Raw genomic sequence first — 71,205 nt, 5'->3', positions numbered from 1 at the left:
GTGAATATTCAAGGAGACTCAAGCATCTAAGCTTGGGGATGCCCCGGAAGGCATCCCATCTTTCTTCAACTAGTATCGGTATGTTTTCGGATTCGTTTCGTTCATGCGATATGTGCAAATCTTGGAGCGTCTTTTGCATTTAGTTTTCACTTTTCTTTTATGCACCATGCTAGTATGAGATAGTCCATGGTTGATTTATAGAATGCTCATTGCACTTCACTTAAATCTTTTGAGTAAGGCTTTATAGAATGCTTCATGTGCTTCACTTATATCATCTGAAGTTTGGATTGCCTATTTTTCTTCACATAGAAAACCACCATTTGTAGAATGTTGTTTTGCTTCACTTATATTTGTTAGAGCATGGGCATATATTTTTTAGAAAGAATTAAACTCTCTTGCTTCACTTATACCTATTTAGAGAGATTACAGGAATTGGTCATTCACATGGTTAGCCATAAAATCCTACATAAAACTTGTAGATCACTGAATATGGTCTTGCGATACAGAGATGATAATATGTGGGAGGTACTAGTAAATGGTTGTGTTTAGTAAGAATATTGGTGTTAAGGTTTGTGATTCCCAAAGCATGCATGTATAGTCTCTCGTTATCCTAAGAAGTTGGAGCATGATTTATTATTGATTGTCCTCCTTTGTGTGAAGGTTGGGGGCGCGCGATGGTTAACTCCTACCACCCCCCCCCTAGGAGCATGCGTAGTAGTACTTTGCTTCGAGGGATAATAAACTTTTGCAATAAGTATATGAGTTCTTTATGACTAATGTGAGTCCATGGATTATACGCACGCTTACCTTTTCGTAATTTGCTAGCCTCTACGGTACCGTGCATTGCCCATTCTCACCTCGAGAGTTGGTGCAAACTTCACCAGTGCATCCAAACCCCGTGATACAATACGCTCTATCACACATAAGCATCCTTATATCTTTCTCCAAACAGCCACCATACCTACCTATCATCGCATTTCCATAGCCATTCCGAGATATATTGCCATGCAACTTCCATCATCATCATATACATGACTTGAGAATTCATTGTCATATTGCTTTGCATGATCGTAAGATAGCTAGCATGATGTTTTCATGGCTTGTCCATTTTTTTGATTTCATTGCTACACTAGATCATTGCACATCCCGGTACACCGCTGGAGGCATTCATATAGAGTCATATTTTTTGTTCTAGCATTGATTTGTAATATTAAGTTGTAAGTAAATAAAAGTGTGATGCTCATCATTATTAGAGCATTGCCCCAGTGAGGAAAGGATGATGGAGACTATGATTCCCCACAAGTCGGGATGAGACTCCGGACTTTAAAAAAGAGAGGCCAAAGAAGCCCAAACAAAAAAAAGACGCCAAAGAAGCCCAATAAAAAAACAAAAAAATGAGAGAAAAAGAGAGAAGGGGCAATGTTACTATCCTTTTACCACATTTGTGCTTCAAAATAGCACCATGTTCTTCATATAGAGAGTCTCTTGAGTTATCACTTTCATATACTAGTGGGAATTTTCATTATAGAACTTGGCTTGTATATTCCGATGATGGGCTTCCTCAAATGCCCGAGGTCTTCATGAGTAAGCAAGTTGGATGCACACCCACTTAGTTTCAGTTTGAGCTTTCATACACTTATAGCTCCAGTGCATCCGTTGCATGGCAATCCCTACTCCTCGCATTGACATCAATTTATGGGCATCTCCATATCCCGTTGATTAGCCGCGTCAATGTGAGACTTTCTCCCTTTTTGTCTTCTCCACACAACCTTCACCATCATACTCTATTCCACCTATAGTATTATATCCATGGCTTGCGCTCATATATTGCGTGAGGGTTGAAAAAGTTGAAGCGCATTAAAAATTATGAATCAATTGCTCGGCTTGTCCTCGGAGTTGTGCATGATAAATACTTTGTGTTAAGAAGACAGAGCATGACAAGATTATATGATTTTGTAGGGATAGCGTTCTTTAGCATTGATATTCTGAAAGACATGATTGTTTGTTGGGATGCCCGAGTATTTCTAGTTTCATACTTGTTCTAGGTAAGGTGAACGTTAAGCGTGCGTAGAGTTGTATCGGTAGTCGATAGAACTTGAGGGAATATTTGTTCTATCTTTAGCTCCTCGTTGGATTCGACACTCTTACTTATCGAAAGAGGCTACAATTGATCCCCTATACTTGGGGGTTATCAACGTGCTCTAAGCGGCCGCGGCGGTGCCCACACGGGCTACACGCTCAGCCTTCTCAACACCCAGGATGCCACCGGCATGGACTGAAGGGCCTGGATGCATTCGACCATGCACAGGGAAGCTCATGTCCGGCGACTGCGGCGATGGTGCGAACAAGGGGCTGGCAACGGACATGGCGCAACTCGGTGGCGGCGGCAGTGGACTGCAGGCTATGTGTGGAGCAGAAGGTGACCGAGCTGCCCAACTACTGCCGGAGAGTGTGATATACAACAGTCACATGGCACCCTACGAGATGTACCCCTTCTTACCGCTCGACGGCGTCGGCGAGTTGGCCGACGAGGTTGGACAGTGCAAGCAAGATCGTCTTATAAGGCTACACCGTGATAGATGGAGTGCAACTCATCACATATAGTACAAGTATCTAGCATTTTTGCTTGTTCTACTTCTATGTACGTACGTTGTGGTGGTGAGTACTGAGTAACATGCAACAGCAGCTAATCACCCTTCCAACGCCTCTCTTCCCGTAGTAATAGGACATGCCCTTGGTTTGAAACTTTAGGTTCAAACTACATGTGGGGAATGGTTTGGATGGGTTTGGCTTGAAAATACGTACAGTTTGGATTCATTTGGATAATAGCATTTGTAGTTTGGTCCGGTCTGGTCTAGCTGCTGGACTTATACCTGTATGGATTGGGCTGGGTTTAATATGAATTACAAACTATTCCCAGGTTTATGTACAGGATTGTCAGACATAAATTTGTCACCATCCAACAAGTTTTGGGACAAAAAACCCTGATATTTCTTTCCGTAGGGACCTTTTAGGACCTCGCCTGACAGCATGAAATGAATTACTCATACGTCTGGAGGCTATTCAGCTGTCAGGTGAACCGGACATTTTTAGATGGAATCTGCATCAGAATGGCAAGTTTACAGTCAAATCCATGTATGATGCAATGGTTCATTGTGATGTTCCGGTTGATAACAAGAAATTGTGGAAGCTTAAAATTCCTCTGATTTCTAAACAGAGGGGTCATCTTAACTAGAGATAATCTGGCACGACGTAACTGGCAAGGTACCAAGACATGTGTCTTTTGCCAACATGACGAGTATTAAACACTTTTTTAGTGCAAATTCGCTCGCTCAATTTGGGCCATATTTCAAGTAGCTTCAAATTTATACCCCCACGTAGTGCACGTAACATGTTCGGCAACCGGTTGTGGGGTATTGATAAACAATTTTCTGCACATATTCTTATGGGGGCGGCTGCCTTACGCCAGACATTGTGGCTTACCAGGGATGATGTGGTTTTAATAATAAGTGTGTCTTATCTCCTATGCAGATTATTCATGTATGTATGCGATGACTCCGTACTTGGTCTATCCTGCAAAGGCCAGAGGAGAAGGACCTTTTTATGATGGTGTCTATACGGCTGGAGCATACGGCCTTCTCCCCCATGGATGGTGGTGTGATCTTCGGATAGGATCTGCCACATCATAGGCTGGACTAATTTATTATTTTAGCTGTTAAATGTTTTTTTTATTTTTCGGTCGGTTGGACTTTTCGGCTGTGTGTCAAGCTATGCAGAGGCCAGGCATTCTTTCGATGTGGTTGTATCAACTTGATGTATCAATTCACCTGAGTCACTTTGTGCACGAGTTCTTAAGGCAAAATACTTTCCAAATGGATGCCTCTTACAAGCATCTCTAAAAAATGGAGCTTCGTTCACTTGGCAAAGTATTATGAAAGGTCTTGAAGTGTTCAAAAAAAGCTATATTTGGAGAGTGGGCAATGGGAATGAAATCAACATATGGTCAGATCCATGGATTCCTTCTAGTCCCAACAGAATGATCATCACGCCCAGAGGTCAAACAGTCGTATCGGTGGTGAGTGACTTGATTGATCCTCACACAGGACTTTGGGACGAGCAACTCATTAATATGATTTTTAATCCCGTCGATGCTCGAAGGATTCTGCAAATCCCCTTAAGTCTTCATGCATTTGACGATTTCATCGCATGACACCCCGATAAAAAAAGGATGTTCTCCGTTCGAACAACTTATACAATCCAATGGTTACATAAATTTGGGGCGCATGCAAATGACATCAGTCGACCGGGAGGTTCTGCTACTCCAGCGGTATGGAGTACATTATGGAAGCTACAAATTCCACGTAAAGTTTCAATATTTTGCTTGCGTTTACTACATGGAATTCTGTCCCTAAAAGGTATACTCGCTAATAGACACGTTGGGGCAACTGGAGGGTGCCCAATTTGCCACAAGAGCTCTGAAGATATTCGTCATCTATTCTTCACGTGTATTCATTCAAGAAGTATGTGGATCCGACTTGGATTGACAGATTTCATCAACAGCGCAACAAATGTTGATAGATCTGGGTCAGTTATTATGGAGTATATCTTGTCTATTGGTCAAACGCCACTACCTCTAATGCCGACATTGGAGATTAAACAGGTCGTAGTGGTGGGATGTTGGTACCTCTGGTGGACACGCCGCCTTATAACACATAATGAGAGTTGCCCGCCGATGGTAAAATGGCCTTTGTCGATCTTGGCAGTTACAAGCAACTATCAACGAGCCATGGCAAAGATAGTTGTGACAGAAGAGGAAAGATGGTTGAAGCCAGACCCAAAGTTCATCAAACTTAATGTGGACGCGGCCTTTTTTGCGGAGCAAGGAGTTGGAGCTACGGCATCAATTATTAGAGATGAACGAGGTATTTTCCTTGCAGCTCAATGTAAGTTTATCCCATATGCAGCGGACGCAATGACATCAGAGGCAATGGCGATGAGAGACGGACTGAACTTGGCAAATAGCCTAGGGTTCCAGCAAGTTGAAGCGGAATCCGACTCTCTAACGGTGATCAACTGCTGCTTCGGTCATAGTACTTGGTGGGACGCGGCGGCAGCGATATTTGCGGAATGTGTGGACATCTCTACCTTGATTGGGAAGGTCAACTTTAAGCATTGTTTTCGATCAGCAAATCAAGCGGCGCATGTGCTAGCTAATTTTAGTTATTGTAATAAACTTTCTTCTAGTTGGACTGATGAGCCTCCAGATTGTCTGGTGAGCAAGCTCGTAGACGATGTATCTTTATGCATTAATCAATAAAGCTAGCCATGATGGCCTTCCCTCAAAAAAAACTCGATGTATCAATTCAATGAAATGTCCTTTATTAAAGGAAATTGCTTTGAGATTGCGCTGGGCCCACAAATTCACCGCGTCCGCCCGAGGACCCAAGTAACGATCGGATTGCTCAGAGAACTTGGACCCCAAGTTGCCGACCACTACACGAACTCACCAACACGACCCTGTGTCCGCCAAGGAAGGGAAGCTCCCCGTGTGTATAAATTAGCCACCGGCAGATCTTGCCTCAACGCACAGAACCACGAAGCAAACCAAGGAGACGAGCAAAGATGCGTCGGGAAGGACGGCAGCGAGGGTGGGTGCGCGTGTACGACCGCGAGCTGGTCGACCCGGAAGCAAGCGCCGCGCCGTGCACGCCGTGGAGGGGCCGGCGGTGGCCAACGGCGGGTTCTTCAGGGCGCCGCGGAAGCCGACCAACCAGTCCAAGTCCGGCGGCCTCCGCGCGCTCGGCAGGAGCGGCATCGCACAGGAGGAGGAGGAGGAGCCACAGACCCTTCCGCCAACGATGGCCGGGCGCTTCGGATACTACTACTCGACGGGATGGCAGTCGCCGTTCAAGTACGAGTCCGCCATGTACAAAGAAGTGGAGATCCGTCCGGCGGCGGCAGCGCGCTTCGGGGGAAGATCGTCGTGCAAGGCGGGGCGCAAGTTCAGGCACGACGAGGTCAAGAAGTACTACCTCGACGCGGCCGACGTCCTCGACGGGCAGCTCGATTATCTTCGTGACTTCGATTCATGAGCACTCAGAACGGAGGTTCAGACGTGGATTTTTAGAGCTTAGACTCATGGACACCCTTTATCCATACCCTCCAATATAGCTTTGAGATCCGTGCTAGACAACTAACTTACAGCGTACAAATTTCTCTTTTTTGTTTCTTTCAAATAAAACAACATATGAACTTCAAACTTTGCAAGATAGCAAAACATTCTTACTACAATGAGTGAAAAAACTTATAGATTTTTGACAGATATTAATATACAAAATGAGATTTTCTTTATTAAAAAATGTTATTTTTAATACTTATGATGGACGAAAAAAATCTGAAAGTTTTTTCTCTCATTGTAGTAAGAATGTTTTGCTATTTTGCAAAAGTTTTAAGTTCATATGTTGTATTATTTGGAAGAAACAAAAAAGAGAAAAAATTCTTGCACGAATCATGATGCAGAGATAGATGGCTAGATAAGGGGGTGCACCTAAGCCTAAGCTCCATAGGATATTTTCCGCCAGCAGAAGGATTTTTGTTTTTGCTTGTAAGTTCGACAAGAGGAGTTGTATACTGGATCCAGTGATGTAGTATCTAATAAAAATGAGCTTTTTTTGTTTCTTCCGAATGAAATAAAAATGAGGCTTCAGTTCGTCTTAAAATGACACTCCCAAGATACTACCTCCGTACGACGTGTATATATTCTTTCGAAATCCAAACTTTCTATGTTAATCAAATTTATAAAAATACCAACATCTACGTTGCCTATGTATCATTAGATCTAGGGGGTTGCTACAAATCAAGGAAATCATCCACCTAAACAGCCGTCCGGTCTGATGGAAGCCGTCATTCTCTGTTCTTCCGTCGATCACGCGACTACCTTGCAACACCGGAGCATAGACTACCTCGTCTTCCTTCTCAAATACGTCGGTTACCTCGCAGCATCTGAGCCAGCACGGCAAAAAGCTTCAGCACAACAGCTTCGATGGCAGCAGCGCTCGGCGCATAGCCGTGACGGCGCCCGCGGCGCTCCATTGCAGCCCCAACGGAGATTCAATGACCCCGCGGCGCTGCAGCTCCGACAAAGCTTCAATGACCGCCGCGACGCTCCATTGCAACCCCGATGGAGATTCAACGACCTTGCGGCGCTTCACTGCAACTCCGGCAATGCTTTCTTGTAGCCCCGACAAAGCATCACTGACCCGCCGACGAGCGCTGCATTGCAGCACCGGCGGCCGCCGATGAGCGTCCGTCGTGTGGCACATCAATGCCAACCACTGCAGCCTTGCCGATCTCCGTCGTGTTGCACAACATTGCCAACCAGTGCAGCGTCGATGCCCTCTTCCGCTGAAGTGGTGCTTGACGTTGTCTTTTGCAGCGGCGCTCGCTGCCCCCACAACACTGTTGTGCAGCCATAGTAATTCGCCGGTGGCCCGAGTATGCAACCTCGGCGCGCGTCTTCAACAGAGATGCTGAGCGAATCGCCCACCACGCTGCAACGTTTACTTCGTAGCTCCTCCTACACCTAGTGAATGCATGCAACCTCCACTAGGTGTTTGCATGCAATTTGCTCTTTAGCGTAGTGGATGCATGCAACCTTCACCTACACGTATCATAAGGGCAATGAACAGTGAATCTTCGTGGCTCACTCCTATCAACCTCATAGGAAGAATGCAGTATGTAGTCAGTGCATTACGACAGTCCACCATCGATTCGAATATGGTTCCTGGAGTAAGCTCAGGATTCTCCCTGTTCCACTCAATTGTTGGCATGTCCCCACCATCATATTCTTGTAAAACTAAGGAGTCGATGTTCTCCTCCCTCTCTTCATCATCAGTGTCATCAAATCTAGAACGGCTGCTAGGCTCCTCTGGATATTCATCTTCCACTGCCTGTTGACTGATTCTATCTACCAGTTCAGGGAATAGAATCTCATCCTCATCATCATGTCGAGTCACTTCCTCGTCAGGCTCTGCATCTACTACTACATCAGGTGCAGAAGGAAGAGCAAATTTGGCAGAATTAGCGGCAGCCGACATGTTGTGGCTTTCAGAACCACTAGGTTTACTTGGTCTCGACCAACAAGGAGTGAGAGAATGCTTGCTATTAGCAGAGACAGATGATGTTTGAACACCCTTCCCCTTCGGGATACGTTGTTTGCGTGCTTGAAGCACATCGATATGGATTTTACCGAAACGGCTGTCAGCATTCAAACTAAATAGCAATCCCAGATGCTCATCACAAGTTAATGGGACAAATTTCTGCTCAGTATTGTCGAAATATCTCAGTTCAACAGCATTGGCAGGGCTCCACGGATACTCACAACAGAGTGCCTCGCGGAAATCTGCGAACAAAATGTTGGTTTCTACCACTTTAGGATAGAAAACCAGAAATCAGACATGGTTTAGTTCCATGCAACTCGCTAGTTTCCATTCTAACGCCAGCCGAAAAGCAAGTGTAGGATCAACCCTATTCGATTGAAATAAGATAAAGGGCGCAGTTAGGCTGATTTTTTTTAGATAAATTGCACTGATTCACGCCAACGGTGGTCAAATACAACCTAATTTATGGATCTCCTAATCAATTTGAGAGGAAAATGGTGCTTACCCAGGTGGAATCCATGAATTATCCGCCTCTGATTCGACCCAATCATCTCCACGGTCGATGCGCCGGACAGGATGCTCCCCTGACATCGCTTCCTAATCCTAGATGGGGAGAGAGGGTAGATGCGGCAGAGGCGGCACGACAGCGATGGAAGCGGCACGACGGCGGCGGAGGGGGCAGCGCAGAAGCGACTCGATCTGATTCAGGTTACAGTTGTTGGGGAACGTTGCAGAAAATAAAAAAAATTCTACGGTTTCACCAAGATCCATCTATGAGTTCATCTAAGCAATGAGTGATAGGAGAGAGATTGCATCTACATACCACTTGTAGATCGCGTGCGGAAGCGTTCAAGAGAACGGGGTTGAAGTAGTCGTTCTCGTCGTGATCCTATCACCGGAGATCCTAGCGCCGAATGGACGGCACCTCCGCGTTCAACACACATACGGAGCGGATGAAGTCTCCTCCTTCTTGATCCAGCAAGGGGGAAGGAGAGGTTGACGAAGATCCAGCAGCACAACGGCGTGGTGGTGGATGCAGCAGGACTCCGGCAGGGCTTCGCCAAGCTGCTGCGGGAGGAGGAAGAGGTGTAGCAGGGGGAGGGAGGCGCCAAGACACAGCGTGCGGCTGCCCTCCCTCCCCCCTCCTTTATATAGGCCCCCAGGGGGGGCGCCGGCCCTGGGAGATCTAATCTCCCAAGGGGGGCGGCGGCCAGGGGGGTGGAGTGCCCCCCAAGGCAAGTGGGGCGCGCCCCCCACCTAGGGTTTCCAACCCTAGGCGCAAGGGGGGCCAGGAGGGGCGCACCAGCCCACTAGGGGCTGGTTCCCCTCCCACTTCAGCCCACGGGGCCCTCCGGGATAGGTGGCCCCACCCGGTGGACCCCCGGGACCCTTCCGGTGGTCCCGGTACAATACCGGGTGACCCCGAAACTTTCCCGATGGCCGAAACAGCACTTCCTATATATAATTCTTTATCTCCGGACCATTACGGAACTCCTCATGACGTCTGGGATCTCATCCGGGACTTTGAACAACATTCGGTTTGCTGCATACTCATATTCATACAACCCTAGCGTCACCGAACCTTAAGTGTGTAGACCCTACGAGTTCGGGAGACATGCAGACATGACCGAGACGGCTCTCCGGTCAATAACCAACAACGGGATCTGGATACCCATGTTGGCTCCCACATACTCCTCGATGATCTCATCAGATGAACCACGATGTCGAGGATTCAAACAACCCCGTATACTATTCCCTTCGTCAGACGGTATGTTACTTGCCCGAGATTCGATCGTCGGTATCCCAATACCTCGTTCAATCTTGTTACCGGCAAGTCACTTTACTCGTACCGTAATGCATGATCCCGTGACCAGACACTTGGTCACTTTGAGCTCATTATGATGATGCACTAACGAGTGGGCCCAGTGATACCTCTCCGTTATACGGAGTGACAAATCCCAGTCTCGATCCGTGTCAACCCAACAGACACTTTCGGAGATACCTGTAGTGCACCTTTATAGTCACCCAGTTACGTTGTGATGTTTGGTACACCCAAGGCACTCCTACGGTATCCGGGAGTTACACGATCTCATGGTCTAAGGAAAAGATACTTGACATTGTAAAAGCTCTAGCAAAACGAACTACACGATCTTATGCTATGCTTAGGATTGGGTCTTTTCCATCACATCATTCTCCCAATGATGTGATCCCGTTATCAACGACATCCAATGTCCATAGTCAGGAAACCATGACTATCTGTTGATCAACGAGCTAGTCAACTAGAAGCTCACTAGGGACATGTTGTGGTCTAAGTATTCACACGTGTATTACGATTTCTGGATAATACAATTATAGCATGAATAAAAGACAATTATCATGAACAAGAAAATATAATAATAATCCTTTTATTATTGCCTCTAGGGCATATTTCCAACAGTCTCCCACTTGCACTAGAGTCAATAATCTAGTTACATTGTGATGAATCGAACACCCATAGAGTTCTGGTGTTGATCATGTTTTGCTCGCGGAAGAGGTTTAGTCAACGGATCTGCGACATTCAGATCCGTATGTACTTTGCAAATATCTATGTCTCCATCTTGAACATTTTCATGGATGGAGTTGAAACGACGCTTGATGTGCCTGGTCTTCTTGTGAAACCTGAGCTCCTTGGCAAGGGCAATAGCTCCAGTGTTGTCACAGAAGAGTTTGATCGGCCCCGACGCATTGGGTATGACTCCTAGGTCGGTGATGAACTCCTTCACCCAAATTGCTTCATGCGCTGCCTCCGAGGCTGCCATGTACTCCGCTTCACATGTAGATCCCGCCACGACGCTCTGCTTGCAGCTGCACCAGCTTACTGCCCCACCATTCAACATATACACGTATCCGGTTTGTGACTTAGAGTTATCCAGATCTGTGTCGAAGCTAGCGTCGACGTAACCCTTTACGACGAGCTCTTCGTCACCTCCATAAATGAGAAACATGTCCTTTGTCCTTTTCAGGTACTTCAGGATATTCTTGACCGCTGTCCAGTGTTCCTTGCCGGGATTACTTTGGTACCTTCCTACCAAACTTACGGCAAGGTTTACATCAGGTCTGGTACACAACATGGCATACATAATAGATCCTATGGCTGAGGCATAGGGGATGACGCTCATCTCTTCTTTATCTTTTGCCGTGGTCGGGCATTGAGCCGAGCTCAATCTCACACCTTGCAATACAGGCAAGAACCCTTTCTTGGACTGATCCATTTTGAACTTCTTCAAAATCTTATCAAGGTATGTGCTTTGTGAAAGACCTATGAGGCGTCTCGATCTATCCCTATAGATTTTGATGCCTAATATGTAAGCAGCTTCTCCAAGGTCCTTCATTGAAAAACACTTATTCAAGTAGGCCTTAATGCTGTCCAAGAATTCTATATCATTTCCCATCAAAAGTATGTCATCTACATATAATATGAGAAATGCTACAGAGCTCCCACTCACTTTCTTGTAAACGCAGGCTTCTCCATAAGTCTGCATAAACCCAAACGCTTTGATCATCTCATCAAAGCGAATGTTCCAACTCCGAGATGCTTGCACCAGCCCATAAATGGATCGCTGGAGTTTGCATACTTTGTTAGCATTCTTAGGATCGACAAAACCTTCCGGCTGCATCATATACAGCTCTTCCTTAAGATAACCATTAAGGAATGCCGTTTTGAGTCCATCTGCCATATCTCATAATCATAGTATGCGGCAATTGCTAACATGATTCGGACGGACTTAAGCTTCGCTACGGGAGAGAAAGTCTCATCGTAGTCAATCCCTTGAACTTGCCGATAACCCTTAGCGACAAGTCGAGCTTTATAGATGGTGACATTACCATCCGCGTCCGTCTTCTTCTTAAAGATCCATTTGTTTTCTATCGCTCGCCGATCATCGGGCAAGTCAGTCAAAGTCCATACTTTGTTTTCATACATGGATTCTATCTCGGATTGCATGGCTTCTAGCCATTTGTTGGAATCTGGGCCCGCCATCGCTTCTTCATAGTTCGAAGGTTCACCGTTGTCTAACAACATGATTTCCAGGACAGGGTTGCCATACCACTCTGGTGTGGAACGTGTCCTTGTGGACCTACGAAGTTCAGTAGCAACTTGATCCGAAGTACCTTGATCATCATCATTAATTTCCTCTCCAGTCGGTGTAGGCACCACAGGAACATTTTCCTGAGCTGCACTACTTTCCGGTTCAAGAGGTAGTACTTCATCGAGTTCTACTTTCCTCCCACTTACTCCTTTCGAGAGAAACTCTTTTTCCAGAAAGGATCCGTTCTTGGCAACAAAGATCTTGCCTTCAGATCTAAGGTAGAAGGTATACCCAATGGTTTCCTTGGGGTATCCTATAAGGACGCATTTTTCCGACTTGGGTTCGAGCTTTTCAGGTTGAAGTTTCTTGACATAAGCATCGCATCCCCAAACTTTTAGAAACGACGGCTTAGGTTTCTTCCCAAACCATAATTCATACGGTGTCGTCTCAACGGATTTAGACGGTGCCCTATTTAAAGTGAATGTAGCTGTCTCTAGAGCGTATCCCCAAAATGATAGCGGTAAATCGGTAAGAGACATCATAGATCGCACCATATCCAATAGAGTGCGATTACGACGTTCGGACACACCGTTACACTGAGGTGTTCCCGGCGGCGTGAGTTGTGAAACGATTCCACATTTCCTTAAGTGCGTACCAAATTCGTGACTCAAATATTCTCCTCCATGATCCGATCGTAAGAATTTTATCTTTCGGTCACGTTGATTCTCTACTTCATTCTGAAATTCCTTGAACTTTTCAAAGGTCTCAGACTTGTGTTTCATCAAGTAGACATACCCATATCTACTTAAGTCATCAGTGAGAGTGAGAACATAACGATATCCTCCGCGAGCCTCAACGCTCATTGGACCACACACATCAGTATGTATGATTTCCAATAAGTTGGTTGCTCGCTCCATTGTTCCGGAGAACGGAGTCTTGGTCATTTTGCCCATGAGGCATGGTTCGCATGTGTCAAATGATTCATAATCGAGAGACTCTAAAAGTCCATCAGCATGGAGCTTCTTCATGCGCTTGACACCAATGTGACCAAGGCGGCAGTGCCACAAGTATGTGGGACTATCGTTATCAACTTTACATCTTTTGGTATTCACACTATGAATATGTGTAACATTACGTTCGAGATTCATTAAGAATAAACCATTGACCATCGGGGCATGACCATAAAACATATCTCTCATATAAATAGAACAACCATTATTCTCGGATTTAAATGAGTAGCCATCTCGCATCAAACGAGATCCAGATACAATGTTCATGCTCAAACTTGGCACTAAATAACAATTATTGAGGTTTAAAACTAATCCCGTGGGTAAATGTAGAGGTAGCGTGCCGACGGCGATCACATCGACCTTGGAACCATTCCCGACGCGCATCGTCACCTCGTCCTTCGCCAGTCTCCGCTTATTCCGCAGCTCCTGCTGTGAGTTACAAATATGAGCAACGGCACCGGTATCAAATACCCAGGAGTTACTACGAGTACTGGTAAGGTACACATCAATTACATGTATATCAAATATACCTTTAGTGTTGCCGGCCTTCTTGTCCGCTAAGTATTTGGGGCAGTTCCGCTTCCAGTGACCCTTCCCTTTGCAATAAAAGCACTCAGTCTCAGGCTTGGGTCCATTCTTTGACTTCTTCCCGGCAACTGGCTTACCGGGCGCGGCAACATCTTTGCCGTCCTTCTTGAAGTTCTTCTTACCCTTGCCCTTCTTGAACTTAGTGGTCTTATTGACCATCAACACTTGATGTTCTTTCTTGATTTCAACCTCTGCTGACTTCAGCATTGAAAATACTTCAGGAATGGTCTTCACCATCCCCTGCATATTGTAGTTCAGCACAAAGCTCTTGTAGCTCGGTGGGAGCGACTGAAGGATTCTGTCAATGACCGCCTCGTCCGGGAGGTTGATCTCCAGCTGGGACAGGCGGTTGTGCAACCCAGACATTTTGAGTATGTGCTCACTGACAGAACTGTTTTCCTCCATCTTACAACTATAGAACTTGTCGGAGACTTCATATCTCTCGACCCGGGCATGAGCTTGAAAAACCATTTTCAGCTCCTCGAACATCTCATATGCTCCGTGTCGCTCAAAACGCTTTTGGAGCCCCGGTTCTAAGCTGTAAAGCATGCCGCACTGAACGAGGGAGTAATCATCAGCACGTGACTGCCAAGTGTTCATAACGTCTTGGTTCTCTGGGATGGGTGCTTCACCTAGCGGTGCTTCTAGGACATAATCTTTCTTGGCTGCTATGAGGATGATCCTCAGGTTCCGGACCCAGTCCGAATAGTTGCTGCCATCATCTTTCAGCTTGGTTTTCTCTAGGAACGCGTTGAAGTTCATGTTGACATGAGCGTTGGCCATTTGATCTACAAGACATATTTTGCAAAGACTTTAGACTAAGTTCATGATAATTAAGTTCATCTAATCAAATTATTTAATGAACTCCCACTCAGATTGACATCCCTCTAGTCATCTAAGTGTTACACGATCCGAGTCGACTAGGCCGTGTCCGATCATCACGTGAGACGGACTAGTCATCATCGGTGAACATCTCCATGTTGATCGTATCTTCCATACGACTCATGTTCGACCTTTCGGTCTCTTGTGTTCCGAGGCCATGTCTGTACATGCTAGGCTCGTCAAGTTAACCCTAAGTGTTTATGCATGTGTAAAACTGTCTTACACCCGTTGTATGTGAACGTAAGGATCTATCACACCCGATCATCACGTGGTGCTTCGAAACGACGAACTTTAGCAACGGCGCACAGTTAGGGGGAACACTTTCTTGAAATTATTATAAGGGATCATCTTATTTACTACCGTCGTTCTAAGTAAACAAGATGCATAAACATAATAAACATCACATGCAATTATATAATAGTGACATGATATGGCCAATATCATATAGCTCCTTTGATCTCCATCTTCGGGGCTCCATGATCATCTTCGTCACCGGCATGACACCATGATCTCCATCATCATGATCTCCATCATCGTGTCTTCATGAAGTTGTCACGCCAACGACTACTTCTACTTCTATGGCTAACGCGTTTAGCAATAAAGTAAAGTAATTTACATGGCGTTCTTCAATGACACGCAGGTCATACAAAAAATAAAGACAACTCCTATGGCTCCTGCCGGTTGTCATACTCATTGACATGCAAGTCGTGATTCCTATTACAAGAACATGATCTCATATATCACAATATATCATTCATCATTCATCACAACTTCTGGCCATATCACATCACATGACAATTGCTGCAAAAACAAGTTAGACGTCCTCTAATTGTTGTTGGATCTTTAACGTGGTTGCAATTGGGTTCTAGCAAGAACGTTTTCTTACCTACGAATAACCACAATGTGATATTGTCAACTTCTATTTACCCTTCATAAGGACCCTTTTCGTCGAATCCGCTCCAACTAAAGTGGGAGAGACAGACACCCGCTAGCCACCTTATGCAACTAGTGCATGTCAGTCGGTGGAACCTGTCTCACGTAAGCGTATGTGCAAGGTCGGTCCGGGCCCTTCATCCCACAATACCGCTGAAGCAAAATAAGACTAGTAGCGGCAAGCAAGTTGACAAGATCTACGCCCACAACAAAATTGTGTTCTACTCGTGCAATGGAGAACTACGCATAGACCTAGCTCATGATGCCACTGTTGGGGAACGTTGCAGAAAATAAAAAAATTTCTACGGTTTCACCAAGATCCATCTATGAGTTCATCTAAGCAACGAGTGATAGGAGAGAGATTGCATCTACATACCACTTGTAGATCGCGTGCGGAAGCGTTCAAGAGAACGGGGTTGAAGTAGTCGTTCTCGTCGTGATCCTATCACCGGAGATCCTAGCGCCGAACGGACGGCACCTCCGCGTTCAACACACGTACGGAGCGGATGACGTCTCCTCCTTCTTGATCCAGCAAGGGGGAAGGAGAGGTTGATGAAGATCCAGCAGCACAACGGCGTGGTGGTGGATGCAGCAGGACTCCGGCAGGGCTTCGCCAAGCTGCTGCGGGAGGAGGAAGAGGTGTAGCAGGGGGAGGGAGGCACCAAGACACAGCGTGCGGCTGCCCTCCCTCCCCCTCCTTTATATAGGCCGCCGGCCCTGGGAGATCTAATCTCCTAAGGGGGGCGGCGGCCAAGGGGGTGGAGTGCCCCCCAAGGCAAGTGGGGCGCGCCCCCCACCTAGGGTTTCCAACCCTAGGCGCAGGAGGGGCCAGGGGGGCGTACCAGCCCACTAGGGGCTGGTTCCCCTCCCACTTCAGCCCACGGGGCCCTTCGGGATAGGTGGCCCCACCCGGTGGACCCCCGGGACCCTTCCGGTGGTCCCGGTACAATATCGGGTGACCCCGAAACTTTCCTGATGGCCGAAACAGCACTTCCTATATATAATTCTTTACCTCCGGACCATTCCAGAACTCCTCGTGACGTCCGGGATCTCATTCGGGACTCCGAACAACATTCGGTTTGCTGCATACTCATATTCATACAACCCTAGCGTCACCGAACCTTAAGTGTGTAGACCCTACGGGTTCGGGAGACATGCAGACATGACCGAGACGGCTCTCCGGTCAATAAACAACAGCGGGATCTGGATACCCATGTTGGCTCCCACATACTCCTCGATGATCTCATCGGATGAACCACGATGTCGAGGATTCAAACAACCCCGTATACTATTCCCTTCGTCAGACGGTATGTTACTTGCCCGAGATTCGATCGTCGGTATCCCAATACCTCGTTCAATCTTGTTACCGGCAAGTCACTTTACTCGTACCGTAATGCATGATCCCGTGACCAGACACTTGGTCACTTTGATCTCATTATGATGATGCACTACCGAGTGGGCCCACTGATACCTCTCCTTTATACGGAGTGACAAATCCCAGTCTCGATCCGTGTCAACCCCACAGACACTTTCGGAGATACCTGTAGTGCACCTTTATAGTCACCCAGTTACGTTGTGACGTTTGGTACACCCAAGGCACTCCTACGGTATCCGGGAGTTACACGATCTCATGGTCTAAGGAAAAGATACTTGACATTGTAAAAGCTCTAGCAAAACGAACTACACGATCTTATGCTATGCTTAGGATTGGGTCTTGTCCATCACATCATTCTCCCTATGATGTGATCCCGTTATCAACGACATCCAATGTCCATAGTCAGGAAACCATGACTATCTATTGATCAACGAGCTAGTCAACTAGAAGCTCACTAGGGACATGTTGTGGTCTAAGTATTCACACGTGTATTATGATTTCCGGATAATACAATTATAGCATGAATAAAAGACAATTATCATGAACAAGGAAATATAATAATAATCCTTTTATTATTGCCTCTAGGGCATATTTCCAACAACAGTGAGGGAACCCTACAGTGAGTGTCAGTTTCGCGGCTCCACTGGTTAGCACGTAACGGTCAAAATGTGGACTCGACCCTACGCGGCCCCACTCGTTAGAGTTAACGGTCAAGTCATTGACCCGAGGGCAACATCCGTTGTGACCAGTTCTGAGGGTTTCAGGGAAGGGAGTGGGGAAAAGTGAGCAAAAGTTAAGATCGTGGGGATGAATGACTAGAACTAAGGAACCAGGGGCACAGAAATGAGCCTTTTTTGTTTCTTGTGAATGTAACAAAAATGAGGCTTCAGTTCGTCTTAAAATGACACTCCCAAGATAGTACCTCCGTACGACATGTATATATTCTTTCGCAATCCAAAATTTCTATGTTTGATCAACTTTATAAAAATACCAACATCTACGTTGCCTATGTATCATTAGATCTAGGGGGTTGCTACAAATCAACCGGATGATTTCCTAGGAAATCATCCGCCTAAACAGGTGTCCGATCTGATGGAAGCTGGCCGTTCGATAGCAACAACCAAAGCTGTCACAGCTTCCATGACAGCAGCGCTCGGCGCAAAGCACTGATGGCGCCCGTGGCACTCCATTGCAGCCCCGACGAAGATTCAATGACCCCGCGGCGTTGCAGCTCTGGCAAAGCTTCAATGACCGCCGCGGCACTCCATTGCAACCTCGATGGAGATTTAACGACCTTGTGGCGCTTCACTGCAACTCCGGCAACGCTTTCTTGCAGCCCTGACGGAGCATCACTAACCCGTCGACGAGCTCTGCATTGCAGCACTGGCGGCCGCCAATGAGCGTCCGTTGTGTGGCACAACAACGCCAGCCACTGCAACCTTGCCGCTCTTCGTCGTGTTGCACAACATCGAAGGCCAGTGCAGCGTCAATGCCCTCTTCCACTGAAGTGGTGCTCGACGTTGTCTTTTGCAGCGACGCTCGCTGCCCCCACAACATTGTTGTGCAGTCGTAGTAGTTCGGCGGTGGCCCGCGTATGCAACATCGACGCACGTCTTCAACAGAGATGCTGAGCAAATCGCTCCCCACGCTACAACGTTGACTTCGTAGCCAAGCCGGTGCTCGCGCATAGGCGGCCGTGCCCCCTGCCCCCCTGGTCACTGCCCCTCGTAGCATCTGGACCCGTGTGCTTGCAAAACGGCAACGGTGGCTTGCAGCGGCGGCGCAAAACTTCGGTATTGCAGGAGCGGGGCTGCAGCAACGCGAGGCGGTGGTGGTGGCGGCACCGGTCTAAGGCGAAGGGCGATGGACGCTGGTGTGTGTTGTGGTGTACTAATGGAAGAAGAAACGGAGATAACGAATGAGTGACTCACGCTTGTGAAGAAGAAATAACGGAGAGAAAGCAATAAAGCGGTGAGAGAGCGCCAGCCCACATGGACGTGTGGCAAGCGTCGAAGGAGGCTTAAGAGAGAGAAATCAGTGGATGGTTTTTAAGGTTTTCCTTAGATCTATCATGAAATCTATTTTCATGTTTTATTTAGTTGTAGATATTGATAGTTTTTCTATGAACTTAACCAAACTTTACATCCGAAGGGAAAAAATATGCAAGTCTCTCTCACCCTTCAAGTAAGAAATAGTCCGGCAACCAAACTGAAAGTTGAAATTCAGCAGTTTAGTTGGATGCCAGTCGCCTGAAATGATATTTTGGTCAGTCGATTTCGCATGAAGGACGCATCAACGGCCGGCTCACCGGAGAAGCAACAACCCCTGGGTCATCTTTGAATGGCAGGCTCACCGGGTGTCTATCTTAGGGTGGCAGGCTCACTGCGTATCTATCTTAGGGGTGGGGGGCAGGTTCGCCAGGGAAATCTGGAAGTTCGTTGGGGCTAGAGGGATGGCCGAGGGCAATCCCAACACAGTGGTGGGCGGCGGTTGGGGGTGGGGGAGGAGGGGCGGCGAGGTAGGCGGGGGAACACCGCCGGCGACGATAGCAAGCGGTTGGACCAGTGGTATGTCTGGCAGCTCAGGGTAGAAGATGAACACGAAAACCGATCGAAAGTAAAAGAAGTCATCTAGCCCGTCGGTTCTGCATCGGAAGGTTGAAAACGATTCTGTCTCATTTTCAGTCGACTGGTCTCAGTCCCAAATTTTCAGTACTAACGTCTTGAAGCTCGTTTTCTTTAAAAGAAAGGAGAGAAACATTTTTTCCCTTTCTTTTGAGGGTAGACATTTCATTTAGTAGTTTTTTGCATGAATTTTATATTGGATATCATGACAAGATGATAACAACTACTCTGGTTTGATTATATACAATGGTTATATATAGTACTAAATAGATGATGTCAAACATGCGACATCGACAAATTATGTCCAATAGATCAAAAGTGTAAGTTTCTCCGTTTTGTTTTTTCTTCTATAATTATATGTATTTGTCTTTGTTCCTTTAGATAATAGAAGTAATAATTGCATTTTTTTAACTTTCCCACCACAACGGTGTTGTCACAACCTTTTTTCACAAATACACAAGAGACTGCGTATCACTGCATTGATAGATAGAATAGAGTAGCAAGAATACAGATATACGGTATGAACCCACGTTCGCGAGGTCGGCATGGGGGCTACCGTGAGCACAACAGCGAGAGCATATTATAGGTTACATCGGGAGGATTCCAAGCAATCCATTGGCCCCAAACTTGGTCCAGCTCCGCGCGTCCTCCTTGATGGTGGCAGTTATGTTTGAGATCGCCATCAAAGACACATGCATTCCAGTGATTCCAAATCGATCAGGCACATGGCGAGCGACGCAAACCCTTTCCTGAGGCTAGCCGGGTAGGTGGCGTGGGAGGTAGCCCATCAGTCGAGAAATTGAACGCTCGCGTCCGGCGGTTGGATGGTTGCACGACACCAGGAGAGGATAGCGTACCCAACTTGACGTGAGAATGGACAAGCGGATAGCAGATGGTGCATGAAATCGGACTCATGGTCGCATAGAAGCCATGTCGGCTTGTGGGCAGGCCATGCCTCTCGAGGCATTGAGCCGTGCATCAACAATCTTGAAGTGCCAGCCAGACGAAGATCTTGATGTATAGAGGTGCCCAGGATCGTCTATTGAGCCAATGATCATCCGAGAAACGACAAGCCTTGCCATCACCCAGAGTCCAAAGCCGTGGACGCTTGAAACACCGCCCGCACCTCGGGATCACCAAGCAGATGCAGGTGGTGCCATGACCTGGATGGATCCTTCCGTTGGAAACTACATCCAACGCATACGCAGAGCCACTCCGGTGCGCAGGTCCGGGATCCCTAGCCCTCCGAGCGACAGAGGATGGCACACCTTTTGCCAATTAACCAGGCAGTGACCACCATTCGCATCGCGTCGTCCGTGCCAAAGAAAATCGCGCAGGATGCGGGCCACCTGCTTGAGGATCGCAGGGCATAGCGCCATGTCCATGAGAAGGTGCAGGGGCATCGCGGCTAGCACGTGTCTGTCAAGCGCCAATCATTCCCCACAAGAGAGCAGCGATGCTCACTAGGTGGGAAGTCTGCTCTCCATACCCTCTACCTGCGGTATCAGAGAGGAGGCCGAGCCCTTGCACACATAGAGTGGATGCCTAGATAGATGATCGGGAAAGTTCAGACGGATAGAGGGGAACTTTGTGGAGATACCGTCGATCTCAAATTACAATCAGACTTTTGAAAGCCACAGCCCGGACAAACACTCAATAAACACAAACGAAGGAAAGTAAGTCAATACGATGTTTGATTGAAAGTAACAATATACTTATCTGTATAAAAATATAAAATGTTTTTTTTGACATTAACATCTTATATTTTGATACATAGGGAGACAAATAGCAACAGGCGCTACTCCCCACCGAGCCGCACACTGTGTGCCCCCTTATCCACAACATCCCCATTCCTTCGCTGGCCAGTCCACTGCCGCTCGGCCGGCTCGTCGGCTAGGCCGCCGGTGAGCAGAGCACACACAGTTGCGCCTCGGCCTCTCCTCGTTCCGGTGCTCTCCATCTCCTGCCTGACCTCAGCTCCCTCCGTTTTTTTACTCTGTGCAGCGCCACCATCGGAGCTTCATGGCCGCCGGCACCTTCAACCGTTGCCACACACCGCCTGGGCTTGCCCACCTCCCGAACCAGCCGGCAAACGGACGGATCCGTCTTCCCCGTGTCCGTCCTAGGCCTCTCTGCCTTGCCGGAGTCGTCAAGGCGCCGGCCCTCGTCCACCAAGTCAACTGCATCGCACCCCTGCTTCGTCTCGGGAGGAGCAGCGAGCCAGCGCCCACCTCTGCATCGAGCACTGCTCAATCCGGCCGCGACGCCCAAGGCCCAGTCCGCCGCCGCCTTGCTCCGCCTCCGGCCTCGCCGGCCCTCGTCCACCAAGTCAAATGCATCGCAACCCTGCATCATCTCGGGAGGAGCAGCGAGCCAACGCCCACCTCTGCATCGAGCACTGCTCAATCCGGACTGGGACTGCGGGTGAAATTTCCGATAAACTGAAGGGCTTTTTTGCAAAAAAAAAAACACAACGACGGACGACAGAAACGCTAGCCGCTTTATTATTAGGTAGAGATAGTGAGTATTTTGCAACGACGGTACAATGTGCAAATCAATTATCTTTGTCCCTGCAACTGCGCCGGCGCACCGGTCCAACAGTTGGGCCGGTCGAGGCCCAGCCGTCCGATGCGGTTTGCATGGACCGTTAGATCTGCGCGCATACACAGACTGAAGCAACCGTTGCAGCAAAAAAGAACAGTTTTGTTGCGACCGTGTACGAACAGGCACAAGAAGAAAAACAGGGAGTTGGATCCCCCGCGACTGACCGTCCCCGATCTGCGGCGGCGGTGGCTAGATCCGCCTGTTATTCGTTCCCTGCGGCCGAATCACGTCGACGAGGAGCTCCCCCACCTATCAAGCCGCCTTGGGATTGCTTCAATCATGTCTTACATACGTCATGACCTCCTTGCCGCCATGGATTTGGGCTCGAGCTCCGTTACGGCCGGTCGAGGTTGCAGCTCGCCGCGAGCCCGTAGCAGCTCGCCGGCGACCGGTTGCAGCATGCACCCCTGCCCCCCGTGCTGGATCTCGCCGCCAGAATTCACGGAAACCCGTGCTGGGTCGCAGCTCAGCCATGATGGATGTAGCAAAACATTATGCCGGTTGTAGCAAAAAACGATGCTAGTTGTAGCAAAACCGCGACGCCGGCTGTGTGTTGTAGCAAAACGTGACGCTAGTTGTAGCAAAATGCTATGCCAGTTGTAGCAAAAATCTATGCCGGTTGAAGCATGTAGCAAAACTGCAGCATTTTATCATCTTCTTCCACCTTCAGCCGTCGCTGGTTGAAGCTTTCTTATTTTCATAGTGTCTAGTTGTAGCTTTCTCTCTCAATGGTGGGAGCTTTTTCCAACAACCGTTGAAGCTTTTTTACCAAAAGTTGTAGCTATTTTCTTTTTAGCAGCACTTGGTCAAGGTTTTTTGTGTCGTTTCGGTTGAAGCTTTTTTAATCGAAGGATGTAGCATTTCATGTCAACGGTTGTAGCTTTCCGGCGATGGCGCTGACCGCTTGTAGCTTTCTCTACATCCGGTTGAAGCTTTTCATCTAGGGGATGAAGCTTTTTTTTAAACGGTTGCAACATGAGGGGGTGCGACGATTCTGCAGAAGCCTCCGGTGTCGACCATCGCCGTCCGGCTCGTCGGCGGCGAGGCAGAAGCACGAGACGTGTGGGAGTTGCAACCGCCGGGGATGGGGATTGGTCAACGGGCTGCATCCAATGGCGAAACGGGCTGTAAAGCATGGCGGGGTGAGATCGACATCCATGGACCCGCGGGGGATTCGACCTTCCATGGCCGACGGCGAGATGTGGGCGCCGGCGCTGCAGGAGATGAGGATGGGGACGAGATCCGCGGAGCTGCGAGACAGGAATGAGGCGAGATTCGCGAGATCCGCAGCGCCACGTGGTTGCTCGCGACTGGGTTGCGGCGTGCGCGCGTGGACTGGACCGGCCGAAGCTTCGGCCGGTGCCCCGGCCCCAAACGTTTTCCATTTTTTTATCTTTGTCTCAAAAATACAATTAAACGAACCAACCGACAAAATGTCCCAAGTCTCGTCGTTGTTGTTTAGACTTCAGTTCAGGCCGAAAGACGAATTGGACCAGCTTTCAGTTTACTGTAGAAGTCGCCGGTGGACTCTCAGTCTTTCACGAGTACAGTCACAACTCACAAATACTCCTACCACCGAGGGTGAAGCCGCGAAGGGCAGGCGAACCCAGCGGCATCGATGCGAAAGGCGGCGGCGTTAGCTGCTGTGGCGGTGGTCGCGGCCGCAGCTGCCATCGCCGTGCGCCAGAGGCTGCGGGAGGCGAAGCGGTGGGCGCGCGTGGCCGCCGTGCTGTCGGACCTGCAGGAGCGGTGCGTGGCGCCGGCGGCGCGGCTGCTGCAGGTGTCGGACGCGATGGACGTTGAGATGCGCGCGGGGCTCGCCTCCGAGGACGGGAGCAAGCTCAAGATGCTCGTCACCTACGTTGACTCCCTCCCCTCCGGGTAAAACCCCTCACCTCTTCGGTTAAGATTGAGAACGGTTAGCCGATTATTACGAATTAATAAGAAATGTGTGGTTCCCTGTTCGTTCTTATAGGAGGGTAAAGCCAAAAGGGGGTTTTCTTGTGCTTGTAATTATACAAAATGGTGAAACAGAACTATATCAAGAAATTTAATTGTAGAATTGCAGCAGAGGCATTCACCAATATTGCGTAGCATATATACTTGTGTGACTGTCCTATATTGCAACTGTTGAATTGGGCTGCATCTTCAGTACATCATCTGATCTCACTTAAGCAACCATTTTAGGGATGAGAAAGGGCTATTTTATGCACTTGACCTCGGAGGAACAAACTTCCGTGTTTTACGAGTTCAATTAGGGGGCAAGGAACAGCGAGTTATCAAGCAAGAATCTGTAGGGGTATCCATTCCGCAGCATTTAATGTCCAGAAGCTCGCATGTAATGATCATGTCCATTTGCCATAATGTTCATCTTTCTTTTTTTGCAAACCTTGCATACTTGGTGTAAATTTTCAGGAACTATTTGATTTTATCGCCGCTGCTTTAGCAAAGTTTGTTGCCTCTGAGGGTGAAGATTATCATCTTCCGGAGGGCACTCAGAGAGAACTCGGTTTTACATTCTCCTTTCCAGTGAAGCAAACTTCAATTTCATCCGGCACACTTATCAAGTGGACAAAGGGTTTTGCAATTGAGGAAATGGTCAGTTTATTGAACCCAGCCTATGGAAACCAAATCAAAGATGCTAACACAAGAACGTGATTTTTTTTTTCCAAGTTATACAAAACAATGTCCAGTATCATCCCGTATCAAAAAGTTTAAATGGGGAAAATCCTGTAGTTTCTTTGGACTTCCAGTTTGGTGTTATGCTTATATGAGCCACTGTATAAATAGCTATGAATGATGTACCTGCATTTTTGCTTTGAAGTCAGGTTGGCAAGGATATCGTGGCTGAATTAAACGAGGCTATAAAACGTCAAGGACTTGTTATGAAAGTCTCAACATTGGTTAGTTTCTTCTTATATGTACATTATGCTTACTGTGGTAATACTGTTGGAAAACAGTCTTGGGGTTAAATGTCAGGTCTATCTGTCAATATAGACTGAAATATAGGACTATTTTGTAGGTGAATGATACCGTTGGGACTCTGGCTGCTGGGAGGTATGTAGATAATGATACTATGGTTGCTGTAATACTGGGAACTGGTACTAATGCAGCATACATAGAGCATGGAGATGCCATTCCTAAATGGCATGCTCCCCTGCCCAAGTCCGGAGATATGGTGAGCGTCTCTAGTCTTTACTTCTGCACCGATGAATGCAACTTTGGAAGGCTGAAAAAATCGTGCAAACTATTGTGCTTATATTACTTGCAGCATCACAAAAACAAGAAATGGTGATAACAAGTGAAGAAAGACTTATACCCCATTGATATGAGATTTTAATTAGTTTGGTTTGTAACAGGTAATAAACATGGAGTGGGGAAATTTCAAGTCCGCTCATCTTCCACTCACTGAATTTGATCAAGCTTTGGATGCAGAGAGTTTGAACCCCGGAGAACAGGTATATGGTGTTGCCCTCGATATACAGTAATGGCACTTCCCTGTTTTGTGGTTGATGAGTGTGGATAAGAATATTTCCTTCCAGATTTATGAGAAGTTGACCTCTGGTATGTATATGGGGGAAATTGTCCGAAGAATCTTGTTACAGATGGCTCAAGAAGCTGCTCTCTTTGGTGACAATATACCTCCAAAACTAGAGACCCCATACATTCTAAAGTATGTTGTTCCAGTTATCCATTACTTTATCATGCAAAAAAAAAAATACTTCTCCTGAATTGCTTACAGCTGTGCTTAGTTGAGTTTATTGATTAACTGTAGTTATTAATCATAAATAAAACTGTAAACAAGCTCCCAACTGAACTGCCGAGCTGAATGGCAGCAAGAAGAAAAATGAAGAGCACCTTAAAGAAGAAAATTGTGTCCTTATATTTATTGTGTTATGGATATGCTACTAGTGAAACTACAGTCAGTGTGTTTTTGTCCGTGAAATGGCTAGACTAGAAGCCCTCTGGCCAAAAATATCTTGCTAGCCAATCCCTCTCAGAGTATATCCTCAGTTTTTGATCCAGCATGCAGTGCAAACTTTGCAGCGTATGTCGTGGTTCTAAGTCTGACAGTAGAATGGGGGTAGGTATGGAGAGGCAAGATCCTAGCTATGGAGTAGTTGTACACACGAGTGTTTAGCGAGTTCAGGCCCTTCTCGGAGGAAGTAACAGCCCTACGTCTCGGAGCCCGGAGGCGGTCGACTGATTTCTGTGTATATGAGTTACAGGGGTGCGAACCCTTCTACCAGTGGAGGGGGGTGGCTTATATAGAGGACGCCAGGACCCCAGCCATCCCACGTAGCAGAGGATTAAAGTACATTAAGGCGGGCGTTACTGGTAACGCCCTACTTAAAGTGTCATCATGACCATTAAGACTACTTAATTACAGACCGTTTGGATGTAGAGTAGATCCTGAACTCCTGATGGTCGAGTGGGTCTTGATGGTCGAGTGTCTTCAGGTTTGTCGAGTGTCTTCTAGCCGGTCGAGTGGAGTCTCTCTTGGTCGACTGGAAGGTAGCTTCGTCTAAGGATGTCCTTGGGCATGGTATCCTAGATAGGTCTATGACCCTACCCTAGGTACATATCCTCATCATTAGCCCCCGAATGGATCGAGGTTCGAGTGAGGAAGGAGTTGATGATTTTCTCCGACTCATTTCTTGCGCTTTGATTGTGTTGTATCTTGGATTGGCGATTTTTCTTTCGGTGTTGGCGTCAACTTTTACTTCAGTCGCCTTGATCCATTCTTATCTTCTGTCGAGTGAACTTTTGAACTTTGGAGAACTCCCGAGCGACGGATCGCGGGAAAGATATTGTCTGACAGATTATTCTGCTGCTAGCGGATTTTGCGGGATCCGAAATTTGGGAAGCGCGCGAAGCGGGGCGGTCCGCGGCAATCGGACGGGATAAGGCGTGGATGCCTCGATTTCCGCGCCGCCTTTTTCGCCACGTATCGTGCGTGCGCGACTGTTTCGGGATGTGACAGGATCGCTCGGACCCACTCGTCAGCCACTCGGAAACGCCCTTATATAAAGCGCCGGGGGAGGGTTTTTTGAACAGTGCCTTCCCATTCTTCTCTCTTCCCTCTCTGCCTCCGCCCACTGCGCCTGCTCCCGGCTCCGCCTATCCACCTCTCGCGCGCTTCGCCGGCGACAATGGTGAAGGAGAAGACGGCGGCCCTAGAGCGCGCGAAGAAGGCGACGGCGACGGGGCAAGCGAAGGGGAGACCGTCCAGTCGGGGCGGATCTTCGTCGAGGTCCCGCCTGCCGAAGGGTTGGGTCCAAGGGGATTGGATCCGCTCGACCATCACTGAGAAAGATCTCAATGACCTGGCCAATGAGGGACTGATCCCCCACGGGTCAGCGAGGCTCCCGGGGTCCGAGTGTCAACCGCAGCCGCAGGAGGGTGAGTGCGTTCTCTTAGCCACTCACGTAGATCGTGGTTTTTCTCTGCCGCCGAGTGTGTTCTTCCGTGGGTTTCTGAATTTCTTTGGGGCGCAACTCCACCATTTCAATCCCAATTCCATCGCCTATCTTGCTGCCTTTGTGTCCATGTGCGAGAACTTCCTGGGTTGTCGACCGCACTGGGGTCTCTTCAAGCACATATTCACCTGTCGCTCACAGACAGTAAAAAAGGCGAGTCCGGATGATGAGAGGACCAAGGTTATTCAGATGTGCGGGGGTCTTGGAATTCAGTTGAGGAATAAGAGCACTTTCCCGGCCATGACCCTTCCTGAGTCGGTCAGAGGGTGGCAGTCGACTTGGTTCTACTGCCAAGACGAGTCGACGCCGGGGCAGTCGACTGGTCTCCCTCCGTTCTCCATGGACCGAGTGGACAAACCGTCTTCTCTGAAGGTGCTTCCTGAGGAGAAAGCCGAGGTAAAAATGTTGATGGAGCGCGTGGTCCAACTCGTTCGGGACGGAGTGACGGGCATGGATCTTCTGGAAGTCTTCCTTAGGCGGCGCATCCAACCGCTCCAGTACCGAGGCCACCCGATGTGGCTGTATTGCGGTACCGAAGACACCACTCGGGTCCATCTAGAAGCAGTCGACGACGCCACGCTGGAGAGGTGGGTGGCCGCCATCACAGGGAACAAGGACAACCCTCGAGGGTCTAGGAGGATCCCGCCACTCGACTGTACTTATACGCCGGACGCGGTATGGCCACTTATTCCCGATTGTGATCTTGCTTTATCCATTCTGCTTTGCCGCGAATTGGTCGATTGATCTTTGTTTTGCTTTGTTGTCTGACAGGCCACCACTGAATTGTACTCGATGCCCAATGGGGCGCAGATGCCGACTGAGGAGGAGGAAGGAAGCAGGGGCGAAAGCCCGGAGGAGTGGGATTCGGATGCTGACGACGACGGCGAGGGTGATGACTCTGGTGAGAAGGAAGAAGAGGAGGAGGAGGAGGAAGTTGCACCTCCCCGCTCGGAAAAACGCTCGAAGCTTGCCCATGATCCCGCGGCTGAGCGGGGTAAGGGGGTCGCAACTGCTTCCCGGTCGACCAAGCGCCCTCGGACTACTTCTCCGGCACCGACTGAGAAGGCTCCGAAGCAATCTCGAGTGGCACCGTCGAAGCCTGCAAAGGTCTTGCCGAAGATGAAGATGGTGATCCCCACTATCTCAGGGTAATGGTAGTTTTGAGCTTTCCCTGTTTCATGAACTTGTTCTTGGTCGACTCATGGGCCAATCGACTGACTTTTGGAACTGCAGCGCTGCTACTTCCGACACTTCGGCGAGGGCCGAAGACCACGAGATGGAGGATGCTGCAACCTCGAAACCTGGTATGACTCTTGTGCTGTCGTTTTCAGTCGATTGACTTATTGTCTCTAATTTTGATTCTTTCTGCAGTTTCATCTAACATTCTAATTGACCTTCCTGACGACGATGACGAAGAACCACCACGGCCGAGGAGAAGCAAGAAAACGTCTGCTGGCAAGGCGACTCAGGATGTGCCGGCACCCGAGACGTTGGTCGTGGAGGGAGACAATGTCACTCGACCCACCGTAACCTTCGCGGTGCCGTTGCGAGTGCTCGCCCTTCGTCGTCGAGTGCTGCTCAACCCTCGCTTTTCTCCACCTACCCCGTTCCAGAAGACCAAGCCAGTGCTGCTAGAGAAGCGATACGCCAAGCGGGGGTCATGATGGAGCAAGTGAAGGCGATACGAGAAGCTAGCCAGGCAGCCTATGACGCCAGTTCAGCTCTTTAGAGTAATGTTCAGGTCAGTCGGTCACTGCCTGTTCTGTTAGGATATGATATCTGTAAACTCTTCTTTCTGCAATTCTTAGAGTTTGTCCTGCACCCACTGGGTGTGTCGATTGAAATTCTGGACTAGTGGGGGCACGCTGAGTGCACCCACTGGATGTAGTCCCCAAGGCTATGGTCGACTGCTGGCAGTCGACTATAGTCTTTATGTCTTAAGTTTTTTCCTTACTCGACTAGGTCGAATAGATTCATAGACCGGTGGGGGCACGCTGAGTGCACCCACTGGGTGTAGTCCCCGAGACTGTGGTCGACTGCTTGCAGTCGATTATAGTCTGAAGAACACCTCCGGGTTTTTTGTGTGTGTGTGTGTTGTTGGTCGACTGGTCGACTCTAACTGATGAAACTAGTGGGGGCACGTTGAGTGCACTCACTGGGTGTAGTCCCCGAGACTATGGTCGAATGTTTGCATTCGACCGTAGTCTTAGAAACGCTATGATTTTTCCTTACTCACTCGGAAGTGAATTGTCTTTGACATCTGTCGATTGGTTCTTCGTAGAAATCCTGTGACCTTGCGGCTCGTTATACTGAGTTGGAGAACAAACACATTCAGCTCGAGCTCGATCTGAAACTGGCCCAAGAGAACTTGACGAAGGCGAAGGAGGAAGCTAAAGGTATGCTTGGTGAGGCCTTTGACGACTGCCTTTGCCTCTCACTTGTTTCCGAATCTAATCTCACTGTAACTTTGCAGGCAAAGTGAGGGATGCCCTGAAGAAACAAGAGCTTGACTTGGCTGAGATGCAAAAAACTGCTTTAGAGAAGACCAGGCTTGCGGATGAGAAGCTGGCTTCAGTGACTAAGCTTGAAGAAGAAAACACCAATCTGAAAGCTGCTCTTGATGCTGCCAACCAGGAGGTCAGTCGACTGAAAAGCGATAAGACCACCCTGAATGACAAGGCCAGTGAGTTGAAGAGAAAGAAGAATGATCTAGAGGCTTATCTGGGTGGACTCGCCAAGAAGTTGTTCCTCATGCTTGAAGGTAATCCTTTGTATCAAACAAATATTTTAATTGTAACCTCCGACTGTTTGTCTTGACTCGGTGGTTGTGCTTGCAGAATTTTGTCAGAACTTTGAAGAGGAGACTGGTCAACTGGAAGTAAACCTGGACCCCATCAACTCTCCTATGAAAGATGAAGTCGCCATGAACGTGCTCCGACTTGAATCTCGTGTTGCTGTCATCATCGATTATCTCGCAAGGCTGAAGGTCGCAACTTCCCGCATCGACACAACACTCTGGCCAAGAGAGACACTCCAGAACGACCTCGAGTCTCTGATGACTCGACTGAACAAGGTCCCAAGTCGAGTGCAGGAGTGGAAGAAGTCTTCGGCCAGGTGCGGCGCGGATGTTGCTCTGTCTCTGGTCCGCGTTCACTGCAAGGGTGCACAAGAGGACAAGCTGGTGGCTCTTAGGGTGGCCAACACCAAGAAGCACGATTTCAGATCTTTCATGGAGACCTTCATTGCCGCTGCCACTCGGATTGCAGATGGAATTGATCTGGACGAGTTTGTGGCACCTTCCAGCCCTCCACAGGAGGGGTAAAAAACTTTTGAGCTTGATACTTTAAATTTGCCTCGGTATGCCGAGTGAGTTTTGTAACCGACAAACCTTAACAGGCCTAGCGCCTGAGCACTTTCGGTTCTGTTAGGTGTTATCCAAACTTGGGTTCGTCGCTGAATATGTTTGCATTTGGTTTGAGGCATCTTTTGCAGGTTAAAGCGAAGCGCTTATTGCCATTGACTTGTCCCCCAATTCACTTAGGCGAGCACTGGGCTGCAGCTAAGTCCCCGAGTGAGAGGTTTGCCCTCCACTCGGTAGGATTTTTAGATACTTAGGCGAGCACTGGGCTGCAGCTAAGCCCCCGAGTGGGAGGTCTGCTCTCCACTCGGTAGGATTTCAGACACTTAGGCGAGCACTGGGCTGCAGCTAAGCCCCCGAGTGGGAGGTCTGCTCTCCACTCAGTAGGATTTCAGATACTTAGGCGAGCACTGGGCTGCAGCTAAGCCCCCGAGTGGGAGGTCTGCTCTCCACTCGGTAGGATTTCAGACACTTAGGCGAGCGCTGGGCTGCAGCTAAGCCCCCGAGTGGGAGGTCTGCTCTCCACTCGGTAGGATTTCAGACACTTAGGCGAGCACTGGGCTGCAGTGGGAGGTCTGCTCTCCACTCGGTAGGATTTCAGACACTTAGGCGAGCACTGGGCTGCAGCTAAGCCCCCGAGTGGGAGGTCTGCTCTCCACTCGGTAGGATTTCAGATACTTAGGCGAGCACTGGGCTGCAGCTAAGCCCCCGAGTGGGAGGTCTGCTCTCCACTCGGTAGGATTTCAGACACTTAGGCGAGCACTGGGCTGCAGCTAAGCCCCCGAGTGGGAGGTCTGCTCTCCACTCGGTAGGATTTCAGACACTTAGGCGAGCACTGGGCTGCAGCTAAGCCCCCGAGTGGGAGGTCTGCTCTCCACTCGGTAGGATTTCAGATACTTAGGCGAGCACTGGGCTGCAGCTAAGCCCCCGAGTGGGAGGTCTGCTCTCCACTCGGTAGGATTTTTGAATTGGTGGCGCAACTCGGAGGGAGAGGGTAGCAGTCGACCTGCACCTCGTCCTCCTTGCAGAACGCATGTTGTACTTGTACTTAGGCGAGTTCTTGGACTGCAGCTAAGCCTCTGAGTGGAAGGCTGGCTTACCACTCGGTAGGATTTTATTTATCTTAGGCGAGTACTTGGACTGCAGCTAAGCCTCCGAGTGGAAGGCTGGCTTACCACTCAGTAGGATTTTATTTATCTTAGCCGAGTATTTGGACTGCAGCTAAGCCTCCGAGTGGAAGACTGGCTTACCACTCGGTAGGATTTTATTTATCTTAGGCGAAACGGATTTCGCAGCTAAGCCTTCGTGTGGGAGACTGGCTCACCACTCGGTTAGGATTTTTTTTACAGACTTGGGCGAATCGGATTCGCAGCCAAGCCACCCACTGGGGGATTGTTTTGAGAGGACAAAAAAAATAACGATTACAGGGAAGATTATAAAGCTATCGTCTTTAATAAACAAACTACAGAAGTACTTTTATTACAACTCGTCCGAGTGAATACTTAGGTGTAAAAGGGGCGGAGAAGTTCAGCGTTCCAAGCTCGGGGCTCGTCGATCTGATGCTCGACATTGTAAAGACGGTATGCTCCATTGTGGAGAACCTTGGTGACTATGAAGGGACCTTCCCACGAAGGAGCAAGCTTGTGTGGTTTCTGCTGATCCACTCGGAGAACTAAATCTCCTTCCTGGAAGGCTCGACTCTTCACGTTTTTGGCGTGGAAGCGACGCAAGTCCTGTTGGTAAATGGTCGATCTGATCAGAGCCATCTCCCTCTCTTTCTCTAAAAGGTCGACTGCATCCTGCCGTGCTTGTTCTACTTCTACTTCAGTGTAGAGCTCGACTCGGGGAGCATTATGGAGAAGGTCACTCGGCAAGACTGCTTCAGCCCCGTAGACCAAGAAGAATGGAGTTCTCCCAGTCGACCGGTTGGGCGTGGTCCTTAACCCCCAAAGCACTGAGGGAAGTTCTTCGACCCATGCACCAGCCGCATGCTTAAGATCACGCATCAAACGGGGTTTCAACCCTTTGAGGATCAAACCGGTGGCTCGTTCTGCTTGTCCATTCGACTGTGGGTGAGCGACTGAAGCGTAGTCGACTCGCGTGCCTTGAGATGTGCAGAAAGCTCTGAACTCTTCGAAGTCGAAGTTTGACCCGTTGTCAGTGATGATGCTGTGCGGGACCCCGTATCTGAATATCAATTCTCTGATGAAGCTGACAGCAGTACCGGCATCGAGGTTCTTGATGGGTTTAGCTTCGATCCACTTAGTGAACTTGTCGACTGCTACCAGCACATGGGTAAAACCGCTTCTGCCTGTTCTCAAAGGACCGACCATATCCAAACCCCACACTGCAAAGGGCCAGACGAGTGGTATAGTCTCCAAAGCTGACGCGGGCTTGTGTGACATATTGGAGTAAAATTGGCATCCCTCACACTTGTCGACTATCTCCTTCGCCAATTCATTCGCTCTTGGCCAATAAAATCCGGCTCGGTATGCTTTGGCCACGATGGTCCGAGAGGACGCATGATGACCAAAGGTTCCCGAGTGAATGTCATCAAGGATTATTCGACCTTCCTCTGGCGTTATGCATTTCTGACCAACTCCAGTCGCGCTTTCTCTGTACAACTGTCCCTTTATCACGGTAAAGACTCTAGATCGGCGGATGATCTGTCGAGCCTCTTCTTCGTCCTCCGGGAGCTCTTTCCTCAAGATATACGCAATATATGGTACTGTCCAATCTGGAGTGATCACTAGAACTTCCATGATCAGGTCGACCACCGCTGGGACTTCAACCTTAGTCGGGTCCATGACACTCTTAGGTTGCAGGGCTTCATCGGTAAAAGGATCTTCTATGACTGACGGAGTGTGGATGTGTTCCAAAAACACATCACTGGGGATAGCTTCTCTCTTGGATCCTATCTTCGCCAGATCGTCAGCTGCTTGATTTTTTAGTCAGGGTATGTGGTGGAGCTCTAACCCCTCGAATTTCTTTTCGAGCTTCCTCACCGCATTGCAGTATCCAGTCATGGCTAGGCTTCTAACGTCCCATTCCTTCATCACTTGATTGACCACCAAATCTGAATCGCCATAGACCATAAGGCGACGGACGCCGAGTGAAATGGCCATGCGTAATCCATACAAGAGTGCTTCATATTCTGCTTCATTGTTGGAGGAATCAAAGTGGATCTGGAGCACATATCTGAGCTTGTCTCCTCGGGGGGAAACCAAAACGACCCCAGCACCAGAACCATTTAACATCTTAGAGCCATCAAAGAACATGGTCCAATGCTCCGAGTGGACTTGAGTCGGCTGTTGTTGCTCAATCCACTCGGCAAGGAAATCTGCTATAGCCTGGGACTTAATGGCTTTCTTTGCCTCGAATTTGATATCAAGGGGAAGGAGTTCAATCGCCCATTTAGCCACTCGACCAGTTGCATCTCTGTTGTGCAGAATTTCTGACAGTGGTGTGTCGCTGACGACTATAATGTCATGATCAGAGAAATAATGAGCAACCTTCTTCATGGTCATGTAGATCCCATATACGAGCTTCTGATAATGAGGATATCTTTGCTTCGATGGGGTCAAAACTTCAGAGAGATAATACACTGGCGCTGAACTTTGAAGGCTTTCCCTTCTTCTTCCCGCTCGACCGTAAGTACTGTACTGACGACTTGTCCTGTGGCTGCAATATAAAGCAACAGAGGCTCTTTGCTGATTGGAGCAGCAAGCACCGGCTGGGTGGAGAGCAGAGTTTTTAACTCGGCAAACGCTGCATCAGCTTCTGGAGTCCACTCAAACTTGTCTGCCTTCTTCATCAGTCGGTAAAGAGGCAACGCCTTTTCACCGAGGCGAGAGATGAATCGACTTAACGCGGCCAAGCATCCAGTAAGCTTCTGGACGTCGTGCACACGCACAGGACGCTTCATTCGGAGTATGGTACCAACTTTTTCTGGGTTAGCATCGATTCCTCGTTCGGAAACGAGAAAACCGAGTAACTTTCCGCCAGGTACTCCGAATGTGCACTTTGATGGATTGAGCTTGATATCATACCTCCTGAGATTGGCAAATGTTTCAGCTAAGTCAGTCAACAGGTCGGAACCCTTTCGCGACTTGACCACGATATCATCCATGTATGCTTCCACATTCCGACTGATTTGAGTGAGTAAACACTTTTGAATCATTCTCATGAACGTGGCTCCAACATTCTTGAGGCCGAATGGCATGGTGATATAGCAGAAGCACCCAAATGGAGTGATGAAAGCTGTTTTGATTTCGTCGGGCCCATACAGACGGATCTGATGATACCCGAAATAAGCGTCTAGAAAAGACAATCTCTCGCACCCTGCGGTCGAGTCGACAATTTGGTCGATGCGAGGGAGAGGAAAATGATCTTTCGGGCAGGACCAATTGATATGTTTGAAATCAATGCACATACGAAGGGAATTGTCCTTTTTGGGAACCATGACGACATTGGCGAGCCACTCGGAGTGGTATATCTCTCGGATGAACTCTGCTGCAAGGAGTCGAGCCACCTCCTCGCCAATGGCTTTTTTCTTCTGAACGGCGGACCGTCGAAGATGTTCCTTAACAGGTTTTGCTTTTGAATCGACTCTAAGGCAATGCTCAGCCAGTCCCCTGGGAACACCCGGCATGTCAGCTGGCTTCCATGCGAAGATGTCCCAGTTTTCATGGAGGAACTGGATGAGCGCTTCTTCCTATTTAGAGTCGAGTGTTGTGGAAATATGGGTCGGAGCTGCATTGGGGTCAGTCGGGTGGATATGAACTGGCTTCGTCTCACCGGACGACTGAAATGCTGACTCTGTGGCGGGCTTCTTGGCCCGCAGTAAATCACTCGGATCTGCATTCTTCTTGTATCCCTCTAGCTCTACCACTGTTATCTGGTCATCCGCAATCTTTGAGCCTTTCTGAAAACACTCTTCCGCTTTCTTCCAGTTGCCAGTGATGGTGATCACGCCTTTGGGGCCAGGCATCTTTAACTTGAGGTACACATAGCATGGTCGAGCCATGAAGTGGGCGTAGGTTGGTCTTCCCAAAATGGCGTGGTAGGCGCTCTGGAAATCCACGACTTCAAATGTCAGCTTCTCTTTGCGGAAATATTTCAAGTCGCCGAACACCACATCCAGAGCTATTTGGCCGAGTGACTCGGCCTTCTTTCCTGGGATGACTCCGTGAAAACTCATGTTGCTGGAACTGAGTCTGGACATCGGAATGCCCATTCCCTTGAGCGTCTCCGCATACAGTATATTCAACCCGCTGCTGCCATCCATCAATACCTTCGTCAGTCGAGTGCCTTCGACGACCGGGTCGACCACCAGCGCTTGCCTCCCAGGGGTGGGAATGTGAGTAGGATGGTCAGACTGGTCGAAAGTAATGGGAGTTTGCGACCATCTCAGATAATTTGGTGTCGCCGGGGCGACCATATTGATCTCACGGTTGATCACTTTCAGTCGACTTTTGCTCTCTAAATCAGCAAAAATCATCAGAGTGGAGTTGACATGAGGGTACTCTCCATCACTGTCCTCCTTGTCCTCAGCCTTGCCCGACTCCTTCTCTTTATCTTTCGGCTGTTTGCCTTGAAACTGCTGGATTAAGAGCCGGCACTGGCGAGTGGTATGCTTTGGGTAGATGAAGTTACCCTCTTCGTCTTTCTTCGTGTGGATATGACACGATAGATCCATCACATCATTACCTTCCTTATCTTTTACCTTTTTAGGGTTCCAAGATCCTTTGGGCTTCCCTTTGAATTTGCCCTGAGTCACGGCCAGAGCCTCTCCAGGAGCTGCTGGCTCGGCCTTCCGCTTTTGCTTCCGATTGGAGTTTCCTTTATCCGACTGACTCGGCTTGTACTTGCCGCTCCGGAGTCGGTCCTCTTCTTCGCCGTTGGCGTACTTGGTGGCTATTTCCATCATCCCACTCAGGGTCATATCTCCAGTTCGACCAAACTTCAGGCTCAACTCTCTGTTCTTGACGCCATCCTTGAAGGCGCAAACCGCTTGATGGTCTGACACATTCTCTACAGTATGATGCAAAGTGATCCACCTCTGGATGTAATCCCTTAGTGTTTCACTCGACTTTTGTACACAAACTTGCAGCTCAGTCAATCCGGCAGGTCGCTTGCAAGTTCCCTCAAACGTCCTGACGAACACTCGAGAAAGATCTTCCCAGGTGTAAATGCTGCTAGGAGCTAACTGATTCAACCACGCCCTGGCCGAACCCTCTAGCATAAGTGACAAATGTTTCATGGCCACCTCATCATTACCGCCACCAATCTGAACAGCCACTCGGTAGTCTTCGAGCCAAGTTTCAGGCTTAGACTCTCCGGTGAACTTACTCACCCCAGTCGCCAACCTGAAGTTGGGGGGTATCACTGCGGCTCTGATCGCTCTGCTAAAACATTCTGGACCTGAAACGTGGACTCGGCTGCTTGTGGGCACATCTCTGTCATGACCACCTCTATGAGCTCTGTTTCGGTCGACCAAACCTTGCACGATGATGGATCTCGCGTCAAAGCCTGGCTCTCTGGGGTCGACTGGAGCTCTCCGCCCAACACTGAGCTGGCGTTTGTCATCTTGCTGCCGATGGGCGTTAGACCCACTTCTCGGAGGAGGAGTGGGCACTCGACGCCTGTCATCACGATCAAATCGATCATCATAGTGGTCCCGCCGGCCTTCACGTCCCATGCGCCTCGGAGGCGACCTTGGACTGTGAGCCGACTGAACAGTATTTGCAGCGACGGATCGACTGTGAATCCTGTTGCGCGATTGTGACACGGCTGAATTCTGATCTCCTGCCGCCCGGAGCAAATCTCTGATCTGCATCAAGCCTCTTTCAGCCTCTGACTGAGAGGGCTGAATTGACTCCGCTATGCGGGCTGCAGCTGCCAAATTCTGAATTGGGGTTCGATATACCTGAGTTGGTTGCGGAAAGAGCTGACGTCGGTTGGAGTTGGTCACTCGTTGACGCGCACGCTCGCTGGAGGTTCTCCAGTCGAGTGCGTTCAGCCAGGTTGGCTAAACGCGCCTCTTCCAGGGCACGAGCCTCAGGAGTTTATGCAGGGCATCCATGTTCCGGCGGCGAAGTTCTTCCCTCTGCTGGGAAGTGAGCGGCTCGGGTTGGTACTCTTCATGGGCTTGAGCGGGGTCGTCCTCGTCGTCCATCCCGTCGCCGCGGGGGAAACCGGAAGGACTACAGGGCCCGTTGACCATCAGGACCTCCGCCGCTGGATCACTGCTATCGCACTCGGATGCAGTCTCTACGGAGCCAGTCGACAGGTCGAACAGGCCGTAGAGAGATTCGTCGGGCTCAATCGCCGCGACTTGGGTGGTGGCCGATTGGCGAGCCACTGCGTGTCTCACCCATCGCTGGAGCCTCGACCGACCGGAGCGCTTGCGCTGGCGGGAGACAGGGAGGGAGGACGGCGCAGGAGTCGACCAGTATGGGGTCGACGGCTGCCGCAGCAAGACGCCGCGGACACACGCCCGAAAGTGCGTCGCCCCGCGGACGGGGAGCGCGTCGATGTCGAGTGGTGCCTCCTGGAGCCAAGCGGAGTCGTCGGCAATGAAAGTGAGCGCACCGAGACGGATCTCGTGGCCTCGACCAGAGCTCCGCCGGAAACCATAATGAAGGCGATCGAACAAATTGCAACTTCTCCAAAAAAATCGCTCAGCCAGAATTCAAGGACGATTTGCTGATGCCAACATTGTTTCCGAAGTTCGTACCAGAGTCATCGACAGAGTGTTACAACCATGGAGAAAAAGTTCCATGATAAGGTAGATAAGATGAGGAATCGACGGAGCGCACTCTGACAGCTTGCATCTGTTCTTCATTCACGTCGGTGAAAATTGCGACCCTCATTCCGTTTTGTTGCTCGCCCTCGCCTGTCGACTCCTCGCCTTTGGTGGGAGTGCAACTGTTGATGTGATAGCTATCTTCATACTTTTATTGTTCCCTTTTCTTGCCAGATATTATTGTGTACATATATGTGTGTGGCCTGTGTAGACAAGGAATGTGTGTCCAAGGTGTCCCCGAATGTATTAGCCCTGAAGAATGGAATAAAGGCGCGGGGCGGGCGGCCGCAAAGGAGTGAGAAAGTTACAGAAAGATTTATTCCGTGTGCGTCCTGTTCGTTCTTTCTCCTGGCCGACATGATATATATGCATCCCAAAGCCAATGCGTCCCGGGCAGCCAGCTTTGCTACCAAGGCCATAATTTGTAGCAGCTAGATAGAAGTTCATGGGCTGCTGCGGTGGGGGCGCCATGTCGTCGTCGTCGTCGTCGTCGAGGCCGAGGGGCGGCATCCGGGAGGAGACGCTGCTCCGCGTCCCGGGCGCGTCGGTGCACCTCGTGGCCGGCTCCGAGGGGCCCCTCGAGCTCGGCCGCGGCGAACTCTCCGTCGTGAGGATCTTCAAGGACGACGTGGCCGTGACCACCGTGGTGCGCGTCGGCCGCGAACTCGGCTGGCCGCTGGCGAGGGACGAGCCCGTGGTCAAGCTCGACCGCCTGCACTACCTCTTCACGCTACCGGACAAGGACGGCGGGCTCCTCAACTATGGCGTCTCCTTCGCCGACGCCACGCTGCTGCCGTCCTTTGACGCGCTCCTCAAGTCCAACTCCTGCTTCTCCACGCCTTCCGCGCCGTCGAGGGGCTCGAGGCCGCCGCCGCCGGCGTCGGCGTCGCCCGACGCGTACTGGAACGACTTCTCGCCGAAGGTTGGGAGCTACAACAACGTGCTCGCCAAGGCCATCGGCGCGGGCACCGGCCACCTCGTCAAAGGCATCTTCATGTGCAGCGAGGCCTACGCCAGCCAGGTAGGTACTCCGCTCTGTTTCGTCCCTTGTGTTTTTTCACGACAAGGCCACCGCTCTGAATGCACTGCCGTGCAGGTTCAAAAGGGAGCCAACCTGATTAGCCCTCAAGCAGCCGGCGGCGCGAGCAAACGCTTCGGCGGCGCCGGTGGAGCTGACGGGAGCAGCCAGGCAGGTCCGGCGAAGCGTGGAGGAGTCAACAAGAGCCTCAAGAGGTAGTAAAACTCAACTAGTAGTATCTTTTTCCTGCTTGTGTGAAGTTTCTGCTTGTTCATCATCCACTCATGACTACTGATCTTGGCTGCTCAGGGTTAGGAAGATGTCGGAGATGACGGAGAAGATGAGCAAGACGATGCTGGACACGGTCATCTCGGTGACGGGGTCCATGGCCGCGCCGCTGCTCCGTTCCAACCAAGGGAAAGCCCTCCTCTCCACCGTCCCCGGAGAGGTCGTTATCGCCTCTCTCGACGCCATCAGTGAGTAGTGCATGCCCTGGAAACACCGACGGGACCTTGCCGTAACGACCAAATGTTTTAAGAGATTACATCGGTTGCCTTCTTCCTGTGTGACAGATAAAGTGATGGATGCGGTCGAGGCTGCCGAGAGGAGGTCGCTTGCTGCGACCTCCAACGTTGTTTCTGGTGCAGTGTCCAAGAGGTAAGAACATGAGCACCTCAAGCCATACGAACCCCATTCTCTGTTGGAAAATCAGACCAGCATTTGGAACGAACCATTTGACTGACTAGCTTCTGCTGTAGGTATGGAGAGAGCGCAGGGGAGGCGACCGGAGACGCATTCGCCACGGTCGGCCACACCGTCGGGACGGCGTGGAACATCTTCAAGATACGCAAGGCCGTCACACCCTCGTCCTCCCTTCCGGGGAACATGGTCAAGAGCGCCGTCAGGAACAGAAACTGAGGCCGACTCCACACGGCAGCACCGCCACCGTACCAACAGGTAGTAGCGCTGGCTGTGCTGCCCGGGGAGGACCATCAGCATACCTAATGAAGACATGTAATGCTACTCCACAAGTTATACAGTGTAATAATGCTTCTGCTTTAGCAATTTCGGATGCCTACAACAACCAATGCGAGAAATCATAAATCGGTTGCTCACTAGGAATCGGGGATGCTGCGACAGGAAAAATAATTATATGAGACCAGGTCTCACGGTTAGCAGGTGAGACCCGCCCTGATGGATGACACATGACATTCACAAATCATAAAGTATCTAATCTCTTCCCCCTAATTTCAGGTGTGTCATCCATCATGATGGGTCTCACCTGCTAACCCGTGAGACCTGGTCTATGCCCTCCACGACTTAAATTAAGCATGCAGGGAGAAAGTGCATAATCAAAATGAACAAGTGTAGAAAATGGAGTGGACAGACAACGAAAGAAACTGCATATCACACACTAATTTGGACGAGAAAGCTGACTCGTTAAAGTTTCCATGAACACTTTAGCTCTAACCTCTAAGCATGGATGTAAATGTCACAAAGGCGTTATTCCAAACCAGCTAGGTTCACATCCAGGAACGAGAAAAACCTCACTTCAGCTCGTATGAGAAAAAAAAACTAATAAGGACATAATGATGTCGCCGCCACTAAACCGCCGAGAGTGTAACCCAAATGTGAATGAATGTTTACTTCTTCTTCTTCCCGGCATCAGCCTTGGTCTGCACAAGCCAAAAATATATCAACATAAACGATCACACTGAGCACTAGAATGTGGCCAACAGATCATGCATAAGTAGCTCACCTTCTTGACACCGCGGATTTTCTTAGATCTGTTCTTACGCTCCTTAATTTGCTTGCGAGACTTTTCAACCTTAGTAGCAAGACCATTCTGGGAAAGGGAACAGAGGAAATTATTTAGTTACAGGAATAACATACATGAGCGACAAGGCAGAATATAAAAATAAATACCACCATACATTGAAAATTCAGAACCAAACACACCAACAGCTGTTTATTTCCTCTTCATAACAATTACACATCCAGCCACATGAATAAAAAACGGGAATGATAAATCCCGAACGTTCGGATTTTAAGCATGGCAACCCGAACGTTTTTATGGCAACTTTAGTTCACGTGAGGTTGGCAAACATTGCAATTTTCTGACAAAAAACAAACTGGGACAAAGTTGCCATGTCTTAACAACTAAAGTTGCCACCTCGCATCAACTAAAGTTGTCATGTAAAAACGTTCAGGATGAAATGCTTAAAATCCGAACGTTCGGATTTTATCGAGTCCATAAAAAACTGCGTAACTAAATATTTACATGCCTTTTTTGTAGTCATGTATTACTCTTTAACATCTTCGCGATACATATTATTATCTACCGAGGTTGATTGTTGTTGCAGCATATATACTAGTCCTAGGAGATTGAAACTTACCTAATTGATGACTACTCTTTTTTGTGTTGCAAATTTGCGTAAATGGAATATCCGTACTCTACATCTGTATGGGCTTTAACTAAAATATAGAGACCAGCAGAACACACAACGGTTCAATGCAAGAAAACATAATACAAAATCATGCACATGTATTCCCCCATCCATAAATTTGTTTCTGAACATCACAGACACCATATCATAATATAAATCTATGATGCATTGGCAGCCACTATGCCGTTGCAAACAGGAGGCACAGACTACAACCAGTCAGGAACGCAATGTCCGTGGATGCACAAAAACCACACTCTTTACAAGAAGTCGGCAGTCCCCAAAGAAATCTAGTGCCGCAGTCATAATTTGTCATCTAGATACGCACATGAAAACAGTATGACCAACCTGAAACATCTAGGCAGTGAAAGCCAAATAACCACTACTCCCTCCGTTCAGGCGTTCACTATTATAAAATGTTTTAAATATTTTAATATGGGCTACACACAGATTGAAATAAGCGAAAAAAATATACTGAAACGTGTCTACATACATCCGATTAAAAAAAAAGAGAACATCTTATACAGTACTCCCTCCGTAAACTAATATAAAAGTGTTTAGAATACTAAAATAATGATCTAAACACTCTTATATTAGTTTACAGAGGGAGTAATAGTGAACGGAGGGAGTACTATTCTTTTATAGCAGATTAACGGAGGGAGTAATAGTGATACTAAAGACCATTAGGGCTGGACTACACGTGGCAAAGAGCGATCGAGCCCGATAAAAAAGGCATCTTATTCCATAACTAAATCAGCGCAATGGCAACATACCCTGATCAGGCGGTACTTGGGCTCCAACTTCTTGGCTGCTTCGAGGTTGTCGTAGATGAGACCGAATCCGGTGGACTTGCCGCCTCCGAAATGTGTGCGGAACTTGAACACGAAGATGCAGTTGGCGTCCTTCACGTCGTACATCTTGGCCAGCTTATCCTTAAGCTCCGCCTGCACAGAGAAACCCAGACGATGAGATCCCTAGATCGTCACCTGAACAGCCTCCATGTGTGTATTCGATGTCTCACTTTGGGGACGTTGGCCTTGCCGGGGTGGATCACCTCAAGCACCTGAAAGTGAAAGGTGGAGCGCCGGAAAGAGTTAGTGATTTGAGAGATGTGATGGATCCTGAGAGCCCCGATGATTAGGGCGGGGTGCGTACGAATTGCTTCCGGGAGAGGAGGCGGTTGGTCATGAACTTGCGGGTGCGGAGGGTGACCGCCGCGCTGGCCTTCGAGTCCGCCATGGTTGGAGTTGGCCGCCGGCGAAGAGGTGGGACTGGGAGACGAGAAGGTGTGATCCACAGGATGCGCTCAGGTTTGTTCCGCCGCAGGAAAACCCTATGGGGGCACTTAGCTGATATAGCGTGGCAGTGTGGGCTTCGCTCGCATAATAGATGGGCTTGAGGAGTACAGTTCTTAGAATCCCCTAAAAAAAGAATAAGCACTTACAAAAAATTAAAAGCTTTGCGAGATTGCCAAAAAAACTTTAAAAAATAAAATAAAATTAGGAAAATGTAAATAAAAAAGAAAATAAAAAATAGAAATAGAAAAATTAAAAAGATAAACAAAATAATCTATGTCGAAACTCCTAAGTTGTGACAAGTGTCGCACATGCAACTTAGGAGTTTCGACATAGATTTGTTTTATAAAAAGAAATATCTCTTGAACATGTATCCAAGTCACTAACCATTGTCATTGTTGGTTTTTTTTTTCTCGCACTGAAATATCCAAAACTAGATGTCATATTAATATGTTTAGGCAAACTTTGTTTTCACAACAAAAATAAATAAATAAATAATAATAATAATAATAATAATAATAATAATAATAATAATAATAATAATAATAATAATAATAATAATAATTTTGATTGTTTGAATTTACAATGACCTTATGTTTGAATGTACACTACCCTGTTCGAAGATTTACAATCCTATAACTTATGTAATTTATAGTAGTAGCAACTCTAGCAGACCCTGCATCCCGCCCCGACCCGTAAAATAACCGTCAAAATGCGGGTCGGGGCGAAAAAACCAGCCCGATCAGACCTCGCATCCCGGCCCGGCACGCAAAAAAATTTAGGGGGCGCGGCAAAATCCCGATCCCAACCCGGAAAAACGCGGGTTTCCCCTTCACGGTTGCAGTGCCCTGCATATTAGCGAAAGCGATTGGTGGTGGGACATTTCATCCCGTGCCTTCTCCCACCAACCACCTCTCCTCTCCCCCCTCGCGCCGCAGCCGGCCGTCGCCCAAGATTTGGCCGAAGCAGCCGATAGGAGCACGCCGGAAGGTCGCCACGCGCACGAGGCCTCCCCTCCCTCCCCCCCTGCATCGGCGGGCCGCCAGATTTGCAGATCTGCGGCACTTCATCGCGGGCCGCCGGATTTGGCCTTTTCCGGCCGCCGGTTGCTGCCCTAGGCGATGGAGTGGTCGGGGAGCCTCTCCCGCAGCCCAGGCAAGGACGCATCACCGCATGCTGGTACAGATTCGTTTGCCCGCCGACGTCGAAGGTTTGCGGGCATGGACTCGTCCGGCCGTCCACCGGGCTCGGTGCTCGTGCAACGTCTTTGTGGCTTGCCGATGCCGCTCATAGATTGCGACGACTGCAGCGGAAAGTGCTATGGCTCACTTCGAGCACGCAGAAGCACCTCAGATGGGTGTTCTTCAAATGCAAAAACAATGGGGTGCACACTTGCGGTAGCTTGTTTCATAGCTCATTCTTTAGTTCAATTGCGGTAGCTCACTTCGAGCTTGCTCATTCTTTTGTGTAGGATGATGGATGCTCATTTTGGTTTTGGGAAGGCCAATACATTGATTTGTTGATAAAAAAACTTAATAGATGTTAGTGCACTCCTTAGTACAATCGAATGCAATGATGCAGCTGCATGTGCAACTAGAGAGGAAGCAACGTCTACTCCTTTCGAACCAAAGATGAAGAAAGAAGAATGCAAAATCAAGAATCCACAGTCAACAATGAATGCATGGAGAAGATATTAATCCAATTTGTGGGAGCAGTTATGGAAGTTGGAAATCTTCTGAAATGCACACTTGTGGTTCTTGTTTTCTATGGTTTTGCTATTCTAGCCAAGATTTGGTGATATCTTTTGTATCTAATGTTGTTGCAAAAGCAAAAAAATGCATTATGCTAGATCAACTTAAGTTGCAAATCTAAGTTTTTGCGGATCAGGAGGAGTTGCGTCAGATCATACACCGCATAATGGACCCGGAAAAAAATATATTCCGGGAATATCCTTTTTTACGGGTCCATTATGCGGGGTCTGCAACTGTGGCCGTCCACGCTGGCCCGCAAAAGCGTTTTTGCGCAAACTACAAACATGTTTTGCGGGCCGGGAGGATGCAGGGTCTGCTAGAGTTGCTCTACAGGTTGTGATTTATAATGTCGAGGTGGCTTCTTAACGACCAAAACTCAGTCGAGAAACAATAATCACATTTATTAGAACCAAATATAAGAAATGGTGCGTAATGACAAAGAACTTCTTGAGGACTTCGCGGAGTCCAAGGTTTGCTGGGTGCGACTTTCGGTGAACAAAAAGTTGCCCATGTTTTAACTAAGGAAGGATGTGCGAATAAGCTTTGTAAAACATAGTTTCATGTCTCGCTCGCGTGTGTTATCATGCTGGTAGGCTTGAAATAGGTGGAGACTGGCTAATAAATCACAGTGATTCCAACTAAAAAAAATGTACCTAATGACACACGGAGTAGGTTTTGCAAGATTCCATGCATGTTGCAACGCACGGGCATTTGTAGTAGTACCAAATTTTTACCTAATAATAAAGCGAATTGGATTTTTGGTCATCCGTCATACATTTTGCAAAAAAACCTCCGTTTTCCGTAAATAAACCCGCGGTACACGTTAAAGTCACTCCCGAACCGTTTTTTTATTTTCACAGAAAACACCTTGATGTTTTAGGTAATCAACCCACCGTCCATATTTAAGTCAACCGAATAATTTTTTTCATTTTAACATAAAACCCCCTGACTTTTCGGTTAATCAATCCGCAGTTTATCTAAAACAAAATTATCAATACTTTTAAACTGTAGCTCTGATTTTAACATGTTATATATGAAACTTGATTAGAAAAATGTATAGAATCTAAATATGATGCTATTTTTAGCTGTTAAATATTTCGGAAATATTATTTTGATGTGAACTCAATCTATAATGTATGGTCCTTTTTCTTTCTTACTGATAGAGAGGAAAGAAAACATCGATAACCACACATGCACACCTGTGAAAAACCTAGCGGGAAAAAAACATATTTCTCATTTTATTTCGAGCGAGTGTGCGCGAGAGAGAGACACCTTAGAACTGACTGCATTCAAACACGCTTTCATTGTGTGAGCACTGAGACCACCATCAATAACACAAATGTGATGCCATGTGAAAACAAAAGGACGTGAACACATTAGGATCTTGAGTCATGGCTATTGAGTTAAGAACGTGTTTTATTTACTCTCCCATTGCAACGCACGGGCTCTTTTGCTAGTAATAATAAAGGGCTATTGCTTTGTGGCGGGACATCACCGAAATTGCCCCCAAAGTTACAAAATATTACTCACCAATGCCATCTATGAGTGATAAGAAATATTTCACACAGGGGAATCCCTGTCTAGGCCGGCCCATATAGTAGAAGCCTTCTATACCGCGCTCTGCGCGCTGGAAGAAGGCATAGCGCGCCTATTTGAGCCGGCCCATGTTCGAATGACCTATTTTTTAAAATTTTGTTTTCCTTTTCCATCTGGGTTTTTTTGTCTACTTGAAATAATTTGATACTTGAAAAAAGTTCCAAAAATTTTATAAATGAGAATTTTGAAATAAAATGTTTCATGATTAATAAATGTTTGTGTGTTCAGAAAATGTTCGTAATTTTTTTTAAAAATTCACATATTCAAAAAATATTCGCAATTTTGAAAACAAATGTTCGGGAATAAAAAATGTTCAAGATTTTTTGGAAAAGTTCGTGTATTAAAAATGTTAATGAAATTGAACAAAAATTCACCAATAGAAAAATGGTAATGAATTGAAAATTTTCCTAAAAATTCCAAAAAATCTTCGTGACTTAAAAATAGTTTATTGATTCATAAAATGTTCATTAAATCAAACAAAATTCATGAATTTCAAAAAAAATCGAACAAACAATTTCCAAAAAAATGTTGTCGATTCTAGAAATGTTCGCCTATTCAAGAAAACTATTTTTAAAATTTTCACAATTAATATTAATTTTTTGCAAATAGTATAAAATGTTCAGGAATTCGAAAGATATTCAAAAATCTGTAAAAAAAACCATGAATTTGAAAAATGTTCACGAGTTAAAAAAATGCTCATTATTTTCCAAAATTGTTTAAGATTTCACGAAAATGAGAGTGACAGTGTATCTTGGTGATGCAGCAAAATGTAGTCATGACCATTGGGGATTATGATTTTTCTTTTCTTTCGTTGCAACGCACGAGCCGGTTTGCTAGTCTCTACCTAATAATAAAGCACACAACATTGTTTTGCAAAAAACCCTCTATAGTTACTAGTAATTAAGCTGCGGTACCATTTTAAGTGATTAACAGACAAAACTTCTCATTTTGCAGAAACCCCCATGTAGTTTCCAATATTTAACCCCAAGTATTATTTCAATTGACCCAGAGAAAACGTTTCGTGTTTTGCAAAGAGCCTCCTGTTGTTTCCTAAGTTCAACCCGCAGTCCGTATCATATGTTTTTAAGAAATGATACATCTCCAACTTATCTATAATTTTTGATTGTTTCATGCTATTATATTATCCATCCTGGATGTTTTATATGCTATTTTGTATGATTTTTGGAACTAACCTTTTAACCTAGAGCGCAATGCTAGTTTCGGTTTTTCCTTGTTTTTGAGTTCTACAGAAAGGAATACCAAACGGAGTCCAAATGACCTAAAAATTTACGGTGATTTTTTATGGACCAAAAGAAGCCCCCGGAGCAAAAGAGTTGGGCCAAAAGAGCCATGAGGCCTCCACAAAGGTGCAGGGTGCCCCCTAGGGCGCGCCCCCCTGTCTTGTCGTCGCCTCATGGACCCTCCTGACTTGTTCTCGACGCTTTTGGATTCTTCTATCATGTCATCTTTTAACTTTTTCTTTGAATAACTTTGCATTTTCATAAGCTTGGGTTCTCTATTCATCTAATGAGCTAATATCAAATAACCTCTTTGCACCAGCAAGTTTGAAATCACAGTTGAGTTCTTTAATTGCCCAATATGTTTTATGTTCTAACTCAAGAGGCAAATGACAAGGTTTTCCATAAACCATTTTATAAGGAGACATACCCATAGGATTTTTATATGTTGTTCTATAAGCCCAAAGTGCATCATCTAACTTCTTAGACCAATTCTTCCGGGACCTACGGACAGTTTTTTGTAAAATTAATTTTATTTCTCTATTGCTAAGTTCAACCTGACCACTAGACTGAGGATGATAGGGTGATGCAATTCTATGGTTAACATCATACTTGGCAAGCATTTTACGAAAAAAACCATGAATAAAGTGTGAACCACAATCAGTCATTAAATATCTAGGGACTCCAAACATTGGGAAAGTAACTTCCTTAAGCATTTTAATAGAGGTGTTGTGATCAGCACTACTAGTTGGAATAGCTTCTACCCACTTAGTAACATAATCAATATCAACCAAAATATGAGTATACACATTAGAGGAAGGGAAAGGTCCCATGAAGTCAAATCCCCAAACATCAAATGGTTCTATAACAAGTGAATAATTCATAGGCATTTCTTGACGCTTGCCGATATTACCTATTCTTTGACATTCATCACAAGATAAAATGAACTTACGAGCATCCTTGAAGAGAGTAGGCCAATAGAAACCAGATTGCAATACCTTATGAGCGGTTCTGTCTCCCGCATGATGTCCTCTATAAGCTTCAGAGTGGAATTTCCATAGGATTTGTTCCTGTTCATGCTCAGGTACACAACGTCTAATAATACCATCGACTCGTTCTTTATAAAGATGTGGATCATCCCAAAAGTAATGTCTTAAATCACAGAAGAATTTTTTTCTTTTGTTGGTATGTAAAGCTAGGGGGATGTATTTAGCAACAATATAATTAGCATACTCAGCATACCAAGGTGTACTGTTAGAAACATTTATTGCAGCTAACTATTCATCAGGAAAACTATCATTAATAGGTTGTGGGTCATCAAGAATATTTTCAAGCCTAGACAAGTTATCAGCCACAGGGTTCTCCGCTCCTTTTCTATCAGTGATATGCAAATCAGATTCTTGTAGCAAGAGAACCCACTGAATGAGTCTAGGTTTAGCATCTTTCTTTTCCATAAGATATTTTATAGCAACATGATCGGATTGAACAATTACTTTTGAATCTACAATGTAGGGTCTAAATTTATCACAAGCAAACACAACTGCTAAAAATTCCTTTTCGGTAGTAGCATAATTTCATTGGGCACTGTCTAGAGTTTTGCTACCATAGTGAATAACATTCGGTTTCTTATCAATCTTTGTCCTAGAACAGCACCAACATCATAATCACTAGCATCACACATAATTTCAAAAGGCAAGTTCCAATCAGGTGGTTGAACAATAGGTGCACAAATTAAGGCTTTATTTAGTGTTTCGAAGGCTTCCAAACAATCATCATAAAAAAGGGATATCCTTTTGCAAAAGATTTGTAAGAGGCCTAGAAATTTTAGAAAAGTCTTTGATAAATCTCCTATAGAAACCAACATGACCAAGGAAACTACCAATACCTTCGATATCTTTAGGACATGGCATTTTCTCAATTGCATCAACCTTGGCTTTGTCCACCTCAATACCTCTTTCAAAAAATTTATGGCCCAAAACAATACTTTGTTAACCATAAAGTGACACTTCTCCCAATTCAAGACAAGATTTTTTTTGCTCACATCTCTGCAAAACTCGATCAAGATTGCTTAAAAAATCATCAAAAGACTTCCCATAAACTGAAAAGTCGTCCATGAAAACTTCAACAATCTTTTCACAAAAATAAGATAATATAGCAGTCATACATCTTTGAAAGGTAGCAGGTGCATTGCATAAACCAAAAGGCATACGTCTATAAGCATAAGTTCCAAAAGGACAAGTAAAAGTGGTATTTTCTTGATCATGTTGAGAAATATGTATTTGTGAAAAACCAGAATATCCATCAAGGAAGCAAAAGTGTGTGTGCTTAGATAATCTTTCTAGCATTTGATCAATAAAAGGTAGAGGGTAATGATCTTTTCTAGTTGCTTTGTTTAATTTTCTAAAATCAATTACCATTCTATAGCCTATGACAATTCTTTGTGGAACAAGTTCATTCTTATCATTAGGAAACATAGTAATACCTCCCTTCTTAGGGACACAATGAACATGACTTACCCATCTACTATCAGCTATAGGATAGATTATACCCGTTTCCAGAAGTTTCAATATTTCCGTCCTTACCACTTCTTTCATCTTCGTATTTAACCGACGTTGGTGATCAATAATGGGTTTAGCATCAGGTTCCATATTAATCTTGTGCTGGCATATAGTGGGACTAATGCCCTTAAGATCATCAAGAGTATTCCAAAGAATCTCGGTGCTTCCTTAGAACTTTCAATAATCTTTCTTCTTGATGTTCTGAAAGGTTAGCACTAATAATAACATGATATATCCTTTTCTCATCAAGATAAGCATATTTCAAAGTGTTTGGCAATTGTTTTAATTCAAACACAGGATCACCTTTAGATGGAGGAGGACCTCCTAGAGTTTCAATAGGTAAATTGTGTTTAAGCAGAGGTTGTTGTTCAAACAAGATTCTATCTATTTCATTTCTTTCATGCATTTGCAAATCATTTTCATGGTCTAGCAAATATTGTTCTAAAGGATCAGTAGGAGGTACAACAATAGAAGCAAGACCAATAATTTCATCCTTATTAGTCAAATCTTTCTTATGAGGTTTTATACTCGACTTAGAAAAATTAAACTCATGAGATTCATCATGAAATCTAGCACCAACAGTTTGTTTCTCACAATCTATTTTAGCATTAATGGTGTTCAAGAAAGGTCTACAAAAGATAATGGGACAAAAGTCATCTTGTGGGTAACCAAGAACAAGAAAATCAGTAGGGTATTTTATTTTCCCACACAAGACTTGAACATCTCTAACAATCCCAATTGGTGATATAGTATCTCTATTGGCAAGCTTAATAGTAACATCTATGTCTTCTAGTTCAGCGGGTGCTATGTAATTCATAATTTCTTGATATAAGGTAAAAGGAATAGCACTCACTCTAGCACCCATGTCACATAAACCATGGTAACAGTGATCTCCTATCTTAACTGAGACAACAGGCATGCCAACAGCAGGTCTATGTTTATCTTTTTCATCGGGTTTGGCAATTGTAGCAGTTTCATCACAGAAGTAAATAACACGCCCATTAATATTATCGACCAAGAGATATTTAAACATAGCAACACTAGGTTCTACTTTGATTTGTTTAGCTGGTTTAGGTGTTCTAATATAACTTTTGTTGACCACGGTTGAAACTTTAGCATATTCCTTCATCCTAACAGGGAAAGGTGGTTTTTCAATATAAGCAGTGGGAACAACTGGATCAACATTGTAAATGATAGTTTCATATTTAGCTTTTACCAGTTCTTTAATTTCTTCTTTAATTGGTGGGTGATATTTGAACCACTTCTCTTTAGGAATATCAACATGAGTAGCAAAAGATTCACAAAACGAAGCTACTATCTCAGAGTCAAGTCCATATTTAGTGCTAAACTTTTGAAAAGCATCGATATTCATAAAAGATTTAACACAATCAAACTTATGCTCAATACCTGGTTCTTTACCTTTGTCGAGTTCCCAATCTTCAGAGTTGCGTTTATTTATTTCTAAAAGATCCCACCGGAATTCAATATTTTTCTTCATAAAATAACCAATACAAGAAGTATTGAGCATGGGTTGATCATTACGAGAAAGCTGAGCATAAAAATTCTGAATAATAATTTCTCTTGAGAGCTCATGATTGGGGCATGAATATAACATTGACTTAAGCCTCCCCCAAGCTAGAGCGATACTTTCTCCTTCACGAGGCCAAAAATTATATATATAATTCTGATCACGATGTACTAGATGCATAGGATAATTTTTTTGATGGAATTCCAATTTCAACCGATTCCAGTTCCAAGATCCAATATCATCACATAGCTTATACTATGTAAATGTCTTTCCCTTCAAATATAAAGGGAAAACCTTCTTATTAGCTTCATCTCCGGGTAAACCGGCAAGCTTAAACAATCCACAAATTTCATCCACATATATCAAGTGCTTATCAGGATGTTCGGTTCCATCTCCTGCATAAGGATTAGCTAGCAGTTGTTCTACCATACCCGAAGGAATTTAACATTTAATATTTTCAGTAGGTGAAGTAGGTTAAGGGGTAACTAATTTTGGTTCCGGTCGAGGTGAAGATACCCCGAACAAACCCCTCAAAGGATTGTTTTCCATCATAACAAGTGACAATAAATTTTAGCACGTAGTAATAATTTTCCTTACAAATTTCCACTTACCAAGAGCGCTTCACTCCCCGGAGACGGCGCCAGAAAAGGTCCTTGATGACCCACAAGTATATGGGATCAATTGTAGCCTTTTCTATATGTAAGAGTGTTTAACCAAACAAGGAGCGGAAGGAAATGACAAGTGGTTTTCAGCAAGGTAATGTCTGCAAGTGCTGAAATTGTAAGTAACAGAGCAGTTTGATAGCAAGATAATTTGTAACGAGCAAGTAACAGTAGTAGTAGTAACAAAAGTGCAGCAAGGTAGCCCAATCCCTTTGAGGCAAAGGACAGGCCAAAACGGTCTCTTATGATAAGAAAAGTGTTCTTGACTGTACATGGGAATTTCATCTAGTCACTTTCATCATGTTGGTTCGATTCATGTTCTCTACTTTGATAATTTGGTATGTGGGTGTACCGGTGCTTAGGTGCTATTCTTACTTGAACAAACCTCCTACTTATGATTAACCCCCTCGCGAGCATCCGCAACTATGAGAAAAGTATTAATAATAAATTCTAATCATAGCAATAAACTTTTGGATGCAATCAGTCCCTTACAGAATAGCGCATAAACTAGGGTTTAAGCTTCTGTTACTCTCACAACCCATCATCTAATAACTACTCCACAATGCATTCCCTTAGGCCCAAATATGGTGAAGTGCCATGTAGTCGACATTCACATGACACCACTAAGGGAATCACAACATACATATCATTAAAATATCAAACACATATCAAGTTCACATGATTACTTGCAACACGATTTCTCCCGTGACCTCAAGAACAAAAGTAACTACTCACATGATAATCATGTTCAAGATCAGAGGGGTATTAAATAGCATAACGGATCTAAAATTATAATCTTCCACCAAATAAACCATATAGTAATCAACTACAAGATGTGAGCAACACTACTAGTCACCCACAAGCACCAATCTATAGTTCCAGTACAAAGATTAAACACAAGAGATGAACTAGGGTTTGAGAGGATATGGTGCTATTGAAGATGTTGATGTAGATTGTCCTCCCAAAGACGGGAGAGTTGTTGGAGATGATGATGATGATGATTTCCCCCTTCGAGAGGGAAGTTCCCCCGGCGGAATCGCTCCGTCGGAGGGCAAAAGTGCTCCTGCCCAAGTTCTGCCTCGAGACGGCGGAGCTTCGTCCCGAAAGTCCTCCCCTTTTTTTCTAGGTCAAAATGACTTATGTCCCAGAAGAGGGGCACCGTAGGTGGGCCGAGGGGAGCATAACCCACCAGGGCGCGTCTAGGCTCCCTGGCGCGCCCAGGTGGGTTGTGCCCACCTAGTGGGCCCCCTATGGTACTTATTTGCTCCAATAATTCTCATTTATTCTATAAAACTTTCTCGTGAAGTTTCAGCTCATTTGGAGTTGTGCAGAATAGGTAGCCTGACATAGCTTTTTCAGGTCCAGATTTCCAACTGCCGGAATTCTCCCTCTTTGTGTGAACCTTGCATATTATGAGAGAAAAGGCATTAGAATTACTCCAAAAAGCATTATTATGCAATAAAACAACATAAATAACAGTAGGTAAACCTGATGCAAAATGGACGTATCAGTGGGCAAGTGGAGGAGGGGAGCCCGAGGCACCGGGGGAGGTGGCGCCCTTATCCCCTCCCCGGCATTGCCAGCGAGAAGGTCTGGTGGCGAGGCGCGGGCGCACGCCCTTGGTTGGCTCCCTATAGGTTGAAGCCAAGCGGGGGGAAGGTGGGCTAGGCCGGTCAGGTGGACTAAGGCCCAGGGGGAACATGAGGTTCTTTTTCCTTTTCTTTTTATTTTATTTCTTTTGTTTGTATTTATTTATTTATGTTTTATTTTTATAGCAAAATAGTTTTATAACATATGAAACTTGCGCCTTAATTAGTACTGCAAATTAGGCCACTTCTACAAAAAGTTTGTGTCGGCATTCTAGGAACGGGGGTACCCAGACTTGCCTGCCTACGGCCCACGGTGTGGCTCCATCAATGGCCTGGCATGGCCCAGCTTCGACACCGACAACTCAAGACCCTCACGAGGGGCCAAGCCTCGCGAGGCGGACGACACCAAGACCTCCAAGGGGAGCATCTGTTGGAAATATGCCCTAGAGGCAATAATAAAATGATTATTATTATATTTCCTTGTTCATGATAATTGTCTATTATTCATGCTATGATTGTGTTATCCGGAAATCGTAATACATGTGTGAATAAATAGACCACAACATGTCCCTAGTAAGCCTCTAGTTGACTAGCTCGTTATTCAACAGATAGTCATGGTTTCCTGACTATGGACATTGGATGTTGTTGATAACGGGATCACATCATTAGGAGAATGATGTGATGGACAAGACCCAATCCTAAGCATAGCACAAGATCGTGTAGTTCGTTTGCTAGAGCTTTTCCAATGTCAAGTATCATTTCCTTAGACCATGAGATCGTGTAACTCCCGGATACCATAGGAGTGCTTTGGGTGTACCAAACATCACAACGTAACTGGGTGACTATAAAGGTATACTACAGGTATCCCCGAAAGTATCTGTTGGGTTGACACGGATTGAGACTGGGATTTGTCACTCCGTATGACGGAGAGGTATCTCTGGGCCCACTCGGTAATGCATCATCATAATGAGCTCAATGTGACCAAGTGTTTGGTCACGGGATCATGCATTACGGTACGAGTAAAGTGACTTGCCGGTAACGAGATTGAACGAGGTATTGGGATACCGACGGTCGAATCTCGGGCAAGTAACGTACCGATTGACAAAGGGAATTGTATACGGGATTACTTGAATCCTCGACATCGTGGTTTATCCGATGAGATCATCGAGGAGCATGTGGGAGCCAACATGGGTATCCAGATCCCGCTGTTGGTTATTGACCGGAGAGTCGTCTCGGTCATGTCTGCATGTCTCCCGAACCCGTATGGTCTACACACTTAAGGTTCGGTGACACTAGGGTTGTAGAGATATTAGTATGCGGTAACCCGAAAGTTGTTCGGAGTCCCAGACGAGATCTCAGACGTCACGAGGAGTTCCGGAATGGTCCGGAGGTAAAGAATTGTATATAGGAAGTCCAGTTTCGGCCATCCGGAAAGTTTCGGGGGTCACCTGTATTGTACCGGGACCACCGGAAGGGTCCCGAGGGTCCATCGGGTGGGCCACCTATCCCGGAGGGCCCCATTGGCTGAAGTGGGGAAGGGAACCAGCCCCTAGTGGGCTAGTGCGCCCCCCTTGGGCCTCCCCCTGCACCTAGGGTTGGAAACCCTAGGGGTGGGGGGCGCCCCTCTTGGCTTGGGGGGCAAGCCACCCCCTTGGCCGCCGCCCCCCTTGAGATCCAATCTCTAGGGGGCCGGCGCCCCCCCAGGGCCCCTATATAAAGAGGGGGAGGGAGGGCTGTGCACCCCTGCTCCTGGCGCCTCCCTCTCCCTCCGCGCCACCTCTCCCTCTCGCTGAGCTTGGCGAAGCCCTGCCGAGATCACCGCTACTTCCACCACCACGCTGTTGTGCTGCTGGATCTCCATCAACCCCCCTCCCCCTTGCTGGATCAAGAAGGAGGAGACGTCTTCCCAACCGTACGTGTGTTGAATGCGGAGGTGCCGTCCGTTCGGCGCTAGGATCTCCGGTGATTTGGATCACGACGAGTATGACTCCCTCAACCCCGTTCTCTTGAACGCTTCCGCTCGCGATCTACAAGGGTATGTAGATGCACTCCTCTCTCTTGTTGCTAGATGACTCCATAGATTGATCTTGGTGAAGCGTAGAATTTTTTTTATTTTCTGCAACGTTCCCCAACAGCATCCTCCTCAGGCTGGCTCCCAAGGAGCGGAGATTTCTATGCAAGGCTCACCTCGTGAGGTTCAGGTGACATGAGTCATGACGACCATGGTCAGGCGGGCGCCAGCAGGCGCAGTGTACCAGTTTCCTCTTTGGTGCAAAGGAGGCAAGTGTAGGCGCGGAGTCCCAACGAAGCAGCCAAAAGTTCCCATTCTCGTGCAACAAGACCAAGACCGCCAGGACGACAGGACGGAGGTCATCGCCGAGCCCACCACGGCGTCATGACCAGAGGCTTTTGGAGGCGAAGACCACTTTCGTTAGGATAAGATGTACTAGTTGTCTCCCTTCAAATTTGGCCGTTGTGGGATCCCTTTTCCCGCCTTCATTTGGGTAGAGGACTAAGGCCACTATAAATAGGACCTAGCCACCACCGTAGCAAGGGGATGAAGGGAGAGGACGGATCAAGTCAACCGAATCCATTCCACCCTCACCAGCTCACTTGATCTCAAGAACACACCTCTTGAGGTTGTTCTCCACTGTACTAATTCATCCTCAGCCCCTAGAGGCAAATCCACCACAAAGCAGGAATAGGGTTTTACATTGCAAGGTGGACCGAACCTGGGTAAACTGTTGTGTCCCCTTTCCTTCGAGTTCGCCGTGCTAGGATGTGAGATTTGCGAGCAGGCATACTGGGAAGGTTGAGATCTCCGCACGCACCCCAGAGTTCGAACCTCTCAAGGGTTTGCGGAACCCGAAATCTGACATTTGGCGCGCCAGGTAGGGGTGCATCAAAGATCCATCACTCTGTCCGCTATGCTCTACTGTCGGCTCTCATGGCGGGCGCTCCTCCATCGACCGGATCATCGCGCACCTTTGGAAGAGCCGTGGGCCTTCGGGCCTTCACCCCCGCCCTACGGCGGGTGCAATGGCCACACAAGTTTAGGCCGGAGTTGCCGCCCCGCTACTACGGTGCGGCAGATCCGGCAGGCTTCCTCCAAGCATATGAGGAGGCAGTTTGGGCGGCCAGTGGCGACGATAAGGTCATGGACAACTGGTTCCTCATGGCCCTCGTGGGCGCACCTTCAGGATGCTAGTGCCCCACATCATCGCAGCCCTCCTCGATGGCTCGCAGGCGCCGCCCTCAGACCGCCACGTCAAGCAGTTCTTCCGCCAAGTGGGTGCCACCCATGTGCAGCAGGGGGCTCCCCCAGGCTGGGCGGCCCCCATGGCCGACCTCACCTTTGACTCAAGGGATCATCCCGATACCACCGTGGGTGCAGGCGCACTCCTGATGCCCTGCACCCCCACCATCTGCAACATGGCGGTCACCAAGACCCTCATCGACGGTAGAGCCGGCCTCATTGTGCTTTCCGTGGAGGCATTCGGCTTACTTCATGTGCCCCATGGCCGTATCCACCCCACCAAGCCTTTATCCGGGGTCATCGACGGCTCCACCAGCCCCCCTTGGGCCTCCCACTGCGTCTAGGGTTGGAAACCCTAGGGGTGGGGGCGCCCCACTTGGCTTGGGGGGCAAGCCACCCCCTTGGCCGCCCCCTTGAGATCCAATCTCTAGGGGGCCGGCGCCCCCCAGGGCCCCTATATAAAGAGGAGGGAGGGAGGGCTGCGCACCCCTGCTCCTGGCGCCTCCCTCTCCCTCCGCACCACCTCTCCCTCTCGCTGAGCTTGGCGAAGCCCTGCCGAGATCACCGCTACTTCCACCACCACGCTGTTGTGCTGCTGGATCTCCATCAACCTCTCCCTCCCCCTTGCTGGATCAAGAAGGAGGAGATGTCTTCCCAATCGTACGTGTGTTGAACACGGAGGTGCCGTCCGTTCGGTGCTAGGATCTCCGGTGATTTGGATCACAATGAGTATGACTCCCTCAACCCTGTTCTCTTGAACGCTTCCGCTCGCGATCTACAAGGGTATGTAGATGCACTCCTCTCTCTCGTTGCTAGATGACTCCATAGATTGATCTTGGTGAAGCGTAGAATTTTTTTATTTTCTGCAACGTTCCCCAACAGTGGCATCATGAGCTAGGTCTATGCGTAGTTTCTTTGCACGAGTAGAACACATATTTGTTGTGGGCGTAGATGTTGTCAATTTTCTTGCCACTACTAGTCTTATCTTGTTTCGGTGGCATCGTGGGATGAAGCGGCCCAGACCGACCTTACACGTACGCTTACGTGAGACAGGTTCCACCGACTGACATGCACTAGTTGCATAAGGTGGCTAGCGGGTGTCTGTCTCTCCCACTTTAGTCGGATCAGATTCGATGAAAAGAGTCCTTATGAAGGGTAAATAGAAATCGGCATATCACGTTGTGGCTTTCACGTAGGTAAAAAACGTTCTTGCTAGAACCCTATTGCAGCCACGTAAAAACATGCAACAACAATTAGAGGACGTCTAACTTGTTTTTGCAGCATATGCCTTGTGATGTGATATGGCCAAAAGTTGTGATGAATGATATATATGTGATGTATGAGATCATGTTCTTGTAATAGGAATCACGACTTGCATGTCGATGAGTATGACAACCGGCAGGAGCCATAGGAGTTGTCTTAATTATTGTATGACCTGCGTGTCAATGATTAAATGCCATATAATTACTTTACTTTATTGCTAAACCGTTAGCCATAGTAGTAGAAGTAATAGTTGGCGAGCAACTTCATGGAGACACGATGATGGAGATCATGATGATGGAGATCATGGTGTCATGCCGGTGACGAAGATGATCATGGCGTCCCGAAGATGGAGATTAAAGGAGCCATATGATATTGGCCATATCATGTCACTATTTGATTGCATGTGATGTTTATCATGTTTTTGCATCTTATTTGCTTAGAACAACGGTAGTAAATAAGATGATCCCTCATAATAATTTCAAGAAAGTGTTCCCCCTAACTGTGCGCCGTTGCGAAAGTTCGTTGTTTCGAAGCACCACGTGATGATCGGGTGTGATAGATTCTAACGTTCACATACAACGGGTGTAAGACAGATTTACACATGCATAAACACTTAGGTTAACTTGATGAGCCTAGCATGTACAGACATGGCCTCGGAACACAAGAGACCGAAAGGTCGAACATGAGTCGTATGGAAGATACGATCAACATGGAGATGTTCACCAATGATAACTAGTTTGTCTCACGTGATGATCAGACACGGCCTAGTTGACTCATATCATGTATCACTTAGATGACTAGAGGGATGTCTAATCTGAGTGGGAGTTCATTAAATAATTTGATTAGATGAACTTAATTATCATGAACTTAGTCTAAAAACCTTTGCAAAAATGTCTTGTAGATCAAATGGCCAACGCTCATGTCAACCTCAACTTCAACGTGTTCCTAGAGAAAACCAAGCTGAAAGATGATGGCAGCAATTATACGGACTGGGTCCGGAACCTGAGGATCATCCTCATAGTTGCCAAGAAAGCATATGTCCTAGAAGGACCGCTAGGTGAAGCACCCATCCCAGAGAACCAAGACGTTATGAACGCTTGGCAGTCACGTGCTGATGATTACTCCCTTGTTCAGTGCGGCATGCTTTACAACTTAGATTCGGGGCTCCAAAAGCGTTTTGAGCAACACAGAGCATATGAGATGTTTGAAGAGCTGAAAATGGTTTTCCAAGCTCATGACCGGGTCGAGAGATATGAAGTCTCCGACAAGTTCTACAGTTGTAAGATGGAGGAAAATAGTTCTGTCACTGAGCACATACTCAAAATGTCTGGGTTGCACAACCACTTGTCCCAGCTGGACATTAACCTCCCGGACGAGGCGATCATTGACAGAATCCTTCAGTCGCTCCCACCTAGCTAAAAGAGCTTTGTGATGAACTACAATATGCAGGGGATGGTGAAAACTATTCCTAAAGTATTTTCAATGCTGAAATCAGCGGAGGTGGAAATCAAAAAGGAACATCAAGTGTTGTTGGTCAATAAAACCACTAGTTTCAAGAAAGACAAGGGTAAGAAGAACTTCAAGAAGGATGGCAAGGGAGTTGCCGCGCTCGGTAAGCCAGTTACCGGGAAGAAGCCAAAGAATGGACCCAAGCCTGAGACTGAGTGCTTTTATTGCAAAGGGAAGGGTCACTGGAAGCGGAACTGCCCCAAATACTTAGCGGACAAGAAGGCGGCAACACTAAAGGTATATGTGATATACATGTAATCGATGTGTACCTTACCAGTACTCGTAGTAGCTCCTGGGTATTTGATACCGGTGCGGTTGCTCATATTTGTAACTCAAAGCAGGAGTTGCGGAATAAGCGGAGACTGGCGAAGGACGAGGTGACGATGCGCGTCGGGAATGGTTCCAAGGTCGATGTGATCGCCGTCGGCATGCTACCTCTACATTTACCTACGGGATTAGTTTTAAACCTCAATAATTGTTATTTAGTGCCAGCTTTGAGCATGAACATTGTATCTGGATCTCGTTTAATACGAGATGGCTACTCATTTAAATCCAAGAATAATGGTTGTTCTATTTATATGAGAGATATGTTTTATGGTCATGCCCCGCTGGTCAATGGTTTATTCTTGATGAATCTCGAACGTGATGTTACACATATTCATAGTGTGAATACCAAAAGATGTAAGGTTGATAATGATAGTCCCACATACTTGTGGCACTACTGCCTTGGTCACATTGGTGTCAAGCACATGAAGAAGCTCCATGTTGATGGACTTTTAGAGTCTCTCGATTATGAGTCATTTGACACATGCGAACCATGCCTCATGGGCAAAATGACCAAGACTCCGTTCTTCGGAACAATGGAGCGAGCAACCAACTTATTGGAAATCATACATACTGATGTGTGCGGTCCAATGAGCGTTGAGGCTCGCGGAGGCTATCGTTATGTTCTCACTCTCACTGATGACTTAAGTAGATATGGGTATGTCTACTTGATGAAACACAAGTCTGAGACCTTTGAAAAGTTCAAGGAATTTCAGAATGAGGTAGAGAATCAACGTGACCGAAAAATAAAGTTCTTACGATCAGACCGTGGAGGAGAATATTTAAGTCATGAATTCGGTACGCACTTATGGAAATGTGGAGTCGTTTCACAACTCACGCCGCCTGGAACACCTCAGCGTAACAGTGTGTCTGAACGTCGTAATCGCACTCTACTGGATATGGTGCGATCTATGATGTCACTCACCGATTTACCGCTATCATTTTGGGATACGCTCTAGAGACAGCTAAATTCACTTTAAATAGGGCACCGTCTAAATCCGTTGAGACGACACCGTATGAATTATGATTTGGGAAGAAACCTAAGCTGTCATTTCTAAAAGTTTGGGGATGCGATGCTTATGTCAAGAAACTTCAACTTGAAAAGCTCGAACCCAAGTCGGAAAAATACATCTTCATAGGATACCCTAGGGAAACCATTGGGTATACCTTCTACCTTAGATCCGAAGGCAAGATCTTTGTTGCCAAGAACGGGTCCTTTCTGGAGAAAGAGTTTCTCTCGAAAGAAGTAAGTGGGAGGAAAGTAGAACTCGATGAAGTACTACCTCTTGAATCGGAAAGTAGTGCAGCTCAGGAAAATGTTCTTGTGGTGCCTACACCAACTGGAGAGGAAATTAATGATGATGATCAAGGTACTTTAGATCAAGTTGCTACTGAACTTCGTAGGTCCACAAAGACACGTTCCACACCAGAGTGGTATGGCAACCCTGTCCTGGAAATCATGTTGTTAGACAACGGTGAACCTTCGAACTATGAAGAAGCGATGGCGGGCCCAGATTCCAACAAATGGCTTGAAGCCATGCAATCCGAGATAGGATCCATGTATGAAAACAAAGTATGGACTTTGACAGACTTGCCCGATGATCGGCGAGCGATAGAAAATAAATGGATATTTAAGAAGAAGACGGACGCGTATGGTAATGTTACCATCTATAAAGCTCGACTTGTCGCTAAGGGTTATCGGCAAATTCAAGGTGTTGACTATGATGAGACTTTCTCTCCCGTAGTGAAGCTGAAGTCCGTCCGAATCATGTTAGCAATTGCCGCATACTATGATTATGAGATATGGTAAATGGACATCAAAACGGCATTCCTTAACGGCTATCTTAAGGAAGAACTGCATATGATGCAGCCGGAAGGTTTTGTCGATCCTGAGAATGCTAACAAGGTATGCAAGCTCCAGCGATCCATTTATGGGCTGGTGCAAGCATCTCGGAGTTGGAACATTCGCTTTGATGAGATGATCAAAGCATTTGGGTTTATGCAGACTTATGGAGAAGTATGCGTTTACAAGAAAGTGAGTGGGAGCTCTGTAGCATTTCTCATATTATATGTGGATGCCATACTTTTGATGGGAAATGATATAGAACTTTTGGACAGCATTAAGGCCTACTTGAGTAAGTGTTTTTCAATGAAGGACCTTGGAGAAGCTGCTTACATATTAGGCATCAAGATCTATAGAGATAGGATACGCCTCATAGGTCTTTCACAAAGCACATACCTTGATAAGATATTGAAGAAGTTCAATATGGATCAGTCCAAGAAGGGGTTCTTGCCTGTGTTGCAAGGTGTGAAATTGAGCTCGGCTCAATGTTCGACCACGGCAGAAGATAGAGAAAAGATGAGTGTCGTCCCCTATGCCTCAGCCATAGGGTCTATCATGTATGCCATCCTGTGTACCAGACCTGATGTAAACCTTTCCGTAAGTTTGGTAGGAAGGTACCAAAGTAATCCCGGCATGGAACACTGGACAGCGGTCAAGAATATCCTGAAGTGCCCGAAAAGGACAAAGGATATGTTTCTCGTTTATGGAGGTGACGAAGGGCTCGTCGTAAAGGGTTACGTCGATGCTAGCTTCGACACAGATCTGGATGACTCTAAGTCACAAACCGGATACGTGTATATTTTGAATGGAGGGGCAGTAAACTGGTGCAGTTGCAAGCAAAGCGTCGTGGCGAGATCTACATGTGAAGCGGAGTACATGGCAGCCTCGGAGGCAGCGCATGAAGCAATCTGGATGAAGGAGTTCATCACCGACCTAGGAGTCATACCCAATGCGTCAGGGCCAATCACCCTCTTCTGTGACAACACTGGAGCTATTGCCCTTGCCAAGGAGCCCAGGTTTCACAAGAAGACCAGGCACATTAAGCGTCGCTTCAACTCCATTCGTGAAAATGTTCAAGATGGAGACATAGATATTTGCAAAGTGCATACGGATCTGAATGTCGCAGATCCGTTGACTAAACCTCTTCCGCGAGCAAAACATGATCACCACCAGAACTCTATGGGTGTTCGATTCATCACAATGTAACTAGATTATTGACTCTAGTGCAAGTGGGAGACTGTTGGAAATATGCGCTAGAGGCAATAATAAAATGATTATTATTATATTTCCTTGTTCATGATAATTGTCTATTATTCATGCTATAATTGTGTTATCCCGAAATCGTAATAGATGTGTGAATAAATAGACCACAACATGTCCCTAGTAAGCCTCTAGTTGACTAGCTCGTTAATCAACAGATAGTCATGGTTTCCTGACTATGGACATTGGATGTCGTTGATAACGGGATCACATCATTAGGAGAATGATGTGATGGACAAGACCCAACCCTAAGCATAGCACAAGATCGTGTAGTTCGTTTGCTAGAGATTTTCTAATGTCAAGTATGATTTCCTTAGACCATGAGATCGTGTAACTCCCGGATACCGTAGGAGTGTTTTGGGTGTACCAAACGTCACAAGTAACTAGGTGACTATAAAGGTATACTACAGGTATCCCCGAAAGTATCTGTTGGGTTGACACAGATCGAGATTGGGATTTGTCACTCCGTATGACGGAGAGGTATATCTGGGCCCACTCAGTAATGCATCATCATAATGAGCTCAATGTGACCAAGTGTTTGGTCACAGGATCATGTATTATGGTACGAGTAAAGTGACTTGCCAGTAACGAGATTGAACGAGGTATTGGGATACCGACGATCGAATCTCGGGCAAGTAACGTACCGATTGACAAAGGGAATTGTATACAGGATTACTTGAATCCTCGACATCGTGGTTCATCCGATGAGATCATCGAGGAGCATGTGGGAGCCAACATGGGTATCCAGATCCCGCTGTTGGTTATTGACCGGAGAGTTGTCTCGGTCATGTCTGCATGTCTCCCGAACCCGTAGGGTCTACACACTTAAGGTTCGGTGACGCTAGGGTTGTAGAGATATTAGTATGCGGTAACCCGAAAGTTGTTCGGAGTCCTGGATGAGATCCCGGACGTCATGAGGAGTTCCGAAATGGTCCGGAGGTAAAGAATTTTATATAGGAAGTCCAGTTTCGGCCATCGGGAAAGTTTCGGGGGTCACCGGTATTGTATCGGGACCACCGGAAGGGTCCCGGGGGTCCATCGGGTGGGGCCACCTATCCCGGAGGGCCCCATGGGCTGAAGTGGGGAAGGGAACCAGCCCCTGGTGGGCTGGTGTGCCCCCCTTGGGCCTCCTCCTGCGGCTAGGGTTGGAAACCCTAGGGGTGGGGGGCGCCCCTCTTGGCTTGGGGGGCAAGCCACCCCCTTGGCCGCCGCCCCCCCCTTGAGATCCAATATCTAGGGGGACGGCGCCACCCCCAGGGCCCCTATATAAAGAGGGGGGAGGGAGGGCTGCGCACCCCTGCTCCTGGCGCCTCCCTCTCCCTCCGCACCACCTCTCCCTCTGGCTGAGCTTGGCGAAGCCCTGCCGAGATCACTGCTACTTCCACCACCACGCCGTTGTGCTACTAGATCTCCATCAACCTCTCCCTCCCCCTTGCTGGATCAAGAAGGAGGAGACGTCTTGCCAACCGTACGCGTGTTGAATGCGGAGGTGCCGTCCGTTTGGCGCTAGGATCTCCGGTGATTTGGATCACGACGACTACGACTCCCTCAACCCTGTTCTCTTGAACGCTTCCGCTCGCGATCTACAAGGGTATGTAGATGCACTCCTCTCTCTTGTTGCTAGATGACTCCATAGATTGTTCTTGGTGAAGCGTAGATTTTTTTTATTTTTTGCAACGTTCCCCAACAGCATCCTCCTCAGGCTGGCTCCCGAGGAGCGGAGATTTCTATGCAAGGCTCACCTCGTGAGGTTCAGGTGACGCGAGTCATGACGACCATGGTCAGGCGGGCGCCAGCGGGCGTAGTGTACCAGTTTCCTCTTTGGTGCAAAGGAGGCAAGTGCGGGCGCGGAGTCCCAACGAAGCAGCCAAAAGTTCCCATTCCCGTGGAACAAGACCAAGACCGCCAGGATGACAGGACGGAGGTCATCACCGAGCCCACCACGGCGTCATGACCAGAGGCTTTTGGAGGTGAAGACCACTTTCGTTAGGATAAGATGTACTAGTTGTCTCCCTTCAAATTTGGCCGCTGTGGGATCCATTTTCCCGCCTTCATTTGGGAAGAGGACTAAGGCCACTATAAATAGGACCTAGCCACCACCGTAGCAAGGGGATGAAGGGAGAGGACGGATCAAGTCAACTGAATCCATTCCACCCTCACCAGCTCACTTGAGCTCAAGAACACACCTCCTGAGGTTGTTCTCCACTATACTAATTCATCCTCAGCCCCTAGAGGCAAATCCACCACAAAGCATGAGTAGGATTTTACATTGCAAGGTGGACCGAACCTGGGTAAACTGTTGTGTCCCCTTTCCTTTGAGTTCGTCATGCTAGGATGTGAGATTTGCGAGCAGGAAGACTGGGGAGGTTGAGATCTCCACACGCACCCCAGAGTTCGAACCTCTCAAGGGTTTGTGGAACCCGAAATCCGACATTTGGCGTGCCAGGTAGGGGTGCGTCGAAGATCCATCACTCCGTCCGCTGTGCTCTACTGTCGGCTCTCATGGCGGGCGCTCCTCCATCGACCGGATCATCGCGCACCTTTGGAAGAGCCGTGGGCCTCCGGGCCTTCACCCCCGCCCTGCGGCGGGTGCATCGGCCACACAAGTTTAGGCTGGAGTTGCCGCCCCGCTACTACGGTGCGGCAGTTTGGGCGGCCAGCGGCGACGATAAGGTCATGGCCAACTAGTTCCTCATGGCCCTCGTGGGCGCATCTTCGGGATGCCGGCGCCCCACATCGTCACAGCCCTCCTCGATGGCTCGCATGCGCCGCCCTCAGACCGCCACGTCAAGGAGTTCTTCCGCCAAGTGGGTGCCACCCATGTGCAGTAGGGGGCTCCCCCAGGCTGGGCGGCCCCCAAGGCCGACCTCACCTTCGACTCAAGGGATCATCCCGATACCACCGCGGGTGCAGGCGCACTCCTGATGCTCTGCACCCCCACCATCTGCAACGTGGCGGTCACCAAGACCCTCATCGACGGTAGAGCCGGCCTCATTGTGCTCTCTGTGGAGGCATTCAGCTTACTTCACGTGCCCCATGGCCGTCTCTGCCCCACCAAGCCTTTATCTGGGGTCATCGACGACTCCACCAGCCCCCTGGAGCAGATCCACCTCCCCGTCACCTTCGGCACCTGTGAAAACTACCGCACCGAGCTCATCGACTTCGACGTCGCCTGAATCGGCCTCCCGTACAATGCCATCCTCGGGTACCCAGCCCTGGCCAAGTTCATGGCAGCAACTCATCCAGCCTACAACCTCATGAAGATGCCGGGAAGCAGCGGCATTCTCACGGTGGGAGGGACACCAAGGACGTGTTGCTGACCCTCAAGCTCACCTTCAGGTCTGCAGCAGCTGCATAGTCGAGTGAGAAAGGAACCCGAGAGGCTCCGGGGGCTGCACCAGCAAAGAAGAAACAATTGTTTCCCAAGATCGCGCCGAGATGAAGCAAGTACCAATTGATGAAGACAGAGCATCAGGCGCCACCTTCACCATAGGTGTTGGCCTCCCGCCGGACCAAGCAAGGGCGTTGGTGAGTTTCTTGCGCGCCAACAAGGAAGTGTTCGCATGGGAGCCAAAGGACCTGGTTATAATTCTGAGGGGAATAATCAAGCATCACCTGAGGTTGTGCCCTAACGTGCGCCCAGTGAAGCAAAAGGCACGACGGCAGTCCACGGAGAAGCAGGTGTTCATCATCCAAGAGACCTGTCATGGAATTATCACGTCAGATGTCCTAGTGTAAGGACTTAGTCATGGAGCCATCGCGGCTAGGTTAGCTTAGAGCGGTTAAACCGAACAAAGGACACGGGGAGTTTATACTGGTTCGGCCCCTTGCGGTGAAGGTAAAAGCCTACGATCCAGTTGTGGTGGAATTGATGGGGTCTCAATAACCAGGGAGCGAATCCGCTTTGCCTAGTTCTCGAGTTGTTGTTTCTTGTCCCTGAACCGCCGCCGGGTCGTCCCTTTATATACACAGGTTGACGCCCGACGGTTTACAAAATCCCGAGGCCAGCTCATACATGTGTCCGGCTTGGTTTCTCCCATTTCCTATCTTACAATACAAATTACATATCTCATGGCGGTTTATGTCTATCGACCGTAATCCGCCCTTGGGCTCTGGGCCTTTAAGTCTCTGTAGTAAAGCGCCATACTCCTTGTCTTGATGGGCTTCAATACGGATGATTCCTTGTGAGTATACTCCGGCCCCTCCTGGGCGGTTTATACTCAGTAGTTATATCCCCAACATTAGGCCCCCAGATTGATTTGAACTTGTTCATGTCAATCTTCAACTTAGAAAAATTCCATCTTGAACATCTTCGCGTTAACCTTGTAAACCGCCATGACACCATCTTCACGTGAATTTTTAAACCACCGCGACGTCATCTTATGATATCATAATAAATTGCCATGACGTCATCTGCTTATTAAAACATGTAAATACTTCCCTTTTATTAATGAACCTCCGAAGACCAAGGCGACAGCTGTATCACTTCCATTTTTTGGGTTCCTCGATTTCTGCGCCTGTCACTTACCCCTTGGGCTTATAAATAGGACCAGGGGTCATTTTTCCTTTTCCCATTTCGTGCCTCTTCTCCTTATCGTCTTCCTCGCGTCGCCTCCATACTCGAGCGCAACCGCCGCCGTTGACTTTCGCCTCTGCTCCAATAACGACCGCTGCATCGACCTGATTTGATCAGAAAAAACGCGGCGCCTCTCCGCTACTCCTTCAACCTCTGTAAGTCTTCTTTCCCTCTTCCCCAGATCTACTGATAGGGTTTCAGTGTTCTTCGGTGTTCGTCGGCGTTCGTCAGTGTTCTTCACTTGTACCTTGCTACCACATTAGAACTTGATAAAACTTGACATTCTCCCTGCACGGCCATAGCTAAAGTCCATTTTTCCTCATCATAGCATCCCTTATTTGGTAGAAAGATCCCATCTGGTTTTTAGCTATTTCGCTGTCACCTTTTAGGGCTTTGAAATTTTCTCCTTTTTAGCACTTCAGTAGATCTGAAATTATAATGTCAACTTGCAGAACCTGTTTGTGCAATACTTAGCAATTTCTCAGATCTGTAACTTCCACACCATTATAGGAGGTTTAACTTTTAGAAATCGATAATCCGCCAGGTACCATTAGCCCTGTCTTAAACCGCCAACTCAACCTTAACATCAGTATTCGGTTTATCATGTATATATGCTTTGATATCTCCTTCCCCCGGCCTGATGCCGGTTTATGCATATCAGTCATGGACCGTAAACCGGCTTTGATCCTTTTTTCCAGCTTGTCATCAAAATGGCCAAACAGTTCTATGCTTGCAATTGGGTCCCTTCCCGGGTTACTGAAGAGCAACTGACCGGGTATGTTTTAACTAGCGCTTTACCAAGCAAAGGAAACATTCACTGGAGGGTCCCTGGTCCCGAAAATCCTCCTGAGCCCCAAGATGTAGAAGTGATTGTATTTACTGATCATTTGAATCGAGGGTTTAGCCCTTCCGGATCAAAGTTCTTTCGTTATGTGCTTGCTAGCTTCGAGATCCACCCTCAAGATATTGGACCGAACTCCGTGTCCAATATTTGCAATTTTCAAGTATTTTGTGAAGTCTATCTGCAAGAGGAACCCACTATGGAGCTATTCCGGGACTTCTTTTACTTAAATTGCTGCACTGAATTTACGAATGGGCCCAACACTGAACTCGGCGGAGTAACAATTCAGAAAAGGAAAGATGTCAATTTTCCTCACGCCAAACATCACAGCCACCCGAAGGACTGGAATCAGACTTGGTTTTACTGCCGAAGCACAACTCCTGACGATGAAAATCCTCTACCGGGTTACCGTGCTCACCGGCTTACCAGCGAACATCCATTTCCCCAACGACTTACTGCAAAGGAACGAGCCAAATACGCACCATAGCTTTCAAAGCTCCGAGCCTTTATGGCAAACGGTTTAACTCGCATCGACCTTGTCCGTTGTTGGGTTTCTTGGAGTATCTTACCCTTAAGTCGTCGCATCGGTTTAATGTGTGAGTACACTAGGGATGTCAAAGACCCTCAGCGGCACATTGATATTCAGCTATCTAACGATGAGATTACTGAAGCTGTCAAAAAGATGTTGGATGAACCGATATCTAAGTGCAGCAAGACAGGGCTTAGCCCCTTTTACGTCTCCAATAAACCGCCAGCTGTAAGAATTGCATCCTTCTTGTCTTAATCCACCCCCTTTTAAATACTTTCTTATAACCTTCTCTTCATCTTTGTAGGGTAATGATCTGTTCTGGAAAAGGAAACTGTAGGATAAGCCGACAAAACCGCAGGATAAACCAGTGAAAACTCATCACCCTAAGACCAAAGTTACCAAGAAACTGGCAAACAAGAAGACTGTCGAATCCTCAGGCCCGAACAATGATGAAAATCTTGATGATTCAGATTCAGAGGTAGAACTTGATTCTCTTGGTTCTTTTTTCATACACCCTATTGACAATGATCGTTACCAGGATGACGCGGAGGCTAGTCATGCTGGTGATGTAGAGGTAATTACTCTTTCTTCCGACTCAAATCCTCTGGCTACACCAAAAATCCGTCGAGCCGCCCGGAAAGTAAAATTTTCACACCTTCTCGCTTATTCAGATCCACACTTTCTTTTGAATACGCAGCAGCATGAAGCTCGCCGCACGACCCGGCATAGCGGCCAAGTTGTTACCTCCTCCGGTTTACTGGACACCCCGGTTCGAAAACGCCGTCCAGAGGTCTCTTGTACTTCTGATATACCTTGTCCCAAGGAGGGTTATTTCCGATATCCTCTTAATCCATCTGACTCAAATTACCAGGGAACCTCCCATTCATCTTCTGGCGATTCAACAGGGACGAAACTTCCAACTCTTAAAACGGTTCCTGGGTGAGCAGATTTTGCTAGTCCGTCATACCTTTATATTTTTAACCTTTACTCAGTTTTGATGCATACATATTACCTTTCCAGGGCCAAAGCCAGAGCCAGAAAGAAAACCAAAGTGAACCCACCAGCTGAGGACCCCAGTCATAATGAACCGGAAGGAACTCCTAAACCATCAAATCCAGATGTTAACAAGATTCTAGATGACCCATCGATGCCAGATCAAGCAACTGAAGTTGAACACATGGATGCTGATCCAATGACTCATGCTGATGATCCGCCAAGCCCAGCCAAAGGTGCTGATG

The 71,205-nt window shown here is 47.4% G+C and overlaps 3 protein-coding genes and 2 pseudogenes across 5 annotated transcripts; 4 read left to right on the top strand and 1 right to left on the bottom strand.

The window, feature by feature from the left end:
* Positions 1–5,622: 5,622 nt before the first annotated feature.
* LOC123065657 (uncharacterized) lies at positions 5,623–6,199 on the top strand (annotated as a pseudogene).
* A 15,200-nt stretch (positions 6,200–21,399) lies between these two features.
* Positions 21,400–26,513, top strand: LOC123070748 (hexokinase-9). Of its 3 annotated transcripts, none has more exons than XM_044494065.1 (8): positions 21,400–21,560; positions 21,643–24,123; positions 24,430–24,580; positions 24,658–24,840; positions 25,071–25,145; positions 25,265–25,420; positions 25,602–25,700; positions 25,785–26,509. In XM_044494065.1, exons 2-8 carry the CDS (start codon positions 23,861–23,863, stop codon positions 25,971–25,973), a joined length of 1,116 nt encoding a protein of 371 aa, XP_044350000.1. In that variant the 5' UTR covers positions 21,400–21,560; positions 21,643–23,860; the 3' UTR covers positions 25,974–26,509. The 3 variants fall into 3 exon arrangements, with proteins under 3 accessions (XP_044350000.1, XP_044350002.1, XP_044350001.1); XM_044494066.1 differs by having other exon boundaries at positions 21,419–21,542; XM_044494067.1 differs by having other exon boundaries at positions 21,413–24,123; positions 24,430–24,541; positions 25,785–26,513.
* A 1,598-nt stretch (positions 26,514–28,111) lies between these two features.
* On the top strand, positions 28,112–29,402 carry LOC123070750 (nucleolin). The gene is made up of 4 exons (XM_044494068.1): positions 28,112–28,397; positions 28,494–28,870; positions 28,956–29,026; positions 29,094–29,402. Exons 1-4 carry the CDS (start codon positions 28,125–28,127, stop codon positions 29,384–29,386), a joined length of 1,014 nt encoding a protein of 337 aa, XP_044350003.1. The 5' UTR covers positions 28,112–28,124; the 3' UTR covers positions 29,387–29,402.
* Positions 29,403–38,762: 9,360 nt separating this feature from the next.
* LOC123070747 (senescence/dehydration-associated protein At4g35985, chloroplastic) lies at positions 38,763–41,153 on the top strand. The gene is made up of 5 exons (XM_044494064.1): positions 38,763–39,908; positions 39,984–40,120; positions 40,215–40,381; positions 40,478–40,562; positions 40,664–41,153. Exons 1-5 carry the CDS (start codon positions 39,333–39,335, stop codon positions 40,821–40,823), a joined length of 1,125 nt encoding a protein of 374 aa, XP_044349999.1. The 5' UTR covers positions 38,763–39,332; the 3' UTR covers positions 40,824–41,153.
* Positions 41,154–41,548: 395 nt separating this feature from the next.
* Positions 41,549–43,660, bottom strand: LOC123070751 (40S ribosomal protein S24-1-like; annotated as a pseudogene).
* Between the last annotated feature and the right edge of the window lie 27,545 nt (positions 43,661–71,205).

Source organism: Triticum aestivum, chromosome 3B, assembly GCF_018294505.1.
Source record: "Triticum aestivum cultivar Chinese Spring chromosome 3B, IWGSC CS RefSeq v2.1, whole genome shotgun sequence".
NCBI lineage: Eukaryota > Viridiplantae > Streptophyta > Magnoliopsida > Poales > Poaceae > Triticum > Triticum aestivum.
Note: the sequence above shows the minus strand (reverse complement) of the source record. Positions and strands in the feature narration are given on the sequence as shown.

Bases quoted from the DNA above. Each gene is read 5' to 3' on its own strand.
- LOC123070747 (XM_044494064.1), top strand. From the start codon at position 39,333: ATGGGCTGCTGCGGTGGGGGCGCCATGTCGTCGTCGTCGTCGTCGTCG. The intron at 40,121-40,214 runs GTAGTAAAACTC...TTGGCTGCTCAG, and splicing joins GTCAACAAGAGCCTCAAGAG to GGTTAGGAAGATGTCGGAGA. The intron at 40,382-40,477 runs GTGAGTAGTGCA...CCTGTGTGACAG, and splicing joins CGCCTCTCTCGACGCCATCA to ATAAAGTGATGGATGCGGTC.
- LOC123070750 (XM_044494068.1), top strand. From the start codon at position 28,125: ATGTTGATGGAGCGCGTGGTCCAACTCGTTCGGGACGGAGTGACGGGC. The intron at 28,398-28,493 runs GTATGGCCACTT...GTTGTCTGACAG, and splicing joins GTACTTATACGCCGGACGCG to GCCACCACTGAATTGTACTC. The intron at 29,027-29,093 runs GTATGACTCTTG...TTCTTTCTGCAG, and splicing joins TGCTGCAACCTCGAAACCTG to TTTCATCTAACATTCTAATT.
- LOC123070748 (XM_044494065.1), top strand. From the start codon at position 23,861: ATGCGAAAGGCGGCGGCGTTAGCTGCTGTGGCGGTGGTCGCGGCCGCA. The intron at 24,124-24,429 runs GTAAAACCCCTC...CAACCATTTTAG, and splicing joins GTTGACTCCCTCCCCTCCGG to GGATGAGAAAGGGCTATTTT. The intron at 24,841-25,070 runs GTCAGTTTATTG...CTTTGAAGTCAG, and splicing joins GTTTTGCAATTGAGGAAATG to GTTGGCAAGGATATCGTGGC.